Source organism: Cebidichthys violaceus, unplaced genomic scaffold, assembly GCF_023349555.1.
Source record: "Cebidichthys violaceus isolate CVI_PGR_0920_01 unplaced genomic scaffold, fCebVio1.0.p SCAF_57, whole genome shotgun sequence".
NCBI lineage: Eukaryota > Metazoa > Chordata > Actinopteri > Perciformes > Stichaeidae > Cebidichthys > Cebidichthys violaceus.
Window position 1 is genome coordinate 1,179,793 of NW_027176783.1, and position 70,704 is coordinate 1,250,496.

The following is a 70,704-nucleotide window of genomic DNA, read 5'->3' on the forward strand; positions in this document are numbered from 1 at the left end:
TTTACCCGATGGACGATTTTGATCTGCTCTAGCCAAGCTAGCTTTCAGTTATGCTAAGCTAACCGTCTCTTGGGTGGAGCTTCAGATAGACCCCTTTTCTGTTAGTAAACATGATGACGTGTTTTTGATGGCGAAGCGTCGGTGGAGGCAGAATTTTTTTCTACATTTTAGTTAAGGTTGGCTAGCAAGAGAGGACAGCTAGCTAACTTGCTATCTTGTCCTTCTACAAAGCTGGCTAGTTAGCTCACTAGCTAGTCTCCGAAGAAGACAGAAGGACCGTTCGACCCAGCAGTCACCAACCTGCTGTTGGGCTGATTTTCTGTAACCAGTGTAGCATTAATTAAGGCATGGTGGAATTAGCAAGCTAGCTAAGTAGCCAACTGTTTCTTTTATCCCACCATGCTTTCAAGCTACACTGGCTGCACAAAATAAGACCCAACATCGGGCCATCTCTTCATCTCACCAATAGTTTATCCTGGAGGAGGTTAGCAGAAGACTGAGCTAAACTATTATCAACAGTATCTCTCCATCTGTGAAACAGCGCCGCGATATTGTAGCTCGCTAGAGCCTTGAATTATGAGTTTATCGTCTTAAAAGTATATGCAGTATCGATTGTGGCACCCAACAACACATCAAGGTGCCATTTTGGAGGTGTAGCTTTAGCCCACAACCCTGAGGTGATTCCTGTTTGTCACGTAATCATGATGTCAATGTTAATAATGAACTATTTAATGTTCAGATAAATTGAAAATTCTCCAACCATTCCTTTTAAGACTCATGAGAAATGCTAAACAGATGTTTAAATCCTCTTCAGATCGCTATAATCACTAAATATAGCAGAACATTTTGAACCAAATAGAAGTCTTTAGAAATAGAAACCCGGTTGCACACAGTGCCGCATGGAGCCCTCTCTATCACGTCTCATTTATTTACACTACAAGTCTGTGTGAGATTGAAATTGTAAACCACCCAGGAGAAAGCGGTGAGCATGGAGACTAAAAAAAGAACAACGTCGTGGGGAAACGGCGTCTTAGAGGATTTAGAGGCTGTTTGATCAGAAAGGTGCCGGCATAACCAGCTTTAACTTCAGAGAGACCTTGGACATGTCATGGCACGGAGACGGAAACAAAGGCAGCAAAACCAGAAAGATGGAGACACTTTTCCCACAAGGCAACACAAACCCATCGTGTGATATCTGAGACCCGGTCGTTGGCAGTCTGGTGTGTGAAGAGTCGGACAGAAACTCAAGCGTTCAGATCGGAGGTTCTTGTCAGACAGTCTTGGTTTTTAACTCGGTTCAGATTCAATCGGTGTCTCCAGAGTTGATGAGATCGCCGCACATTTCTGCTGATTTCAACCTTTTTTTTTTTGTGCTGAGCTTGTTGGTGATTTTTCCTCCTGAGCCCCAGTTTGTAGTTTTGGCCACGTCGTCCTAATAATTCTGAGATCCAGATTCACTTAGAATGTGATGAGCGTCCAATTTAATCGTATTTTTACGTTCATTTTCCTCATCAGCTTTTGTCTGAGAACATCTATTTATATATTTTACATTTTTAACGTTTCATTTAACATGTTGCAATGCAATGTGAAGCGGGCAATACACATTAGTCTTGTCAAACCCAGTGAAGGTTAACACCATCTCTGCACATCTTTTAGCATCTTCTATCTTTTGTATGGTTGATTCCATCAGGCTCTCACCAAACTGCCCATATTAATGTAAATTGCAGCAGCAGTTTCTAGCAAACAAGCTCTTTTACGGTTTGTTGTTTCTCGGATGCTTTTGGTCGTCTCACTTTTTTGGGGGGTTTTCTGTGCTGCGTTCTAAATCACATTCTGTTTCTTTTTTTACTTTTAGTTCATACTCCAGCTGCTCTCACAAAGTAGATCCTGTTGTATGCAGACATCTTTCGATTGGGAGATACTACTTCCCCTAAAACATTACACCTTGAACTATAACCCTCTGGCTCGTATATCTGATGTGCAAAGGATTGTGGGTCAGAATAGCTAGAAAAGCATGCTGGCTCTGGATGCGGTAGTACATCCTGGTATTTTTGGCATCACGCATTTTACGTACTATGTATAGAGAGGCGAAGTCAAACCCTGTCCGGTGTCTTCCATGGGACCTTATTTCGGACAAAATGTGTACGGTAGTTAGCGGTAGATCCCGTTTGAATTGTGCCATGAATTACACATATGATGTTTGTCAATTTAAAAGATCATTTGTCATCTGCAGTTTGTCTTCGTCTCCGCTCAGTGAACTACGTCTCCGGTCTCACACAGTATACGTCACCAACACGGCCGTTACCTTTCTAGCTATAGCCATGCAAAAATGCAAGTTTCTCGCCATTGATTTCTGTACACATTCCTTTCCGAAATGAGGACCCATAGGGGACGCTGGAAGGGGAGGGACTTCGCCTCTCTATTGAGACATACTACATCTTTTTCTGGAATTCTAAATAACATGTTAGTATGGCACGCACAGCTGGTCTCTCTTGAAAAAGAGATCTAGATCTTAATGAGTCTGCCTCACTACATTAAGTAATTACAGCCAGCTAGCAAGCAAGTTTGCTAGCGAACACCTAAACTTTTGAGCAACTAAACCTTGTTTTCGGAGACTCTTTGTTGAAGGATTGAAAGTAAACACGATGTCTTTATCAATATCTGACATTAACTCCTGTGGCAAGAGAAAAACCGCCAAGACTGTGAAGGTTCACAACCGTCTCTTTGTGCAAACGCTTCCTGTGACAAGACCCTAGATTCATTACCATAGTTATTGAGTTGTGTTGTTAAGTGGGCTTTTTGACTGAGTGTATCCTTGACACACTAAACACAAACTCGTCCTCCTCATTTGGTCGCGTACGTTTACATTTTTCACTACGCAGACCTTTTCATGAACCTGGGCCTGAAGTGTTGGATCAATCAGCAGTAACCAACAGTTGGGACTGTGTGTGTCAGAGCCCCCCCCCCCCCCCACACACACTCTCAGACAGTAGTAACCGATAGCAGAGGGCTGGGACATAGCTGACTGTCGCTCTCCACTCGTGTCCCATGAGTCAGCAGCTCCTCCACAGTCGTCCAATCATCAAGCAGCTTGCTGTTCCTCAGTCGGTTCTGCTTCATGTGGCTCAGCTCCAGCACCGTCTGAGACGACATCGACCCCTGAAGTCCTCCGACCTGCTCCTCCCCTCCTCCTCCTCCTCTCCTCTCCCTGTGTTGCCGCGACAACGCCAGGTGGCGCCTTCTTTCGGTCCGGTTCCAGTATCGCCCCGCCCATCGGCCGTCCTCCCCTTGCTCCTCGCCGTCTCTCTCCCCGCCTCCTCGCACCTCCTCGTCCGTCGTGACCTCGCTGCGTTCCCTGGCCAACCGGTAGGCTCGTGCTCTGAGCAGCTGGTTCCTGACTGACTTCTGATTGGACAGTCTGGAGCGGGGAGACGGAGGAGAGTGGGGGTTGTGTTGCGGGGCCCCCAGCGTGCCGTAACAAGGAACCGGGGAACCTTTAGGGATGCGGGGGCGGTTCCCGAGAGTCTGAAAGCCACGCCAGTCCGACGCTCCGCTGGAGCCAGATCCAGGACTCTTAGAAAGGGCGTCCTCCTCTCGGCTCCGGCTAACGCCCTGGCTGTTTCTCAGTGCGTTCTGGTGATTGGTCAGACCGGTTCTGTCTATGCCGAGGTGACCGGTGGGTTGACAGTTACTGGGATAACTGGCCCTGCTCCTCGGCCCCAGAGTGTTGCTGGGTGTTCCTGGTTGGCTGTCTTGGAGGCTGTTTGGGTCGCCCATGTTGGGGTGACTGGCCCGGCGGGGGCGCTGCCCTTCGCTCAAATCTGTTAATGTCCGACTCCGGCCCGGAGCCTCGATCATGCCGCCTCCACTCTGCTGCTGCTGCTGCTGCTGCTCCAACCACAGCGCCCTCCGCTGGCAGGGCTCAGTATGACAACCTGCAGAACAGAAAGAAGTCATCAGGTGTTTCATGACATCTCGATACATAAACCTCCATTTAGTTAAACAAGACCACAACGACTTTGATGCTTCACACAACTGCCCAAAGGGTTAATGGGATTTATTGTTATGTTGTCACTTTCGGTGAATTTCACCAGCTGTATTCACTGTATCTATCTAGCAAGGACAATTTTGCTACTTTTTTGGTGTAACACATCATTATAGTGACCAAAGTGTCCTAATCCCCTTGACGTCACATACTCACCACGAGTGCATCAGCCTGGTTTCGTAAGATGCTAAACTTGTAATGTACCTAAACACCTCACGTTTTTTGAGGAGCACTCCCACTTCACTACTTCACACTACCTCTCCTTGGCTTTTTCTGTCCTGTCATGTCAGATAATGGGCAGGGACAAGCCTGCATAACTGAAACATCAGCAAGAAAAGAGTAAAGTGAAGTTGCTCTTGTTGCTGACCAGACAGAATGCAGAAAAAAAATATTCACATTTTTTGCTCAAAGATCCCTGGAATTCCAGATCCATTTTCAGGAGCGTTTTGGATAACTAACCACATCTCTCTGATTTTCTTGTCTTCAGAATCAGTAGGATATGTCATCAGATTAATAGCTAAAGAGAATGATTTGAAGAGCTTTGCTCACCAATGGAAGGGGAAGGGGGCGAGCGGTGACGAGGTAACGTGGGACTCCTCTCAGCTCTGTGGAAGTGAACCGTTGTGGTCGTGCTGTTACCCACAGTGCAGCGGGACGCCTGTGGCACCCCGGAGTGAGTCATCGGCGTCGTCTCAGGGATGGACTCCAGATCCCAGCGTCCTCGCTGCTCTCGAGGGGAGTGGCCTGAGCGGAGATGGTGAGTCTGACGGTGGGCGTGGCTCCCATGAATCTTGTGTAGTCGCCGGTGCTCCCCGGTGCTGACGCTGTGGAACCCGGAGTCGCTGGGTTCAGAGGAGATCAGGGACTCGGAGGAAGAGGAGGAGCCTTGGGAGGAAGGGGTGTGGCCCGGCAGCGACGACATGGCGTCCGTCTCGGCCTCGGAGAGCGCCATCCGGTGGTGGGGGCTGTCGGGGCCACATCCCAACCCGCTGTCGAGCTCACTGAGGGGAAGGTATCCAAGAAAACGATCAGACCGCCAAGGAGGCCGATAGTCGGACTAAAGAGAAAGTAAGAAAACATTTTAATTGAATTTATTCAAAGTACAAAAGTTGCACCAAATCAGCTTTCATGCTTTCAAAAACTATGCAAATAACAAAATAGTTATATGCTGCGTAAGAGAGAAAGAAGTACAAAAAGGGAATAACTGAAGGCAGACGAAGGCAGTAAAACAGTAGTGATGCAAATCAATGTAAATGATCTACCTCTCTGGGGAAATGCTTTGGCTCCATCTCTTCAGTGTTGTAGCAGCCAATCAGGCAGCTCTCTGAGTTTGGCTGGTAGGGCAACATTTCTTGGCCCTGGAATAGAAAACCTTTATCAGAATGGATGTAAGTCACCCGCAAACATAAATTCAGAATAGAATAGAATAAATCACCTGGTAGTCCAGTCTGTCCAGGTGATCTAAGCTGTAAGAGACGCTGGGCAGGTAGCTGTTACCCGGGTGCTGGTCGTTGGATGATCTGGGCAGGTAGCCATTGGGTGGATAGACATCGGGCGACATCATCATGTGACTATTGGTGGAGTACAGGTCAGGTGACACGGTCATGTGACCATAGTAAGGCCTGTGAAGAGGAAGCGATCAGGTCATGTTTGTATGTAGGTCTATTCACTGTTCACATGTGCATGAATGGAAATGGCAGGTTCCTTGGTACGTAAATTCACCTATGAATATTCATGAGTCTTCATCCACATGTATAATAATAGCATGCGTTGCACTGACAGCTGTCTCAGCAGAACAACCTTCCACTCGTGAATATTTATGAGAGCGCAGAGCGACTCAGTCATGCTGACCTGAACCGTCAAGTACAAAATTTGTTGTCCCTCCATTTGAATCATCGATAGACAGAAGTAGAAGTCTTCTCTTCATACCTTTCACTTCAGTCCGTACACTTTGGACCATTCACAAACTTTTACGGCAGTCTTAGCCTTTTTTCGCCCATTCCAAAATTCTTACCCAAACTTCTTCTCTGTTTTTACACTTCACACACTGGTCCTAAATTCTTTAACCAAATCCAGAACTTTGACTCGAGTTCCAAAGGTTCCTTCCATTTCCAAAATAATTCACTTTTCCAACTTTTTACCCAACTGTTAACCATTTACCCCAACTACAATCCTTTACCCTAAACACCTTTAAACACAGTCCCAAAGTTTTACATAATTTCCAATTTTGTACTCTACTCCAAACTATTTACCAGAGAAAGAAGCTTGTTCCCGGTCCAAACCTTGACTGTTCCATCTGTTCATCCAATTACCAATTATTTACCTAATTTCTGGGAATATACCCAGGTAGGAGGGATTAATCTGTTCCCCAAATTTGACCTAATTACCAAATGTCTACTGGTACCACATATTCAGATTAATTCCTTGATACCAATATTTTCCCTTTTTCCCAAACTTTACCCTGATTAGAACCCACCCATGATTTTTACTCTGTTCTCAGTCTGTTTGTTTACATCTTCCTAACTTCTTACCCACAGTCATAACTCTTTATCCCATTTCCCAAAGTTTCACTATGTCCAAACTTCTACCCATTTCCAACTTTTTTAATACCTACTCCTTCCATTTTCCACCAGTTACAGACCTTTACACAGTTCACCATTATAACGCGGTCCCAACTGTTGTCTCTAATTTTGATCATATAACTACTTTCAAAAGAAATATGGCACAGTCCTACAATTCAACCCTATTCCCAAACTTTTACTCTCATCAGATCTTTCAGCCCAAATGATCGGTCTACCTCGTACCCTCCATCCCAAGTCTTTATCCCATTCACAAAATGTTCTACTCTGTTGTACCTCTACCAAATGTTAACCCATTTAAAGCCTTACCAAGTGCACAACTCTTACTCAAACTGTCACCCCAGTTACCCAAAACCCGCTACCACCGTCCCAACCCCGGTCCTAAATCCTGTTCTTTGGTCTCCAACCTGTTTCAAAGCTTCATCTAAGTCTTAGTGCTAATTATTTTCAGTAGTGGCATTATTATTGCTTTCACTTCACATAAAGATACTGAAATTCGTAAAATACCATCACAAATAAGAAAAAGCATTCTTTGAAACCCCAACCACATCTTTCAGTTCTTGTCCCAAACTAATCCCAAACTCTTAACCTCACCATCGTGGAGAATTTCCAGCACAGTTTACCCACCCGGCACTGTAGCCGTCTCCCTGGCCTCCCTCTCCCTCCATCAGTCCCATGGCTCTCAGGGCCTCCCAGTGTCTTTCCGTCGGGACGTTGCAGTCAACCGCGCAATGAGACCGCCGCCTCCTGTGACCACGCCCTCTTCTCGCCTCCACCTGCATAGCGATTGGCTGGCCATACTCGTCCACGTAGTGCACCTCCTCCCGGTGTCGGTGATGAGAAGGTTCATGAGTCTTGGCCTGATGAGGGAACACTTCATATCATACATTGTGCACATATTATAGATACACATGCAGCACAGTAGTAGTTTATTGTTTTAAATACTGCTGCAATTTGGCTCCATTTGTAGAAGAGGAATTGATTTTTTTATATCTTCTCAAAGATTTAGCTTTTAAGAAAAGGTCGGTAGGTTAGCTTAAAGATCTGTGATACTGTTAGATGCATATATCATCCTGCTTCTTCTGTGGATTGTGTGTTGATGATGGATAAAGGTGGCAGAAATGCACAGTGGAAAAGTGGGTGTTTAGCCTCCAATGCAAGGTCAGTCAGCGCTTTGGTTTCTAACTTTTTTGGGATGCCTGACTACAATTGTGTTACGTAACGTGGCATATGATTCACACTCTTCTTTATATAAAGAGATAAAAGATGGAGCCTTTTAGTATAAGTTGCAGTTCAGGAACGAAACGGCTAAACAGAAGCTGAAATGAGGGATTACTTCCTCTCATTCTGGCTGAAGGTGTTAATTAGTGGAAACAGCTGCTGTAGCGCTAAATGCTGTAGACCTTCGACCCTCCGTGACTCGTGTGGGACGACTCGTGTGCAGTTTTTTATTTATTTATAAAATTATTTATTTATTTACTTTGGTTACTCACTAACTTACTGTAGATTGCTCAGTCGAATAGGTCCAACCAACTTTACAGTGTGAAGCTTTACATTGTAAATATGATGTTTCAATCAAGACACATTGAAGAGAATAAAAAAGTACATTTACAGAAGTATTGACGTGTTTATACTTTATACTTCTTCGCTATATTGTACTTCTTGTTACTGGAAGAAAATTTGTAATAGAATAAGATAAAATAATTGGTTATCAAAGTCAGGGGGTTATAAGCAATTTAAATTCGATTTTTGGCTGAAAAACTGAATTCATTTAGCAATAATAGATGTGAAAGGAGGCAGAATCTGTTATTTTATAACATTAATTTAAGGTCAACCACTAACAGGTAAAAACATAGTTCTGATTTTGATCTATTTATCTTCCATAACTCGTCTTCTTTTCAGACTAGAGGAAAGGAAAGGAAAACATTTATTTTATTCTTTGTTTGTTTACGTCTGTAGATTTATCTTAAATTCACCAGAAGTCACCTTTACATAAAGCCTCATTTGCATATTTAAACATAACATTTCATAGAACTTGTAACAGAATAGCTGCTGGTGTTGCTGTGAGTGATGAAGTGGTGAAGTTTGATGGTGATATCTACTAGTTCATGTTGTGACCCTCTTCACCTGGAGACTCTTCTAAATGTCTGGACTTTAACTAAACGTCTCTTTAAAGGAGCTTTTCTATCAATGGAGTTTTTCTCACACTCTGATCCAGAAATCTCCACTTCAGTAGTTCTGACATCCACCAAACTTCACACCTTCATTCCTCTCTGTGTGCTGAAGCTTTCTACTGAGGGCTTTGTCCACACACCACTCACACACTCACTTATACTACATTATATTAATAAAGACATGGAGAACATGGATGTTTTTATGGTTGTATTTTCCGATTTATTGGGTGATATTAAAAAGCCTTCTTACTCTAATATGTCAACAAAATGAAACAATCATTTTGAACCTGGCTTTATCCAGATACGAAACGTATCCAAATTGTCACATAATTAATATGATAATGCCTCATTTGCATATTTAAAGTTACATTTTCACGACATAAATAATTGTCTCATTGTCAGCAATCAAACTGGTGAAGTTTCTCCCCGATAATCAATTGTGATAAAAATGTCTCTTTGTGTGGCTCATCTCTAATATACACTGAGGTGCATTTATGTTGGAGAGGCTCTGAAGTGTAAAGTGTGTCACCGTTCTGTCAGCTCGGGACATAGAAGGACAGCTGACGGCCCGAAGGACGTCATGAGGACGGTAGTGGAGCTTTGTGTCGGAACGTCACATGTGAAAGTCAAGACACTCAGCAGGATGTAGGTCAGGACTCAGTGTAACCCGGGACCACGACTAGAGTCTTTACACTCTCAGTGCACGGCCCGGGGCCACACACACACACACACACACACACACACACACACACACACACACACACACACACACACACACACACACACACACACACACACACACAGCCGAGACCGAAACATAGAAACACAAGCACACACAGATACAGATGTACACGTGCATAAACACACCAGTACATACATGTGGAAACCTGCTAAGTCATACGTGCACTAACATGTACACACACACACACACACACACACACACACACACACACACACACACACACACACACGTGCACAGAAATCAGAGAGTGAGAGTGATGAACCCTGGAGATGAGTGTTGCGCTCCACTGCACTTTGACAGTAACACAGACTGATCTCTCTCTCTCTCTCTCTCTCTGTCTCTGTCTCTCTCTGTCTCTCTCTCTCTCTCTGTCTCTGTCTCTCTCTCTGTCTCTGTCTCTCTCTCTCTCTCCCTCTTTCTCTCTCTCTCTCTCTCTCTCTGTCTCTGTCTCTCTCTCTCTCTCTCCTCTCTCTCTCTCTTTCTCTCAGTTTTTTTTCTCACAAAGCTTCTGACTCAATTTTCACTCAAAGTGCAAAACTCTGCAAAATGAGACACTTGTCGTTCTCAGCACAAAATCATCAGTCAGCGTGTTACATTAAATAAAAGTGTTGCGAAACTCTCAGAATGTTTCATCTGATCCTGTGAGCTTCAGTCACTGCAATTTAGATAATACAAACATTACATTACTGTTATTCCTAAATCAACTGAATTAATGTGCCGTAAATATTAAAACTCACACCTACAAGAAAGGAGGAGTTTGTCTCAACATAAATAAATGGAATCAAACTCATCCAGTGATGAACCACTTCAGTCAGCTGACTGATGACACATTGGACGTCATGTTACAGACCAACGTGTTCTTAGAAATACACGACATGACCACGGAAACAATTTAACTATCGAGGAAATAATCACGGTTTAAACTTGTTTAGGCAACAAAACCACTTGGTTAGGTCAAACGTAACTTCACAACACTGTGGGACATGAACGCCGGTCGCCTGGTTGAAAGTCCAAAGCCGCGCTGTTGACCCCGACCTGCGCTGTTACCAGGTCGGGGTCAAGTTGTACGGACAGAGACGGGGTTAGTGGGACATTAGGGTTATTGGTAATTAAACTGTGGTTGAGGTTTGGTGATGGTCTAGGTTAGACAACAAATACACTAGGTTAAGTTTAGGGAAACATTGTAGTTGCAGTGTTACACTACAGGGACAAACTCGTTTGGAAACTTTCTCTTGTGTTACAAAAGTAGTTCATGGAAAACGTGTTTCTGAAAACATTTGAGTCAAGAGGAAAACCATGCAATTGTTGAATCTGTCTTCATTTTAGATCGACAATGGTCACTTTTTCTGGAGACGACTCTCGCCGTACGCTTCCTGATTTGCATAAAGTAGCCTAGACCTCAACTTTAAGCCAACGAGGAGTGAAGAGTGAAGGATGTGGTGGCATCTAGTGGTGAGGTTGTAGATTACAGCCAGGCGGCAACCTGCAGTTCTGCAGAGTGAAGTCAGTTCTTCATGTGTTAAAGCTGCATTCTCTCTAGTGTCCATCAGGGGGCGACTCCTCTGGTTGTATAGAAGTCTAGTCTAAAATGACTCTACTTCTCTCTTGATTTATTCCCTCAGTAAACATTGTAAACATGAGTTTATGGTCTCAATCTCTAGTTTACAGTCTTCTTCAATACAGCATGATGTTCATTTAGTACATTATGCTCCATTTAGAGTCAAACAGACCATAAAGCAGGGGACGCTTTAGGGGGCGGGGCTACACGCTGATTGACAGGTCTCTACCAGAGACATATACGGCGTCTCTAGTCACTCCTCCTCAGTCCAGATATGATCACTTCCTGTTCACTGGTTGATAAAAAACATGGCGACGACCAAAACGCCGAACTTTAAAGCATCGGTCCACAGACGAATGGGTGACGTCACGATGTCTTCGTCATGAAATCGACTGAACATCACACATGTACCCGAGTTTGAAGAAAACCTGTTTGGACATATTTGCTTATTAAGCAAACAGCTGATCCCGAGGGCGACGTTACATTGTCCAGAAGCCAAAGATCTCGTATGGATCCTGTGACTATTGAGGCTGGCTCGCTCAGAAGCATTCAGTATTCAGGAGGAAATGGATTGTGTGAGCTGAGTGATTTGAGTGAAGTGGAGAATGAGTCACATTTTCTTTTGTACGTACTGAGAGCATCAGTCTTTCACCCTGAAATGTTCCGGCGCACAGCTGATTAAAAATGTGAACGGTTGCTTTATTTTGATGCTTCTAAATTTGCCGTCATTGTCTCAGAAGGATAATTTGACTATTTAATTAGCCTTATTATTTAAGTTATCATTGTTGCAGACTGTGATTCATGCATTTTTGGGCATGAAGGTCTAAAGATTTGAGTGTGAAAATTGGTTTTCTTTACGTGTTTGGGGTATTGTTTAAACAAGTACATGCTGCATTCTCGTCTTTACGTCTCACGCAGGCCACAATGATCCATTCATTCACGGAAAAACCAAAATAACCTAAAAATGTGTTGCCGCTATTTTAGTCAATCCACGTTTTTCTGCAGCTGCATGAGGACGTAAAGTTTTAAGGTACATCCACAGGGCGACAAGCAGCCGCTAGTCCTGCACCACCAGCCATTCATGTCAAACTGTCTCTTTGTAACCAACATGAACCAGCATCCCGCTCGACTGCCTCACATCACAGATCCTGCAGCTCCACACATTTACATTCAGCTTCAGCAGCATCCCTGAGACAAAAACGCTTCAGCTCAACGCGGAATTATGAAACTTTATTTTTGAGATTTATGTCTCCAGAAGGAGCCAATGGGCTTTGAGCTGAGAGCCACAGACAGGAAGTCAGAAAGTAGTGACGGACTAAAGGTCAAGTCATACCTTCAGCGTCTACAAGGGTTTTCTGCCTAGCCCCGCCCCCTTACTGTGCTGTGATTGGCTAGTACTCGTTGCCTCAACTGCTCAGCTAATTTTTTCCTTCTGGGCTTTCTGCCAATGTCGGAATGTTGTGCACATCGAATGAGTTGTAAAGGAGTGTTCTTCTGTTTGTCTTCCTCTCTCATCTCTATATGAAGGGATGTGTTGTATATGTGGACTGATATGTACAGTGACTGTGTTTCCTGTCTTGCATGGCGTCACCTCAGCAGCCATCAGATCCAGTTATGATCTCCCTGTCCCGCGTTGGTCCGTCACAAGTCCTGGACTCTCTGTGTGTGTGTGTGTGTGTGTGTGTGTGTGTGTGTGTGTGTGTGTGTGTGTGTGTGTGTGACACAGGAAGTCATCTGATAAGGTGTCAGCATCAACGCATGCGGGATAAAAACCTCCTCTGACACGCGTAGCCGGATAATCGTGTGTCAGAAAACATCCGTCGTCGTTGCACAGATTCGCTCCGCGTGTCTAATAGAGTGCGTCGGACCGCAGCCAGTCCAAAAAGGAAAACGGTGGCGCTGAAGGAAAAACATGGCTGAGATAGGAGCTCTCGCCGCCGATCACGGCGAGGAGGGGAATTAAAAGCCGACATTGAGTTACTGAGATGTGGCTCCGCTGTGTGACGAGCAGAGAGGAGCGAACGCTGAGCGACGCAGACAAACAAACACTTTCCAAGAAAGAGCGGCAGCGACGGACTCGCTTGTGGAAGCGAGGCCGGAGCGCTCTACATAATGTGTTTGAATAGAACAACAATAACTCTGCTTGCTTTGCTGCAGATTAGTCACCGCTGGAAGTCATGCTCTGCTTGTTGTTGCTCGAAATAATTAAAAAAATATGTTCTCTGTAAAATCAAATGAGTAGATCAATATCAGCGTTGGCTCTGCCTTCAACACAAAGACGGGTCCAAGATGTTTATTGGAACCATATTGATACGTGAGAGCTTTAAAAAGGAACAATGTGTGTTGTGATATTCATATTTTAACTAAACATAAATTTGTTAAAATTACTTAGAGCATTTCATGTTGTGTTGACTCTGTCGCCCCCTGTGGACTACAGTGGTAATGTCTCTGAGCACCAGACTCCCTTTAGAAAACCTCTCATTCTACTGCAGCAGGGTCTGACAGGATCTGGGTCTGTCCTCGGTGGACCGGCCTCTGCTGGAGGATCCGGGTCTGTCCACGGTGGACCGGTCTCTGCTGGAGGATCCGGGTCTGTCCACGGTGGACCGGTCTCTGCTGGAGGATCTGGGTCTGTCCACGGTGGACCGGTCTCTGCTGGAGGATCTGGGTCTGTCCACGGTGGACCAGGTCTCTGCTGGAGTCTGAGCTGAAGGAGGTTCTGGTGAACTTGCATGAGTTCATCTGGTTTCACCAGAATCCGACCCGGTGGCTCCGATGACATCATTAAGAATAACTCTGTAGAAACAGAGCATCTTCTCTCTGAAGGTCTCTGTACTGATGGAGGTCTGATAGAGGATCAGGACTACACTGAGACCAGGTAAAAGGTAAAACTTTAAGGGTGTATTCACAACGAGCTGGTGTGGAAACCTGGTTCGGTTCTTTGTTCATACGTGAACGCTCTCTCCTCCACTTGAACTCTGCGGTTCGTCTGCAGTCAGTCAGTAATCCACTCTTCATCTGAAGCAGCTGATCCTCGAGTGTTTGCCGGTATCCAACCATCAGAGCGGATCTCTGACGGTGAACTCTTCGTCTTCTGATCAGATGCTTAGGGAAGTCGACCAATGAGAGAGCAGCTTGCTCTCTCATTGGTCGATATTGGTAATATTTTGTGCAAAATTCGGACGGACAAATGGGAGTTCAATATTATCGTAATTATTTAGATGATTTTGATGTATAATCGACCGTAGAAAAACTTCATACTGCTTCCTTCGGTGGTGGAAAAGGTATTCAAATCCTTAAATTCAATAAAAGTAGAAATACCACATACAAATACTCCTGTGCAAGTAAAAGTACCAAAAGTAAAACTACTTCCATCAGTGTTGTACTATCATAATATTGGATCATCGTTCGCTGGGTCAAGTGTTTAGTATCTGGAGCCATCTGGTGGTGAAGTTGCAAATTGCAACCAACTGAAACTTCTACCGTACTACAGCAGTGAGAAGAGTGTTCTTCTCCAGAGCCGGAGTTAGGTTTGTCCGCTCTGGGCTCCTGTAGAAACATGGCGGTACAAGAGGACGGCCTCCGTATGTAGATATGAACGTTTTTAGGTGATTTTTAGGTTATTATAAACTAAAGAAATCTTTTTTTTATCTTCAAATGTGCTGCCAGTAGATTTCTGAATGTTACACTCTGTTCCTTTAAAATACCAAAAGTACTCAAGTGGCTGCTTACTTTTATATACTGGATTATTATTGTTGATGTATTAGTATATAAGTTCAGTACTAACGACTGATTTAAAGTACTTCATAAGACTTTTGGTACTTTAGTCCGTCACAATGGATAATACATGTACGTAAAGTACAAGTACTTGTATACAGTACTTCAGTAAATGTACTTTTCTTTCTGTCTCCTCATCCTCTACACACACACACACACACACACACACACACACACACACACACACACACAGATAATAGCTTTCAGTCATCACAGCGTTTCCCTCAGCCTGTGTGTGTGTGTGTGTGTGTGTGTGTGTGTGTGTGTGTGTGTGTGTGAGATGCATGTCTACAGTGATCTAACAGAGAGCAGGTCATCTCAGCAACCATCACATCTCGTTATCTGTCCTCTCTTCTCCCCCTTTATCTCTCTCTCTCTCCCTCTCTCTCACCCTGTATCTCTCTCTCTCTCCCTCACCCTCTCTCTCACCCTGTATCTCTCTCTCTCTCTCTCTCCCTCTCTCTCACCCTGTATCTCTCTCTCTCTCCCTCACCCTCTCTCTCACCCTGTATCTCTCTCTCTCACCCTAAAACACACCTGCAGAAGGTCACTCACCTTGGTCCGAGTGAGGCGACAACCCATCCTGACTTCTCCTTTTAGACCGGCACAAGTTAGGAGGAGAGAGAGAGAGAGAGAGAGAGAGAGAGAGAGAGAGAGAGAGAGGATGAAAAGATGAAGGGATGAAGGGTGAAAAGAGAGGAAGATGAGGAGGGTGGATGAGAGAAGCTGCAGAGGAGAGGAAGGCTAAAAACAAAAAGAGAGAGCGAGTAGAGGAGAGCAGAGAGTGTGATGATCCTCGTTCGTCCGCCAGCTCACATCCTCCAAACTCTGGTAACCCACAATCCCCCTCCGGTGAATCAGCTGTGCTCCTGCGCCGCCCAGTGAACTACAGCTCCCATGATGCCGCGGTGTAAACAGCAGCGGTAATAGCAGTCGGTGGGCAGCAGCAGGTCCATCGCATTAAACCTCTCTCACTCTCTCTCACTCTCTCTCTCTCTCTCCTCAGGAATCAGAAAGCAACACAAGCGAGCGGATGGCAGCAGAGAGAGAGAGAGAGAGAGAGAGAGAGAGATGAACTGAAAGAGAGAGAGAGACGGAGGTGAGAACAACAGAGACATCCTCTTCTGACAGTTTCTTCTTCTTCTTCTTCTTCTTCTTTCTTACCCTCCTGTCACTCTCTCTCTCTCTCTCTCTCTCTCGCTGTATCTCTGTGGCTCTGCTCCCGCCGGCCAATCACAGAGCCCGGATGCGAGGAGGAGGGGAGCCGGATGCTCTGATTGGCCGAGAGCAGGAGTCAGTTTCAGCATCCATTCAGGGGTTTTCTCTCTCTCTCTCTCTCTCTCTCTCTCGCTCTCTCTCGCTCTCTCGCTCTCTCCTTCACCTCTCTCTTCTTTGATCCGTCCTTTTTCCTTTTGTCTGATTTTCTTCACACTCGTCACCGTTCGTCCTCCTGCGTTTGAGCCCCAAAACCTACACTGATATTATTCTCTGTGTGTGTGTGTGTGTGTGTGTGTGTGTGTGTGTGTGTGTGTGTGTGTGTGTGTGTGTGTGTGTGTGTGTGTGTGTGTGTGTCTGTTGACATTCATGTGATTCAGTGTAAAACCAGACGTTTAATATTCAGTGTTTGTCAGTGACTGTGTTCTGTGAGCACACATCATGGCTGCTACATGTTGCTGCTCTATGTATTTGAGTGGCAGAAGAAGAAATTAATTTGATTCAATTCAGAAACTTTATTTCGTTGTAAAGAGGGAACTGAACCAGAAAGTACAGCTCTGGATTAACCACTTCAACTACGTTCAGACTCACAGACTGTTTAGAAGAAGTTGAAGTACCTGTCAATCACTGTGTAGCCCCGCCCCTAAATCATCCCCTCTTTATGGTGTGTCTGACTCTAAATGGAGCATAATGTACTAAATGAACATCATGCTGTATTGAAGAAGACTGTAAACTAGAGATTGAGACCATAAACTCATGTTTACAATGTTTACTGAGGGAATAAATCAAGAGAGAAGTAGAGTCATTTTAGACTAGACTTCTATACAACCAGAGGAGTCGCCCCCTGCTGGACACTAGAGAGAATGCAGCTTTAACACATGAAGCTTTGACTTCACTTTAAGAACCGGAGGTTGCCTCCTTGTTCAAACTCTCACCTCTGGTCATGAGCTTTGGGTAGCGACCGAAAGAATGAGATCAAATTAGATCAACTTTGTAAATGCAGATGTTTTGCAGGATTTAATTGTCCTTACAGTTAAATAACTGAACTGAAATGAAGAGGAAAAGATGATGAGTTCTATCTCTTAATACTTCTTCTTCATCTGAACTTTATCTTCACATAGTCTTTATTTGAACTTGCACTGTGTCTGATTGATACTCAGAGTGGCTGATTGTCTATTATGTGCAGCATACAGGACCCTGATTATTAATCAGTGCTTCTATTTAGTGGGCACTTCACCCACTAAATGATCGCCTGTTACTCACCCTGTGGTACGTAGAAGTCATGAAGAAAACTCACGTCTACGAGTTGAACGAAGAATCAACATAACAGACAAAAGTCACAATGTTTTAAATATGCAAATGAGGCATTATCTAATGGTAGCGTTAGGATAAATCTACAGATGTAAATAAACAAAGTAGTGAAATACATGTTTTCTTTCTACTAGTCTGAAAGAAGACGAGTTAGAGAATCAAAGCTCTTATCTTCACCAAGAATAATACATCGTAATTTATTTGTTGATTAGTAAAAATACTATATTTGGAAATGCTCAAGTATAAGTACCTCAAAATTGTACTTCAGTACAGTACTTAGTTATTTTCCAGCACAAACAAAAACTGGTCTTTCCTTCAGGAGACCGCTGATCAAGAAGTCAACGTTGATTTATTTCTTCCATACTTTCCGTACTTCAGAAAAGTCACTGAGGTAGTTATTTTAACCCAAACCAACATCTTTTCTGAAACCTAAGTAGTCTAGTTGTCTCAACCTAACTAAGTAGTTTAGTTGTCTCAACCTAACTAAGTAGTTTAGTTGTCTCAACCTAACTGAGTAGTTTAGTTGTCTCAACCTAAGTAGTTTAGTTGTCTCAACCTAACTGAGTAGTTTAGTTGTCTCAACCTAACTAAGTAGTTTAGTTGTCTAAATATGATATTATAATAACTGTTGCATGAGGATACCTCCTGGTGAGATGTTGAAAATAGAATAAAGGACATTCAAACTTGGTCTGCGGTTAACAATAGTTGAACATTTTTATTCATCTGCCGACTATTTTCTGAATTACCAATCAAAGGGTTTGCTCTATAAAACATCAGGAGATGAAAACACATTTTAAATAGCTTGGTTTGTTTGAGATAAATAATAAAAAAGACAAATTCAATCTCCATACAGAACAAAAGCAAGAAGCTCCAGGAGGAGAAGAGGAGGAGGCCACGTCACCATTCATCGTCTCTGTTTCTCCTTCACTTACTCAACTTTCTCTAAACCCAAATCTCTCTCTTCCTCCATCTCTCTTCATTTCTCTCTCTCTCTCTGTTTCTCCTCTAACACTTTCAGTACAAACACTCTCTGCCTGGAGGAAGGTGGTTGTTGTTGAGGTCATCAGAGTGTCCACTGCAGTGGGAGTCTCACTCTGTGGCTGGAGGACCCAGACAGGGTCGCTACAGGATGCTACAGCTCTGCACTCTGTTGGGAGCTTCTTCCCTCACAATCTTTAGAAGACATGGACTCTTTATGACGAGCTCTTGTGAACACAAAGAGAACTGGATACGGTTCTCTACACCGCAGTTTTGAAGCCTTGAGTTCGGCATTTTGTCCGTCGCCATCTTGTTTTTATCAACTAGTGAACAGGAAGTGACCATATGTGGACTGAGGAGGAGTGACGTAGTAGAGACACCGTATACGTCTCTGATAGAGACCTGTCAATCAGCGTGTAGCCCCGCCCCTAAAGCATCCCCTGCTTTATGGTCTGTCTGACTCTAAATGGAGCATAATGTACTAAATGAACATCATGCTGTATTGAAGAAGACTGTAAACTAGAGATTGAGACCATAAACTCATGTTTACAATGTTTACTGAGGGAATAAATCAAGAGAGAAGTAGAGTCATTTTAGACTAGACTTCTATACAACCAGAGGAGTCGCCCCCTGGTGGACAGTATTAGAGGTTGACGAGTACAGAGAACACTTTCACCATCAAGTCACCGACAGAATCAACGTTAATTAGTGACGGCTGTGAAAGCGGCGGATTGAGGGAGAGTTAGCAGCATTATTTGGTCGATCCGGATGTCACAGCTCACAGAGTCACTTGCACCACTAAACATTCACATTCACACACACTCACATTTCTACTGACATAGAAGGGAAACGCTGCACTGAGGAGAGCAGTGCTGTAAGTAGACGCACACAGTAGAGTTCAGTCCTCAAAGAATCAGAGTGCATTTAAACAATCCATTAAAATACGCTGTAATCCACCCTGACAGGATCATTAGGATCCTCTGAAGACCACCGCACAGAAGATAAACAATCCAGACTGCCTCCTTCCATCAGAAACACACACGTGTACTAATTAGCAAGAATCCAAACACACACACACACACACACACACACACACACACACACACACACACACACACACACACTGGGTTGTATGCAGTAATGTAGCACCAGAAATAGCCTGAGAGCAGTTAGCAATGAATATTTCAAGCGCTCTCTTCCTCCTCCACGTTTGTATTTCCGCGTCTCTTTAAACTTCTGACTTCAGTCACTCTCCTCCCTCTTCGTCCTGTCGTCGGTCCGTTTCCACCATCATCATCCTCACTGTGTTCACAGTAAACGAGGATCCGCCGTATGAACACGCTGGGTTGTGAGATACTTTCTCTTATCTCGTTCATAATTATCTTGTTATTTATCTTGTTTATTTATATTTTACACTTTACAGTATTTCCACGTTATCCTACTTTATACTTCAATACATTTGTCTGACAGCTTTAGTTACTTTACACATTCAGATCATTAAAACTAAATATAATGAAGAGATAAGTGATGATGTGTTCTTACAGAAACCAGCAGAATATCAAGTTGTTCAAATGAGCTCCACCTTTCATTTTAATAATGCATCAATATTATAATATTATTGAGACATTCTGCATAATACTCGTGGTACTTTCAATCATTTTCATTCTAATACTTTTGCACTATTACTTAAGTAACAATTTGAACGCATGACTTTTACTTGTAACTGAGTATTTATACACTGTGGTATTAGTACTTCCTGCACTGCTGGACATCAGTTCAGCGAATCAAAACGTGAACAAAGATTCAAATGATGCACAAAATAAAGAAACCGTCAAACTGTGAAAAAGAAGAAATCGTGTTTATTTCTTTATTAATCTTATATACAAACATTTACAGCAGTCTTTGCTAAAGTTATTGAGGACGGTTACTTCCTGTTGTCTCAGACGGTGTAACAGAGATCATGTACATTATTAGAGACTCTGTCCAGTAGCAGTTCCAGTCTGAGACAGTAAATGATGCACAGTGGATATATATGATGAAGAAGAAGAAGGAGAAGAAGAAGAAGCAGCAGCAGGGTCGTCAGTAACAACAAAGACTTTTCAGCACTCATTTCTCCTGCATTCACTAAACACTAGAACACGTGAGATGAAACTGTACGTTGGTATCTGCTGAGCATGAGGAGGCCGTCTGAGAGGCTCTGCTGGTCCTCCTGCTGTGTGAGCGACCTCTCTTTACAGCTCTTCAACCCGTTCTGTGTCAAAGCTCTGACAGCAAACTCACACATCTCAATGTCAAACATGTTTCATTATCCGGCAGCTGAAATTAAACACGTTAGGGGTTGAAAAGCTTCGTCTGTTTTCGGACGTTTCAGTGTTTTTAATTCGTCGTTTTATGAGCTCAACAAAACAGCATCATGATGAACTTCAAAACCCACCTCGGCAAAACAAAAGAAACGTGGAATGAGGACTTTAAAGTCGCCAACAAACAACGTTTTGGAGGAAAATCACTAATCTGATGTTTTTGTAGATGAGGAAACCAATACAATTAGCTTAGCTTAGCACAAAGACTGGAAGCAAAGGGAAACAGCTAGCCTGCTTTCAGAGCTCTGAATCAGGTCTGGCGTTGTGCTCAGGGACGGCTGTCGACCAATCAACAGCTTTGTAGGCAGGATCAAGAACGAGCTGGAGGGATGTCAACGTTAACGGTGAAGGCTAGTGTCGGTAATCTCTAGAGTATGCTAGAACACAACATGTTTAGTCCTGGTCAGTGATATCTTTTGTATTTCCAAGCAGGTCGAAGCAGGTTATGCACCACATCATTCGACCCGGATCTCAGCCCAGACTACATGCAGATATTTTCTGATGAGTGTGAATTATTAATTGACCCACATTACTTCTGAGGAGATGGGGAATGTGTTGGTTACCATGGAGGGCGGGTTAACACGGTAATGTGCAGTCAACGAGGAGTCTCCTCCTCCTCCTCCTCCTCCTCCTCCTCACAGCCTCAGAGTCAGGATCCCAGTCAGACAGACTAACAGAAGGAGAGAAGGTGAGGATGCTGAATCAGCACCGGCGACGCTAACTTTGGTGTTCTGGTATATGTTTTGTTTAACGTCTTTCTCCTTTTTTCCCTCCATCTTATCTAAAGTTTCCTCCATCTTCTCTTCGGTCTTCTCCTCCTTTCCCTGTGGAGTTGAGGGGACTTCTGGAGGGTGGGTGCCCGGAGCAGGTGTATCTGGTGGTTGGGGGTCCTCAGAGTCGCCTTCTGCTGTGGTGGTGGTGGTACTGGGAGTAGCAGTGGTGGTGGCAGGCTGGACATCAGGGTCAGTTGTTGTAGGGAGAGGAACAACTGCCTCCTCCTCTTCCTCCTCTTTAGGCTGGAAGGAGGGGCCAGATGTTCCTGGAGGAGGAACAACTGCCTCCTCCTCTTTCTCCTCCTCAGGCTGGAAGGAGGGGCCAGATGTTACTGGAGGAGGAACAACTGCCTCCTCCTCTTTCTCCTCCTCGGGCTGGAGGGAGGGGCCAGATGTTCCTGGAGGAGGAGCAGTTGCCTCCTCCTCTTCAGGCTGGAGGGTGGGGCCAGATGTTCCTGGAGGAGGCACAACTGTCTCCTCCTCTAAATCCATCTCCTCGTCATCATCTTCATCATCGTCGTCCTCCTCCGCCGTGTCAGCAACTAGACAACAAACAACAGAAGGAAATACGTTTCAAAACTTTCACAGATCTTCTCGTGACAATGAACAGACTTTAAAAGTTACTATTAGGAAGCATTAAGAATAACTCTCTTTACTGATGGAGGTCTGATAGAGGATCAGGACTAAACTGAGACTGGTTCAGGACCAGATAAAGGCCAAGAAGCAGCTGTCTGGACGTGAAACCTGCAGAACCAGAACTGAACCTCTTGGACTCTAACCTTATTTTTAGGCCCTCAGCTTGAAAATAGCAAACTCATACGATAATGAGGCTATTTTCATACTTTAATACTTTTGGTATTAAAATAACCCTAACACTTGTGAGATGTGTTGATATGTGTAAATATCAGTATATATGTTACTGGTTAAGAGTAAATTAAGATGGCACACAGCACAAATTGAAGCAAAAAAGTAATTTCAGGATATTTCTTTATTAGAAATCATGTAGATATGAGCTTTCCAGCTCTCCCAGATCATAGAACTATATGTTGAGGGTCTCTAAACACATGTTTACTTTGATAAAGTGAAGCTTTATCTAGTACATCTTGATCTAGTACGGAGAGGTCAAACGAGGTCAACCAAAATGTAATTTTGTTCCAGCTGTTCCATTGTAATTTTATATACTATATAATTATATATTTCACTTCTTTTATCACTAATAGTGTTTAATCTATCCATATGCAGCAGTTTGGCATCATGTTGAGAGCCTGGATCCTCTCTGAGACTGTTCATGTTTGTCATCCATGGGATTTTATCGTCTGAATTCCAGTTTTTTTTATCCTCCAAAGCCTTTCAGCCTGTGTGAAGGGCCGATTTGACCCAATGAACATTCCATAGACGCGTCACAGCCTGCTCTGTTGAGACAACCTAACGTGACTTTGACTAACGGATTCTGTCATTCAATCAGAAAATAAAAACTACCCGAGTGTCAAATTTCTCAAATCTGATTTGCTGATACGTATAACCCCGCCCCTTCTGCTAGCAGCGCACGAGACACACGACGGCAGCGCCGGCTTTGAATCCACACAGAGGGGCGTCCGATGAACAGATAGACAGTAAACATGAACGGATTAATTTTTGTTTTGCTGCAGAACATCTCAAAGTAAGAAGCTGGTTTATGATTATGAGGCTTTGTTTTGTAAGTAAAACTGCGAGGCTGTGTCGTAGCGGAATATGAACAACATGGCTGTGACGTCTGGTCGCTAGCGATCTCCGGAGCTAACGGCTGTTAGCATTGAATGAATTTTTCAAAACGTTATTGTCATAAATGTGTCGAGTGGGTCTGCCTAGGGGGCGCTGTGTGGATCGTGGTTCTTGGTTTTAGACGTAGCTTTGTCACATGTTGTGTTTGGAGTTCGTACAAACAGCTGAGATGACTTTGTAGCGCAGGAGCTGCAGTTTGAGCAGCTATGACGTCATTCTACTCCTTACTGATGAGTGCACGTTATGAGTGAATGAATGTTTGGATGAATGCTCCGCCCCCACCGGGGGGTCGCTCGAGTCCAAGAGGTTTAAAGTCTGTCACACGTGAGAGAGAGAGAGACTATAGAACGGAGGTGAATGTAGAGAGACGGAGGAGTGAGGAGAGTCGTACCACAGAGGTTGTTTTCACACTTCTGGAGGTTTTCCGGACATCTGGAGCACCATTCACCTTCAACAAACGGCCTCTCGTCCTCGTAGTTCCCTCTGAAGACATTTAAAGAGACACTACAGGTGAATGAGGTTAAAACAAACAAAACGATAACACTGTAGAAAGCTTCAGCACACAGAGAGGAATGAAGGTGTGAAGTTTGGTGGATGTCAGAACTACTGAAGTGGAGATTTCTGGATCAGAGTGTGAGAAAAACTCCATTGATAGAAAAGCTCCTTTAAAGAGACGTTTAGTTAAAGTCCAGACATTTAGAAGAGTCTCCAGGTGAAGAGGGTCACAACATGAACTAGTAGATATCACCATCAAACTTCACCACTTCATCACTCACAGCAACACCAGCAGCTATTCTGTTACAAGTTCTATGAAATGTTGTGTTTAAATATGCAAATGAGGCGTTATGTAAAGGTAACGTTTGGTGAATTTAGTAGAAATCTACATACGTAAACAAACAAAGAAGTGAAATAAATGTTTTCTTTCCTCGAGGAAGATAAATAGACCAAAGTCTCTAAATGGACCACTCTATGAAAAACAATGTCTTCACCTTTAGTGTCTCATATTAAAAGACACAAAGACGTCTCATAAACCAAAATATAAATAATTACATTATAGCTAGATATATTAAATTAAACATGAACACAAACACTGTGAAGAAAGGTTTTTAGTCCACAAGGTGGAGCTCTTCTACCAGAAGTGAAACAGCAGGAGTACTATCACTGGTACTATGTGGAGTCATTAACAGTAGAGGAGACGCTGGGTAGCATCAGTAGTATCAGTAGTAGTAGTAGTAGTACTGACGCTGGGTAGTAGTTGTAGTATCAGTATCAGTAGTAGTAGTGCTAGTTTTAGTAGTAGTAGTATAGTACTGTTGTTGTGGTAGTAGTACTGACGCTGGGTAGTAGTAGTAGTAGTAGTACTGACGCTGGGTAGTAGTGGTAGTAGTAGTAGTAGTAGTACTGATGCTGGGTAGTAGTAGTAGTAGTAGTAGTAGTAGTAGTAGTAGTACTGACGCTGGGTAGTAGTTGTAGTATCAGTAGTAGTAATGCTAGTTTTAGTGGTAGTACTGTTGTGGTGGTAGTAGTAGTGATAGTAGTAGTAGTAGTGATAGTAGTAGTAGTAGTGATGGTAGTAGTAGTAGCAGTAGTAGTAGTAGTGATAGTAGTAGTATCAGTAGTAGTAGTAGTAGTGATAGTAGTAGTAGTAGTAGTAGTATCAGTCGTAGTAGTAGTAGTAGTAGTATCAGTAGTAGTAGTATCAGTAGTAGTAGTAGTAGTAGTATCAGTAGTAGTAGTAGTGATAGTAGTAGTAGTAGTAGTAGTATCAGTAGTAGTAGTAGTAGTAGTAGTAGTAGTAGTAGTAGTACTGACGCTGGGTAGTAGTGGTAGTAGTAGTAGTAGTAGTACTAACGCTGGGTAGTAGTGGTAGTAGTAGTAGTAGTGCTAGTTTTAGTAGTAGTACTGTTGTGGTAGTAGTAGTAGTAGTAGTAGTACTGATGCTGGGTAGTAGTAGTAGTAGTAGTAGTAGTAGTAGTAGTAGTGCTAGTTTTAGTAGTAGTAGTAGTAGTACTGACGCTGGGTAGTAGTGGTAGTAGTAGTAGTAGTAGTAGTGCTAATTTTAGTAGTAGTAGTAGTAGTACTGACGCTGGGTAGTAGTGGTAGTAGTAGTAGTAGTAGTAGTGCTAATTTTAGTAGTAGTAGTAGTAGTACTGACGCTGGGTAGTAGTGGTGGTAGTAGTAGTAGTAGTAGTACTGACGCTGGGTAGTAGTGGTAGTAGTAGTAGTAGTAGTAGTACTGACGCTGGGTAGTAGTAGTAGTAGTAGTACTGACGCTGGGTAGTAGTAGTAGTGGTAGTAGTAGTATTAGTACTGACGCTGGGTAGTAGTAGTAGTAGTACTAGTAGTAGTAGTACTGACGCTGGGTAGTAGTTGTAGTATCAGTAGTAGTAGTAGTAGTAGTACTGACGCTGGGTAGTAGCTGTAGTATCAGTAGTAGTAGTAGTACTGACGCTGGGTAGTAGTGGTAGTAGTAGTAGTAGTAGTAGTAGTACTGACGCTGGGTAGTAGTAGTAGTAGTAGTAGTAGTAGTAGTACTGACGCTGGGTAGTAGTAATAGTAGTAGTAGTAGTAGTAGTAGTAGTAGTAGTAGTAGTACTGATGCTGGGTAGTAGTAGTAGTAGTACTAGTAGTAGTAGTAGTAGTACTGACGCTGGGTAGTAGTTGTAGTATCAGTAGTAGTAGTAGTAGTAGTACTGACGCTGGGTAGTAGTTGTAGTATCAGTAGTAGTAGTAGTAGTAGTAGTACTGACGCTGGGTAGTAGCTGTAGTATCAGTAGTAGTAGTAGTAGTAGTAGTAGTACTGACGCTGGGTAGTAGCTGTAGTATCAGTAGTAGTAGTAGTACTAGTAGTAGTAGTAGTAGTACTGACGCTGGGTAGTAGTAGTAGTAGTACTAGTAGTAGTAGTAGTAGTACTGACGCTGGGTAGTAGTGGTAGTAGTAGTAGTAGTAGTACTGACGCTGGGTAGTAGTGGTAGTAGTAGTAGTAGTACTGACGCTGGGTAGTAGTGGTAGTAGTAGTAGTAGTAGTAGTACTGACGCTGGGTAGTAGTAGTAGTAGTAGTACTGACGCTGGGTAGTAGTAGTAGTGGTAGTAGTAGTAGTAGTACTGACGCTGGGTAGTAGTAGTAGTAGTACTAGTAGTAGTAGTACTGACGCTGGGTAGTAGTTGTAGTATCAGTAGTAGTAGTAGTAGTAGTACTGACGCTGGGTAGTAGCTGTAGTATCAGTAGTAGTAGTAGTACTGACGCTGGGTAGTAGTGGTAGTAGTAGTAGTAGTACTAGTAGTACTGACGCTGGGTAGTAGTAGTAGTAGTAGTAATAGTAGTACTGACGCTGGGTAGTAGTAATAGTAGTAGTAGTAGTAGTAGTAGTAGTAGTAGTAGTAGTAGTAGTAGTAGTAGTACTGATGCTGGGTAGTAGTAGTAGTAGTACTAGTAGTAGTAGTAGTAGTACTGACGCTGGGTAGTAGTTGTAGTATCAGTAGTAGTAGTAGTAGTAGTACTGACGCTGGGTAGTAGTTGTAGTATCAGTAGTAGTAGTAGTAGTAGTAGTACTGACGCTGGGTAGTAGCTGTAGTATCAGTAGTAGTAGTAGTAGTAGTAGTAGTAGTAGTACTGACGCTGGGTAGTAGCTGTAGTATCAGTAGTAGTAGTAGTACTAGTAGTAGTAGTAGTAGTACTGATGCTGGGTAGTAGTAGTAGTAGTACTAGTAGTAGTAGTAGTAGTACTGATGCTGGGTAGTAGTTGTAGTATCAGTAGTAGTAGTAGTAGTAGTAGTAGTAGTACTGACGCTGGGTAGTAGCTGTAGTATCAGTAGTAGTAGTAGTAGTAGTAGTAGTAGTAGTAGTAGTAGTAGTACTGACGCTGGGTAGTAGCTGTAGTATCAGTAGTAGTAGTAGTAGTAGTAGTAGTACTGACGCTGGGTAGTAGCTGTAGTATCCGTAGTAGTAGTAGTAGTAGTAGTAGTACTGACGCTGGGTAGTAGCTGTAGTAGTAGTAGTAGTAGTAGTAGTAGTACTGACACTGGGTAGTAGCTGTAGTATCAGTAGTAGTAGTAGTAGTAGTAGTACTGACGCTGGGTAGTAGCTGTAGTATCAGTAGTAGTAGTAGTAGTAGTAGTAGTACTGACGCTGGGTAGTAGTTGCAGACGAGGTAGGAGACTCTCTCCCAGTCCAAACCCTCCATGTTGTTACAGAGATGGAACGCACAGCCGACTCTGTGTGTGTCTGCCCACACCATCTGTAACACACACACACACACACACACAATTCAGACCCTGTCCAGGTATACAAATGTGTGTATAAATATATACGTCTATGTATTTGTATCTGACCTGTGTATAGTGTCCACACATCTGGTCTTCATCACAGCTGTTGTTTTGGAAGTCATAGTCCAGATGTTCTATATGAGTCAATTACATTACAATATATTATATATATATATATATATATATATATATATATATATATATATATATTTAATTATCTTTCAAATGAAGTACTAATACCACACTAAAATACTACATTACAAGTAAAAGTCCTGCATTAATAACTTTACTGAAGTAACAGTAGAAGGTACTTAAAGTATTCAAAGTGTCCGCTGAACAGAATGTTATTTCCTCACATAGTTCTTCTATGGTTGGATTGTTCTTACTTTGCATTAACTTAAAGTGGAGACGGTCACACAGCAGGTGTGTCTTCATCCATCATGTCCTGTTCTACAGCTGTTAGCTAGTTTGAGTCCAATGCTCGCTCTCTTCTAGCTCTAGTTTTGGTCTCCACCAAACACGGAGTGAAATACCTGAATGCTAGATGCTGACTGAAAGAAGATATTTCTTTGAGATGGAGGACCAGCTACTGCAGAGTTTGGTTCTACAAACAGCCCCGAACTCACCCAGAAACCACTTCTCCAGAGCCTCTCGGAGGTCCAGAGGCCCGGTACCGACGTACAGGTTCTCTCCGGTGTCCTCCAGTTCTGGGTTGTGGTTCCAGATGCACTTAGCAGCGTAGCCCTCTGCGATCACCTTCAGGCTCGGGTCCCATCTCTGCAGAGAGCCACCAGAAGTTTAGGAGAACAGAATTCAGCAAAAATTATGCTGCTGAGGACTAAACAACCAGACAAAAGATTCTCTCCTTTAGAAAATATTGTGAAGCAGACGTTTAAAATGTGCCGAAACCCCGACTGAAAATACATAACGGCAAGTTCAAACCGATAGTTGAATGCAGCATTGTCAGTCCCGCCCTACTGTGCTGCGATTGGCAGATTATCTGGGGACAAGAGTCTTTGGTATGAAGTTGATTAATTTCACTCACTTAGTGGCTAGTTAGCTAGCTAGCTTGCTAATTCCACGTTCATGCTACTCTGGTTACAGGATGCAAAATGTACTGAAAAAAGATCAATGTTTGGTAGAAAGCCCTGAAGGAAGTCTTGCAAAATGAGCCGAACATTCGAGCCAATGAGGTCTAAGCCAATCACAGCACAGCAGGGCGGGACTAGGTGGACCACTGAGAGAGAGAGAGAGAGAGAGAGAGAGAGAGAGAGAGAGAGAGAGAGAGAGAGAGAGAGAGAGAGAGAGAGAGAGAGAGAGAGAGAGTTCATATCCCATCTGTGTTTTATGTTTCCCTCTTAAACCTGCTTTTAATTAGCATGATGATTTTATTGTGTCGCTGTTTGTGATTTATTACGTTTTATTAAATCGTGTGGCATTGTTTCATTATATGACACGCTTTATCACTTATATAATGTTATAAAATCAACCACAGATCGTTGGTGCTGATTCAGTGAACCGCTTAAGTTTGATGATTTGTGAGACGTTCAGTGAATTTAACAGCCGGAACAGCTGGAAGAAAATATTGTGGGAAATATGATGTATTTAATTTCATATCGAGGAAATGTGTAAAAGATGTGCAGGAAGAAGGAAAGTCAAGAAACATTTAAAGTCAGCTGCAGGGATTATCAGAAGGAATCACTGAATTTATAGATATGCATTTCCTGTGAATAATAATCATTTACAGACTGAATCAGGACGATAATCAGAGTTTACATTGAGGCAAGAACTGGGAGGACCGGCTGGTATCTGTGATCTCTCCATCTCTAGAGAGGTAGAATCCCTGTTTCTGTGAATGGAGTCTGGTGTGTTTGTAGAGATCACAGATACCAGCTTCAGGTCTGTCTGACAGCAACGTAAACAGCTGGAAACATTCTAAATATAGCGTTCATTTAAACGGATACCGATTGTTTTAAACTGTCTAAAATATGTCTTGTAAATATTCAACAACAGAAAAGTCCCTGATGAAACTATAGGTCTGTGTTTCTAAAGATCGACGTCTTCAGCAGGAACCAATGGGCCACAGACAGGAAGTCAGACCGTATTTAAAGACGGACCAACGTGTTGCTTTTGTTGACAGTAACAATAGAAAAGTCACCAGCATCATGATTCAAGTTATTTCCTTTATTCTCTGATGAGACGGAACAGATTGACATATTTAACTCAGGCAGTTATGTCCATCATGTGGTTTGAGTCACTGTTGCTAAGATACCGAAAGAATGGACAGTGTGTGTGTGTGTGTGCGTGCGTGTGCGTGCGTGCGTGCGTGCGTGTGTGTGTGTGTGTGTGTGTGTGTGTGTGTGTGTGTGTGTGTGTGTGTGTGTGTGTGTGTGTGTGTGTGTGTGTGTGTGTTTATTTGTCCAGTGATGACACACAACACAAACAATAGTCAGGGGTCTCCTCCACATTCCTGTCTCTCTCCAGGCTCTCTCAACATCTGGTGCCTGTTATGACTCTCGGGTCATGCACACTTACACATACACACACACACACACTTACACACACTTACACACACTCTGTCGGCCATACTGGAGGTCATTCGGTCTGTGAACAGCTGATTTTTGTTTCTCTATGTCTCAACAGAAAAGTCATTGATGAGTTAACTAACCACAGTATCTGTTCAGCTGCCATCACTACACTTGTGATTGATGCTAATGCTAACGTGTACCTCAGAGGCTACGTAGAAATAGAATGACAGGAGTAAAATGGTCGGAGCGGCGGCCATTTTTTATGTGTACTGTTGTCACAGCGACCGCTGTAGCGAGCTGACCAGGTATCAACCTCCAGTTCTTTAAAGTGAAGTCAGAGCTTCATGTGTTAAAGCTGCATTCTCTCTAGTGTCCACCAGGGGGCGACTCCTCTGGTTGTATAGAAGTCTAGTCTAAAATGACTCTACTTCTCTCTTGATTTATTCCCTCAGTAAACATTGTAAACATGAGTTTATGGTCTCAATCTCTAGTTTACAGTCTTCTTCAATACAGCATGATGTTCATTTAGTACATTATGCTCCATTTAGAGTCAAACAGACCATAAAGCAGGGGATGCTTTAGGGGCGGGGCTACACAGTGATTGACAGGTCTCTACCAGAGACGTATACGGCGTCTCTACGTCACTCCTCCTCAGTCCAGATATGGTCACTTCCTGTTCACTGGTTGATAAAAAACAAGATGGCGACGACCAAATCGCTGAACTTGAGTCTTCAAAACGTCCACAAACCAGTTTTAACTGGATAGACTTGTCTGCTGGTCCCGGTCCACCTTTCTGAACCCCTTCTGACAGGAGTTACGTTCTACAGACTGCAACAGAAACAGAAGTCTGTCCTCCCAGTTCAACACGCTGACCTTCATCCTCTCCCAGTTCTCTCCATCTTCTCTCATCTTTTTTTTTAATCCTTGTCTCTTTACATCTTTTCTCTCTCATCCGCCTCTTCTCTTTCCTTCCTGCCTTTTCTTTTTTCCTTCCCTCCTTCCTCGCTCCTCTTCCTCTCTTTGCTCCTCACTCTCTACTTCCTTCACTCCTTCTTTCCTTCCCTTCACTCGTTCTTTCCCTCTTATTTTTTTCTCCAGCTGAAAAGCAGAAAGAAAAAACATGAATGTGGAAATGTCCCAGTGGGGCTTCCATACCGGCGGAGACGGGCTGAGACCTCTCCTGGTCCACACACACGCACGCACGCACACACACACACACACACACACACACACACACACACACACACACATTCCTCTGGGTGCTCACTCATTCACTACCTAATTTTCATTTTTTTCTCTCTCTGTAAACATTGTGTTCCAGCTCTTCGTCTCTTTCCCAACAGTCTTCCTCCTCTGTTGCTCAGCCCCGAGTCGACTCCCTGTCTGTCTGTCATCCAGGATGATTCCTCCTCTAAAGTTCACTTTTCAGCTGGAGGGAAACACCCATGGCTGCAATTTACTCAGCATTTCTGCTGAGCTTTTAGTGGTTCTCCTGTTAAAAAGAGACGATCCTGATGGAGAACGAGGACACCTTTACTGACCGAACAGGGTTCATGACAAGGATCTAAGACTGGAGGAGATCAATGAAACGTCTCAATCAGGAGTCAACCTCCGAAGTCAGAGCTTCACGTGTTAAAGCTGCATTCTCTCTAGTGGCCATCAGGGGGCAGCTTCAACACATGAAGCTCTGACTTCACTCTTTAGAACTGGAGGTTGCTGTCTGGTCACGATTGTAGTTGTTTATTGTCACTTAAATAAATCAGAGATGTTCAGCTATCAAACAAATAAGAAGGTACTTAGGATCCCGTTAGCTTGTTAGCAGACAGCTGAGCCAAGTCCAGCTTTAACCAAAACAACCAAGTCAAGATGGACAAAACTTTGACAGCAATATTCAAAAAGAACAGTCTGCCATTCTCTACGTAGAAGTTACAGCTCTCACATATATTTTTGTATTATCTGTGCGCTGTGAAACCGAACCAGACTAAATAGAAAACTAATCAAAAGTATCGGACTAAAAGGACTGTGGCTCCTGAACGCACCCTTAATGTGAGACGTGTCCTAAAAGGGCCACCGTACAAAGTTTAATCTGTTTTTCTCTCTACGTTTTTCTTGTTGCCAATATTTGATCTGTAATCAGTATTAAAGCCTCACAGAGCCACTAGTGTGTCTACAAACAGAGCTTTAGTCTTCTTTCGTTTTTCACTGGAGCGTTAGAATAAACATTAAATTAACATATATATAAAAAAAGGTTTTCTTTGTATTCAGGACACAAGTGTCCGAGAAAGAAAGGCAGCTGAACAGAAATAGAAAATCAAAGTGTGTTTCATCAGCAAAGGACACGAACACCAGGTCCAAACAAAGATAATTAGAAGAAGACGGAGAGGATTACATGCTGTGTGTTTGTGTTCTGGAGAAACGGAAACAGAAGAAGACGAGCGGATGAATATACAGAGAATTATTAGACTATCAGTTTTATTTCTTTCCTTGTCTCCTTCCTTCTCCTCCTTGTCTTTTTTATCTACCTCCTCCTTCCTCTTCTTTTTTTTTCACCACAATATCTGATCCAGACGTCGTCTCTCAGACACACGCACAATCTTTTTCGACTTTACATATCCGCTGTAGGCTACGCTCAGACATCGCTCTGCAGCTCACACATGGAGACAGTTAGAAGACAGTCGGGACAGTAGAGACGTCTCCAAAGACATTAACAGAAACACAACGTCGATTACATGTTCATTACATGTTTGTAGAAACATCTTAATTTCTCTTTGTTGAGTTTTCATATTCAGGATTGAAACTCCTTAATACATTGGAGTGGTTATTATATTATGAATATTAGTACATGGTATATTCTGTGTATTATGGAAGGTGGGCGACATCAGAAGCTAGAGTCAGCAAAACCAATTAACATTAACACATTAACATCTTTCCTAAACCAGATGAAGTAAAAAACACTGAGTGTTTCTTTAACTGTCCTCCATCGGCTACTAAATTAAATGTACAGTAACTATGATCAAGCCGTTGTGCTAACGTTACTTAGCTTTTAATCCACTGAATTAGCCGTTGTGCTAATGTTACTTAGTTTTTGTACCACTGGGTTAGCTGTTGTGCTAACGTTACTTAGATTTTGTACCACTGAATTAGCCGTTGTGCTAACGTTACTTAGATTTTGTACCACTGAATTAGCCGTTGTGCTAACGTTACTTAGTTTTTGTACCACTGGGTTAGCTGTTGTGCTAACGTTACTTAGATTTTGTACCACTGAATTAGCCGTTGTGCTAACATTACTTAGCTTTTGTACTACTGGGTTAGCCGTTGTGCTCCTGGGTTAACTGGTTCTCTCTGGTTATTTGGCTCAGTGGTTGTGTGCTCGTAAACAGCTTAACTTCACTCGGTGTTTTCTTAAGTTGTTTGCTGTTTGTGTTGTTTGTTGTCTGTTGTTTACACAGCTAACAGGTCTTTTTAATTTGCAGTGATCGACCAATCACCTTACACTTGCATCACTCGTGGTCCCTCTTGTGTAGAGAACCTGCTCTGAAACAGGAGCTACAAACGTCCCTTAATGTCTTTAAAGGTTAATGTTATTTATTGTTTGTCTTCATGTCACATTTATGTTCATACTCAGGATGATTTGCTTTACAAAGCTGTTGTAATGTTAAACTTTTATAAATACATCTGCTTCTTTTAAAGCGGCTGGTCGCTCAAAAAACATATTTTTGTTTCATTCCCCACAGATAGATTCAGAATGACCTGCTGAGGTTTGGACATTCCAGATCATCTCCACTCAATAAAGCTCAGTGACTGAGTCGTGGTGCTGCAAAAATCTGATTAGCGATACTCGAGTGCAGAATAAAGACCAGTCTGTGACGTCTGAGCTCTCACTGAAAACTTCTACTATTCAATTAAAAGCTGCAAAAACCTGCTGTCTCTTCTGGCTGCAGATGTTTTTGACTCATTTATTTATTGTTTGTTAGTTTTAAAATAGTTTGTGCTACTGGGTTACTCTTTTTGCTTCTGGGTTAGCTTTTATGCTAATGCTACTGGATTAACCGTTGTGCTACTGGGTTAGCCTTTATGCTAACGTTACTGGTTTAGCCTTTGTGCTAACGTTACTGGTTTAGCCTTTGTGCTAACGTTACTGGTTTAGCCTTTGTGCTAACGTTACTGGGTTAGCCTTTGTGCTAACGTTACTGGTTTAGCCTTTGTGCTAACGTTACTGGTTTAGCCTTTGTGCTAACGTTACTGGTTTAGCCTTTGTGCTAACGTTACTGGGTTAGCCTTTGTGCTTCAATCTGGGTTCAGGTTGTGATCTTTATTATGATTCTTATTAACAACTTTATGATTTTAGTTTTGTATTTTTTGTTTAATTCTGATCTTCTGAGGTTTTAATACGTTTTATGTTTTTTTAAGTCGTTGTCATCGCTTCCTGTCTTTAATGTCAAGAGTATGTTTTTCTTCTTGTTTGTTGCTTATAAGCCTCTGAAACATTTGAATTATTCGTAAATTAGACTAAAACCACAGACTGTATATAAGAAGTGGACGTAGTTTTTCTCACAACCAGTGAACAGGAAGTGACCACATCTGGACTGAGGAGGAGTGACGTAGAAACCTGTCAATCAGCGTGTAGCCCCGCCCCTAAATCATCCCCTGCTTTATGGTCTGTCTGACTCTAAATGGAGCATAATGTACTAAATGAACATCATGCTGTATTGAAGAAGACTGTAAACTAGAGATTGAGACCATAAACTCATGTTTACAATGTTTACTGAGGGAATAAATCAAGAGAGAAGTAGAGTCATTTTAGACTAGACTTCTATACAACCAGAGGAGTCGCCCCCTGGTGGACACTAGAGAGAATGCAGCTTTAACACGTGAAGCTCTGACTTCACTGTTCAGAACCGGAGGTTGTTGTCTAACTAAAACCAGATTAAGATTAAGAACAAGATTAACCAGCCGATTAATTGCAGGGAAATTCTTGGAAACATTCTTGTGAGGAATTAGTTCACAAAAGATTAAAGATTAAATATTTTGCAGAGTAAACCAAATGCCTTTAGAGTTTCTCCTGTCTGTACTTGTGCATCTGTATTCAGAGAGGAAGACTTCCCCTGACATTTAAAGGACAACATTAACATATTTTTCATCAGTTTCTCATCTGCTGGTTGATTTCGGGGTGATGTTCATGAATAAAATGATACTAAATAAAACATTGTGAGATGAAGGCCGGTGCCGGGTGTCTTACCAGAGGCAGCATGGCAGAGGCGCTGGGAGAAACCTGTCCTCTGTAGTGGTTATGAAGCTCCACCAGCAGCTCCTCCTGCTCCTCGCTCAGAAAGCTCCAGGCTCCAGGAACCACCAGGGCCCCCAGCAGGAGCCATGCCCAGAGAGGGGCTCCCCTCGGCGGGCACCGGTGCCCGGAGGACCCCCTCCTCGGCCGGGGGCCCCGCGAGGCTCCGTCCTGGGTAGTCCTCCGGGCGGAGACCCCCTGGAGCTCCGAGAGGCTCCGCTGGCGCATGATGGGCAATGCAGTCCTTAAGGGGTTGTATCCTGAGGTGGTCAGTCCAGAGTGCAGCTTCAGTGTGTGTGTGTGTGTGTGTGTGTGTGTGTGTGTGTACAATAGACCACTTTAAGAGTACCAGAGTGTGTGTTCCCTTCTCAGTGCCTCTCACTCTCTGCTGATCGCTCTGTTTCTGAGGCGGCTTTTAGAGAGAGGATCCTCCCCTACACACACACACACACACACACACACACACACACACACACACACACACACACACACACACACACACATACACAGTTCACGTTTCACACACTGCACCGACTGGTACGCACCCCCCCCCCGATCTTCTTACTCCATACTGTCCATGTCTATCACTCCTCCTCCTCTATTTCTTTCATTTCCCTTCTTCTTCTTCTTCAACATCAATTCATTTTATTGGCTCAACATTTAAAGAATTCTGTTTCTGTCTCACAGATTCATCTGAAACAACAACACACAGATGTTCATAAGCTCATTGAAAATGAAGACGCTACATCTTTTAATGTTAAAGCTAAAAGGTTCATCTTTTTCAAGTAAAAGTATATAAACTGTGACTGTTCCACTATGATATATTATATATTACATTATTATGACTCATGCTTTCATGTAAAAGCCGGATTTTACTGTTCAGCTGGAGCTCACTTTGAAATATTAACTGTTATTAACGATTATTATGTCCACCAGTCGTAAGCCTGTGGGGAGATCATGCGTACGGTTGTGTGTGTGTGTGTGTGTGTGTGTGTGTGTGTGTGTGTGTGTGTGTCCCTCTGTCTGTCCATGGTTAACCTCTCACACTATACTAGAATCAATATTTTCTGTGCTTATTTATGACTGTTTACCCAAAGACCTCTTGTGTTTTTTTTAATTATATATATATATATATATATATATATATATATATATATACACTCCCCCTCTCTCTCCCCTTTGTGTGTCTCTCTCTTCCTCCCTGTCTCTCGCCCTCTTTGTCTCTCGCCCTCTTTGTCTCTCGCCCTCTTTGTCTCTCGCCCTCTTTGACTCTCTCCCTCTTTGACTCTCTCCCTCTTTGTCTCTCTCTCCCTCTTTGTCTCTCTCTCCCCCTTTGTCTCTCTCTCCCCCTTTGTCCCTCCCTCCCTCTGATTCTGATCCAGTTTGTGACTCACCTACATTTGCGTCTTCTCTGTTGTGTGAAGAGTTTCTCTCTAAATGTTTTTCTGTGTTTACTCAAAGACCTTCTGATTATTTCTTCATTCCAGCTGCACGACGTCACACTGGGCACAACTAGCCAATGGGGAAGCAGGATTTTAGCCAGGTGTCCATCCAATCAGAGCCTCATATGATCTCTACTCACACTCCCAAAGCCGTTTTAAATCAACAGACCCACTTTGTTGTGTCTGTTTATTTAAAATAATCAAATCAAATGAAGAAGAGAGTTTTCTGTTCTCACTGAACCAGAGAACCGAATGTTTTACTGCTTGTTGACTTGTGGTGAAACCACCATGTCCGTCATAAAAGTGAAGTGACATGTAGAAAGATGTTCTTCTTTTGTTTTATAGCTCTCTGAAGAAATAAAGAAGAAACGCTGACGTGTGAAATCTGTGATCAATGAAGAGAAAGAACCACATCTCGGAGAACAGGGAGGAGCCACATCTGTCACATCTGGAGGCCCAGTTACACTGGGACACATCTGATCTGACTCAAAGGTAAACCGCTGACTAAGACCGGACCTCTTGACCCGTCTTTATTGATGCAGTGTTACACCACAACAGCTGAGACAACTCCAGTGTTCCCATTGGCTGGTTCTGTGTGATGTCAGAGTGTGTGGGAGCAATTAAACTCACTTAATTACATCCACATTTCTCTCACATCTTTATTTCGCTCTCTCTTTAACAAGTTTAACCAAAAATTAACCAAAAAATGTCACCACATTTAGTGAAAAACAAGATGGCGTGAGTAAAAGAGCGACAGTCGAACCTCAAAAACAACTGGGTGTAAATGTGAGATTTATTGTGGTATTTTTATGTGTTAAGCGGACGTTAAAGTGTCATGTTTCATGATTTTTTCAGTAAATCTGTCCAACTTTTACACCTCGGCAAAGCTTGAAAACGTTTTTTTCTGATATTTTTAAGATTTTTTTTTTAACGTTTCCACTCAGTTATTTTCTTCTTTTACGCAAAGCTTTCATGAGAACAGGTGGATGGAAACACACCTGCTGACGACACGAGGTGGAAGGAAAAGATACAAGTAAAGAGGAATCAAGGAAACGTGTTTTTCGTAAAGTCAATTTTAGTTGTCAAATTCTGATGGCGGCTGCAGAACCTGATCACAGCCGGATCAACATTGAATCACACCTGACTCACACCTTAATCTCACACCTTAATCTCACACCTGAATCTCACACCTTAATCTCACACCTTAATCTCACACCTGAATCTCACACCTTAATCTCACACCTTAATCTCACACCTGAATCTCACACCTTAATCTCACACCTGAATCTCAACTTAATCTCACACCTGTATCACGGCCTGATCACACTGTCAGACTGTGAAACCTGCTTCTCTCACGTCTCTCAGACGTTGCAGTTGGTGGAAATGTTGCTGTAACGTTGATAATAACTCACACAACAATCTAACCTGGTGAAATGTGTTCGTTTCTTTGGAATCATCACGTTCAGTTGAGTCGCTCACAGCGAGGAAGTAAATCTTTGTGCGTTGGGTGAATTTGCGCCGCTGTCCGTTATCGAAGGCTATGGAAGCGTGTTAGCTGTGAGTCAACTTGACCGAGTATCATCTAGAGATGTATGGATCGCTGCTGCTCCAGTACAGACGGATCCACGAGGGTGAAGCGGGGCCACCTCCCCGTCACATGAAGCGGTCTGTCGAGTCTCCTACATCGGTGCTTCAGTGTCACAGTAGACGAGTTCTATATGTAGACGTTGGTGTGACTGTAAATGAACTCAAATATAAAACTCTGTGTGTGTGTGTGTGTGTGTGTGTGTGTGTGTGTGTGTGTGTGTGTGTGTGGCACAGATGCAATTAGAGACCCTCAGTGTGAGCGCTCTCTTAAAGCTGTGTTTTCATTGTTTTCAGCCAAGTACATCACATCATAACACACCCAGCTGTACCCACAGGCTCACATTTCACTGTACAACACATTCCTCACTGTGTGTGTGTGTGTGTGTGTGTGTGTGTGTGTGTGTGTGTGTGTGTGTGTGTGTGTGTGTGTGTGTGTGTGTGTGTGTTGGAGGAAGCAGAGGTGGTGAACACATGAAACTGAATCCTGTGGGTCACCATTTGCTTCGTAACACCGACCTCATGTCGGTCTGCAGGGAGACACACACACATGTGTGTCCTGACCTCACTGTGACACACACACACACACACACACACACACACACACACACACACACCATTAAATGTGTTGTTAATTGATAAAAGGCAGCGAGGCGTCCATGTTTGTTTCAGTGTTTTTATCAGAGCTAAACTAATCACCGCTTTAATATTTATGATTTAAACTCTCAGAAATGTTTGGAAGATATAAAAATAAGCGACACGATGAAAGATTAGAAATATCTCAAAGTCAGAACCAGACCTTCCTCACATGAAAACATCAAAGTAACACAAATGTCATGTTTCCATCATGTCCTCATTGTTCCTCTTCTTCTTCTTCTTCTTCTTCTTCTTCATCTCCTTCTTTTTCTTCTTCTTCGTCTCCTTCTTCTTCATCTCCTCCTCCTCTTCCTCCTTTGTAAGGTAAATCAGCTCCACCAGAAGGGTTCATTTTCGAAAACAAATATTGGAATTTTCCAAAATACAACTGAATCAAACTCATGTTGTTTTATTTGTTTTATGAATATTAATTCTTCTCGTATCTCAATCAACCAATGAACTAATATTCAAAAACAGTAATTTTCTTTACCTTTTTTTTTCTGGAAATGTGGTTCGTGGCTCTTCACATTTTAAATTCCTTAAAACAATATTTACTTTGTGTCACCTTTCAGACCCGAGCTGAAGCTATCAGGAAGCTTTGAATCATCTTCTCATTGTCCACTGTTGTCCGTTATCGTCCAGTAACACCGAGAGCAGCAGAAGATAAGAATCAGAGAACAAATGACAACACAGACTCGGTGAGTCACGTCCTGTCAGATCTCTGGTTTTTGAAGGTGGAGTCACAGCCTCCAGTTTGGTGGAGACGAGCCAAGAACAAGAACACGAGTGTTCGCTCTGATGCTTCGGTCCGGTCGGTGAGACGGGACGAGGTCTGGAGACAGACGAGACCAGATGTCAACTGAACCAGCGGGAAAGAGTTCCTCACAGCTCTGCAGGTGAGAGCAGAACCGACAGAACTGAAAATACAAAATGTCTTTCATTCACGTGAAGTGTTTATGCAAACGCTCATTTTTACGGAAGCCCTAAACCGACATGATTCAATCGTTTTACTTCATGTCGTTGTCTTGAGATCACCAGCTTTAGTATCTCGAGAAAACAGGAAGGTTGTTTTCCTGTTTGCGTCAAACTTGCATTCAATTTGAAAAGAAACTTGTGAAAACCAGACGACAACCTCCGGTTCTTTAAAGTGAAGTCTGTGCTTCACGTGTTAAAGCTGCATTCTCTCTAATGACCAGCAGGGGGCGACTCCTCTGGTTGTATAGAAGTCTAGTCTAAAATGACTCTACTTCTCTCTTGATTTATTCCCTCAGTAAACATTGTAAACATGAGTTTATGGTCTCAATCTCTAGTTTACAGTCTTCTTCAATACAGCATGATGTTCATTTAGTACATTATGGAGAAAGGAGACCAGAATGGAGGGATTGTAATGGATACGGGGTCTGCTGGATAACGTTTGATCAAAGTCAGTGATCCTCTGAGAAATTGAATTTAAGGATTGATCAGATTCAATCTGAACTAAACAGAGTCAATCATTACTGTGCAGAACAAAAAGACACAAATACAGAAGTACAAGAAGGAGATCTTGGCTGGAATTCCCCTCCAGTCACTTACTGGGACTGATGTTGAACTGGGCCGAGATGTAAATGCTTCATACCTCACAGCTGCACACACACACACACACACACACACACACACACACACACACACACACACACACAGAGGACATGCTACACTTATGCTGGTCTACTCACATGTTGCATAAAGTTAGCATATTTGGCTCGAGGTCTCTGAACTAATCATACTGTGAAGAAGGTCCACACCCTACACACACACACACACACACACACACACACACACACACACACACACACACACACACACGCAGACTCATCTGTTAGCCATCAGCAGCCAGTCAATGACAACAGACTCACATGGGCTGGGCTCAGTGCACTCACACACGATCACATACTATTCTTATGATGTATGGATCTGTGTGTGTGTGTGTGTGTGTGTGTGTGTGTGTGTGTGTGTGTGTGTGTGTGTGTGTGTGTGTGTGTCCCATTATCACCGTCATCATCATCATCTGTTCCTGGACCCGTCTGCACTGCTGCACATGCTCGGTGATGATGTCATGAGTACAGGAAGTTGACCACTCCTTAGAGACGATGTCAAAACCTTCACAACCGACTCTGAACGTTTACCAGTCTGAAGAACCTCGCCCAGCGTTCAGAGACCTGAGTCCTCGTCCCGACTCCTCGTCCCGACTCCTCGTCCCGACTCCTCGTCCCGACTCCTCGTGAACAGTGAACAGGAAGTGACCATATGTGGACTGAGGAGGAGTGACGTAGAGACGCCGTATACGTCTCTGGTAGAGACCTGTCAATCAGCGTGTAGCCCCGCCCCTAAATCATCCCCTGCTTTCTGGTCTGTTTGACTCTAAATGGAGCATAATGTACTAAATGAACATATTGAAGAAGACTGTAAACTAGAGATTGAGACCATAAACTCATGTTTACAATGTTTACTGAGGGAATAAATCAAGAGAGAAGTAGAGTCATTTTAGACTAGACTTCTATACAACCAGAGGAGTCGCCCCCTGGTGGACACTAGAGAGAATGCAGCTTTAACACGTGAAGAACTGAAGAACTTTAAAGAACTAACAGCTCCTCAGATACTTTCTGGACTTTTGTGGAAATAAATATCTGTGGAGTGACATTATTTAAAGGAGCAGCTGAGAGGAGAAACAGACAAATCCCACTGGGACTCTGGACCGAACGTCCAACACCACAGTTAGTTAAAAGAGACACAGACGGAGACAACGGGAGCTCCTCCTGTCTGGGGAAAGTGGAAATAAATGATCTAACTGTGAAGGATTCTTAAATTAGTTTGATGAACTGCAGAAGTGAAATAAGTGAGCTCTAACGTCACTAAATATGTTTTTCCTTGTTTCTTCTTTCTAAATTAAATTCTTTATTGTAAAGGAACAGTTCAACGTTTTGAGAAATACGTTTATTGAGATGTTCAGGTGGATATCGGACGTCGTTAGCCTAGCTTAGCGTGCAAGAAGAAGAAGAAGAAGAAGAAGAAGAAGAAGAAGAAGAAGAAGAAGGCGGATGCATGTTTCAGTTTGACCTTTGAACTCGTCTGACGGACACTAAAGGTGTTTCTTGCAGCAGATACAGAAGAGAGAGAGCAGCATGTTGCTGCAGTGAATCCCCTCTGACTTCAGCACATGTTGCTCATGTTGCTCATGTTGCTCATGTTGTTGTTGTTGTCAGAGTGGAGGAACCCTAACAGTCAGGACCGAACGCTGAACGATGGACAGAATCAAACGGTAGAACTACCAGTGAGTGTTCATGATGAAAAGTGCACGTGTAATAGTGCACTCACTACAAGATGTAATGCTGAGGTGAGGAGCCAAGGAAGGAAAGGAGGGGGGGAAACACCTGGAGGAGCCAAGGAAGGAAGAAAGGAAGGAAAGGACGGGAAATTTACCTGGAGGAGCAAAGGAAGGAAGGAATGTAGGAAGGAAGTCAAGGAGATACTGGTTCCTAACAAACAGCAGTAGTGAGAAAAGTAGTAGTAGTAGTACTACCGATACAAGTATCAGTAGTACTTTTATCGTCTGTCTTTAAGTGTAAGAGATGAAGGAGGACGTTTAAATAAGGAGAGAATCTAAAGAGGGATGAATAGAGACGCAGTAGAATCGAGTAGAGACAGAAGAATGAGGAGTCAAAGCTGTTTTAAAGATTTGGACTGAACTCAAGGAAACACTCATGATGGAGTCATCGATACAGAGACACACCCTGAGAGGAGGGGGGGGGGAATAGACCAGGAGGAGGAAAGGAAGGAAAGGAGGAAGGAAGCAAAGGAGGACAAATAGACTAGGAGGAGCAAAGGAAGGAACGAAGGAAAGGAGGGGAAAAAGACCTGGAGGGGAAAAGGAACCAAGGAAGGAAGGAAGGAAGGATGGAAGGAAAGGAAATAGACCCGGAGGTGCAACGGAAAGAAAGGAGACCTGCATGAGTGAAGGAAGGAAGGAAAAGAGAAAAAAGGAGATTCTTGTGTTTAGTGAAGGAGAGAAGGAGAAAGAGGACTAAAGGAAGTAAGAAGGAAAGGTGTGGAAGTAAAGACGGGCCAAAGACAGAAAGGAAAGGAAAGGTTTTCTAGAGTTTGGATTGAGGGAGAATAACAAGGGAGGAAGGAGAGGAAAGAAAGGGAAGAAGGGAAAAGGGAGGAGAAGGAGGAACAAGATATCTGAGGGTTAGGAGTAAAAAAGAAAAAAGAGCAAGAATGAGGAAGGGAGGAAAAAAGGAGACACAGATGGAGAAAAAGACAATAAACATTTTAAAAGACAGAAGAGAATTGAGGGAAGGAGACAGAGGGAGGAGGAGGGATGGAGGAGCAAAGGTCAAATAAAAGAGGAGAACCACACCCATAGAGAGGAGGAGAGATGAGGTAGATGAGGAGGGAGGAAAGGACAGGAGGAGACAGGAGAGGAGGGAGTCCCACCCTGAAAGATGGAGGAGGGGATTTCTGCTGAAGCTAAATGACGAACAGATTAAAGAACGTGTGATGTGACGTAGTTCCTCGTCTCCTTTGACCTCAAGGTCACTTCTTCAGTTTGAACACAAACGACAATCTTTAACTAAACCTGACCAGGAGTTGTGTTGCCTCAACTTAACTACGCTGTTTCCTGTGAAGACGGAAGTTTATTTTGAAAAGACATGATATGAACTATGAGGAGACGTTGCTGTCCTCCTCGTCCTCCACCTCCTCCAACAACTCCACACCTCAATTTATATAAAACTAGAGAACAGAGCTTCACCTTCAGATTCATTGAGACATGATGATTAAAAACAAAAACAAAAAAACTCTTGAGACACAAGAGGACACATGAGGATACAAGGAGGACACGTGAAGACACATATGGACACAAGGACACGTGAGGACATGTATGGACACATGAGGAAAAAAGGAGGACACATAAGGACACAAGGACAGATGAGCACACATAGACATGTGAGGACACGTGAGGACAGATGGACACGTGAGGACGCTTCATCTCTCTGATGACTCTCTGGACTCTGGAGCTGTGTGGTTATAAGTGAGCCTGAGATGGAAACCAAACATGATCCTAACTTCTCGTATGACTGATCGCTGACTGTGTGAAACATGGAGAGCGTCTGTTTCCTGTCTGCCACTGATGAAACTGATTTATATTTACTGCTAATAGTTCATTTATTCACCATTCAGGCAGAAACATGAATGAATATAAAGTGATATCCTACATATATACTATATAATAAAGTCTCTCAGTCCCTCTAAAACCATGAGGAGGTCTCTGCAGGAGTGAGTTTAGCGCCTCCTGCTGGCAGCTTTGAACAACTACAGACGTGTTGAGGACCTGCTTTCAACTGAACCTCGTGATCTTCATCAGTGTCATCATACTTTTATTATTATTTACTGTATTTATTTCCTCTTAATAATTATGACTCTATAATAAAACTGTGACACATGAATGAATAGTTATATCTTATATCTGACAATATGACAAATCACAAAACAAGATTTGTAATAAATAAAAATATATATTTCAACCTTCGGTTTAAATTAGAGCAACAAGAGCCGGCGCAGCGACTTTGACTTCGTCACAGAAACAAACAAAAGAAATCTGCTTGATGGAAGCTGCTGAATGTGTTTATGAGTTATTGATTCATAAACATCCGAGTCTCTCTTTGTCTTCCAGAGTCACGATGAGTTCAGGTGTCGTCGGTGAAAACCTGTCCCAGGACGGACAGCCGGGCGCTGAACGGCTGAACGGGACAGGACAGCGAGGGGTTCGTCTTCCTCTCGCCCGGCTTCAGAGCGATGCTCTCCGATTGGCCGGGAGGCGGGTCTTCCGTCCGTCCGGGCTTCGATTGGCCGCCGGGCTCCGACAGGCCGAGCAGGACGTCCCGGAGCTCCTGGCGGTCCTGAGCGTGGCGTCCGCAGCAGTAGAGCGCCGCCGGGTCCAGAGGGTGAGCCTCCGTGTTAAAGATGAACCCCCCCGCCCCCAAAACGCACCGCCCGCCATCGCCGCCTTCCTCCCACGACCCGGCCCCCTCCGCCCCCCCGCCGTGCAGGAAGTGGGCGGGGTCAAAGAGCAGGTAGAGGTACTTGATGGTCTCAGCCAGGAAGAAGGACTCCATCCGGTTGTCCAGCTGGTGATCTCGCAGGTCTTTCACCTGCAACCACAACAGAACATGTGTTAATATTTGGTTTGTTTTGTCGTGAGTGGATGTATATTAACAACAGGACATGTGAGGACACGAGGAGGACACGCAAGGTCACGAGGACATGTGAGGACACAAGGAAGACAAGTGAGGACACAAGGAGGACAAGTGAGGACACAAGTAGGACACGTGAGGACACAAGGAAGACAAGTGAGGACACAAGGAAGACAAGTGAGGACACAAGGAGGACAAGTGAGGACACAAGGAGGACATGTGAGGACACAAGGAAGACATGTGAGGACACGCAAGGCCACGAGGACATGTGAGGACACAAGGAAGACAAGTGAGGACACAAGGAGGACATGTGAGGACACAAGGAGGACAAGTGAGGACACAAGGAAGACAAGTGAGGACACGCAAGGTCACGAGGACATGTGAGGACACAAGGAAGACAAGTGAGGACACAAGGAGGACACGTGAGGACACAAGGAGGACAAGTGAGGACACAAGGAGGACAAGTGAGGTCACAAGGAAGACAAGTGAGGACACAAGGAGGACACGCAAGGTCACGAGGACATGTGAGGACACAAGGAGGACACACGAGGACACGTGAGGACACGTGGTTGGTTAGAGGTAGGTTCATGTATTCATGGCTAACGTCAGACTAATGTCTCTCTGGTCTCACGCTGGCGTATCCGCAGGGCGTCTTGGTGATCTTCTCGATGGACTCCAGAGCGTCGAGGCCCAGCTGGAGGTAGGTGTGGTCACCTGTCGCTCTGAACAGGTACATGGCGCTCTCGATCAACTCTGGAACAAACGCACACACAGGAACACTCACCGAAGGCTTAAAGGCTTCCTGACTTTCAAAATAAAAGCCTGCAGGTTTTTAAATCCTTTACGTGAAGCTTTTGAACCAACTTTATTTAACTTGTGACATTACGTCTATGTGTGCGTATATTTGGTTGTCGGACTGACCCGGTCTCAGCGGGTACCCCTCTCTCTTGTCCACAGTGTAACCCTGAGGGATGCTGTAAAACTCCGGCAGACCTCCAAACTGTCTCCATACCGAGTAATAGTTCTGGAAAGTTCTCACGGCGCTGTCCAGGTTCCCCAGCAGAGACTGAGACACACAGCGAAGGAAACATGGATATTCATACCTCGAGTCAGGACTCTGTGTGTTTGTGTGTTCGGTGTTCTGGTCTGTTACCTGCAGGCCGGGCCAGAAGGCCTCCAGAGACTGGAAGACGGGCATGGAGACGGTTCCTTTGTGCATCTGGACCCACAGGTACCAGTCGTCGAACCGGGTGTAGTTCTGAATGGCTCGGTCGTACTCTGAGAACAACAAACTGGTGTCAATGTAGGTCGCGTGGTGCGTCGCTCTTGTTGTGGTTGTTGTTGTGGTTGTTGTGGTGGTTGTTGCAGTGGTTGTGGTTGTGATTGTTGTGGTTGTGGTTGTGATTGTTGTGGTTGTTGTTGTTGTGGTTGTTGTGGTTGTTGTCATTGTTGTGGTGGTGGTTGTTGTTGTGGTTGTTGTCATTGTTGTGGTGGTTGTTGTAGTTGTTGTGGTGGTGGTTGCGGTGGTTGTAATGGTTGTTGTTGTTGTTGTGGTTGTTGTCATTGTTGTGGTGGTTGTGGTTGTTGCAGTGGTTGTTGTAGTTGTTGTGGTGGTTGTTGTTGTGGTGGTGGTGGTTGCGGTGGTTGTAATGGTTGTTGTTGTTGTTGTCGTTGTCGTCGTCGTTACCTGTGAACATGTCGAGCAGCTCCTCGTCCTGCAGCAGGATGGCTCCCTTCACCAGATACTCAAAGTAGGAGTCGACTCCGGCTCCGATGCCGGCGTCCTGAGCCACCCACTTCTGAGACAGGATGTCGATGTGGTTCCCCACCTGGACAGACAGACAGGTAGACAGAGAGACAGACAGGTGTCCAAACAGTCCTCTTGTCCTTTACCTTTCTCCACTAGAGAGAAGTGTAAATCATCAGTTTTGTATTGTATTGGTATATGTAATTGTAACCTTTACATGTTTCTTGGCACCGTTATAATGTGTAGAGTTTAAACTAAAAAGCGTTATTTACACGTAAGATGTAGCTACTGTGCTTATCTTAGGATGTTTCCATGGTTACTGAACCCAAAGCAGACGGACAGGTGGACTAGTTACCAGCCCGATGTCAGATCTGGTCCTCCACAGGGCTCTCAGGGCTTGGCGGGCCACGTTCTCGAAGGTCTCGTCTCCCGTCAGCCGGCTCAGCGTGGCGAACTCCAGGATGAAGGTCCCCACGCCGGCGGTGCAGGTGACGGAGGTCTCTGTGGGGCTGACTCCCTTCAGCAGGTTCACGGTGCCGTACGGCATCCCAGTGGGGGTCTGGAACGCTGGAACCATTTTAACGTTACAGCACAGGGTCCGTTATTCTGACTTGGTTCTTCATAGTGCTGCAACAAACAGTTACTTCCATGATTTATTTTGTTTCGTTTAATTTAATTGTATTTAATTGTATAAACATAAAAATGTGGAAAGATAACCGTTTATATTTACTTCTGTCTGAGTCCAAAACCCAAAGATATTGTATTTATGAATTTCCTTGATCAGTAACTTTAATGATTCTATTATCTGTGTGTTAATCCTAGTCGCTGTCCGTGGTGCTGAAGCATGTCTGTCTGTCTGTCTGTCTGTCTGTCTGTCTGTGTGTTTTATTACCAGGCAACAGTTTCCTGGCTGCGTCCTCGGCCATCCTCAGCAGAGGTCCTGAACACGGCCAACCGGGCTCCAGATCCATCTTAGCTCTACCTGACAACAGGTGAGCAGACAGCAGACCACCCACCACTACAGACACACACACACACACACACACACACACACACACACACACACACACACACACACACACACACACACACACACACACACACACACACACAGTTAGACTCCTGCACATAAAGACTGCAGTACCTTCCGGTGCGTTCGTCGTCTTTACCTCTGATGTTGGTTTCGAACACCGAGGCGTTGACGTCGATGTCGAAGTCCACGGTGTCCTGGAGGAGAGACGCCACGCGATGGAACTCTGTGTGGTTCCCCAAAACCTTCAGAGGAACATTTATGAAAGGACACCTGAACGCAGCGCTGCTCTTGAACATACTTTAACTCCAGCGTTAATAATCAGACGTGATTTAAAGACGTTTACGATCAAATAATTCATAAGTCTGTGTCAGACCTCACCAGCAGAGTGTCGAGAGCATCAATCAGAGTGAGCGAGAAACTGTTGAGCAAAGATGGAAAAAATACAACTTCATGAGTTAATTCTGTGTATTAAAACACTAATAAAGAAATATTTGTGATTATTCATTCGGCTGTAAGTGTTTGGATTTCTGAGAGAAAAGGCGGCAAACTTTTCAAATTATAAAAACTCTAAATAAGTTTTCTTGTCACACAAGAATCTAATAAAAGTCAAAGATTCATAATAATAATAATAAACGTTATTCATAGAGTGCGTCTCCCTCCAGAGATGTCTCTTATATTGAAGCACTAACATTAACTACAAGTTAAATTAAATAAATAGACCTGTGACGTTCTTACATCAACACACTGCAGTGTTTTTTAAATGTACTTCTTCAGCTTTATCAGGTTTTTGGGTATTGTCGTACAAAAACCCGATGATGTCGCCTCACCTGCCCCAGGTGTCCTGTCCGTCACAGGTGAGTGGGCGGAGCTCGTCGTAGGGGAAAGCGTTGTCAAGGTAGCTGTTGTAGGCGTGGTAGAACATGGATTTGATGCGCTGTCTGAAGAATGAAGCAGGTTAACGTCTCAGAGAGAGTTCAAGTTACAACAGAGCAAACCTGCAGTCGGGTTTAATCAACCTCAATTCAGACTTATTCAGATTTATTCAGACTTATTTAGATTTATTCAGATTTATTTAGACTTATTTAGATTTATTCCGATTTATTTAGACTTATTTAGATTTATTTAGACTTATTCCGATTTATTTAGATTCATCTGGATTTATTTAGATTTATTTAGACTTATTTAGATTTATTTAGATTCATCTAGATTTATTTAGACTTATCTAGATTTATTTAGACTTATCTAGATTTATTTAGACTTATCTAGATTTATTTAGACTTATCTAGATTTATTGAGACTTATTCAGATTTATTTAGACTTATTTAGATTTATTTAGACTTATTCGGATTTATTTTGACTTATCTAGATTTATTCAGATTTATTCAGATTTATCTAGATTTATTCAGATTTATTTAGATTCATCTGGATTTGTTTTTCATGTTTCCTTTGTGTTCTGGGGTCACTTGCATTAACTTAGATGAAGACTAACTGGTCTTGGCCTTAGACAGGGGTTTGACTGTCAGGTTAGACTAGTATCAGGACTAGACTAACATTAAGACTGAGTTATTTCAACTGTTCACTTATAATTTAGCTAATTCTTCTGTTTATCCATTTATTTTAGCTAATTGATAGCTAACAGATTTTAACAGTTTACCTTTTTACGTTTAGCTAAAATTGTTAAAATGCAACAAAAACATTAATGCAGCAGTAATATTAATCCAGAATCACCAGATATAATAGTAACACTCTGACAGGAATAATGTGCACAGTCAATACTAAATACTTAAAGACAGGTTTTAGTGGATTCTACTTGTATACTTTTACTTAAAGACAGGTTTTAGAGGATTCTACTTGTATACTTTTACTTAAAGACAGGTTTTAGAGGATTCTACTTGTATACTTTTACTTAAAGACAGGTTTTAGAGGATTCTACTTGTATACTTTTACTTAAAGACAGGTTTTAGTGGATTCTACTTGTATACTTTTACTTAAAGACAGGTTTTAGTGGATTCTACTTGTATACTTTTACTTAAAGACAGGTTTTAGAGGATTCTACTTGTATACTTTTACTTAAAGACAGGTTTTAGAGGATTCTACTTGTATACTTTTACTTAAAGACAGGTTTTAGTGGATTCTACTTGTATACTTTTACTTAAAGACAGGTTTTAGAGGATTCTACTTGTATACTTTTACTTAAAGACAGGTTTTAGAGGATTCTACTTGTATACTTTTACTTAAAGACAGGTTTTAGTGGATTCTACTTGTATACTTTTACTTAAAGACAGGTTTTAGAGGATTCTACTTGTATACTTTTACTTAAAGACAGGTTTTAGTGGATTCTACTTGTATACTTTTACTTAAAGACAGGTTTTAGAGGATTCTACTTGTATACTTTTACTTAAAGACAGGTTTTAGAGGATTCTACTTGTATACTTTTACTTAAAGACAGGTTTTAGTGGATTCTACTTGTATACTTTTACTTAAAGACAGGTTTTAGAGGATTCTACTTGTATACTTTTACTTAAAGACAGGTTTTAGTGGATTCTACTTGTATACTTTTACTTAAAGACAGGTTTTAGAGGATTCTACTTGTATACTTTTACTTAAAGACAGGTTTTAGTGGATTCTACTTGTATACTTTTACTTAAAGACAGGTTTTAGTGGATTCTACTTGTATACTTTTACTTAAAGACAGGTTTTAGTGGATTCTACTTGTATACTTGTACTTAAAGACAGGTTTTAGTGGATTCTACTTGTATACTTGTACTTAAAGACAGGTTTTAGAGGATTCTACTTGTATACTTTTACTTAAAGACAGGTTTTAGTGGATTCTACTTGTATACTTGTACTTAAAGACAGGTTTTAGAGGATTCTACTTGTATACTTTTACTTAAAGACAGGTTTTAGAGGATTCTACTTGTATACTTTTACTTAAAGACAGGTTTTAGAGGATTCTACTTGTATACTTTTACTTAAAGACAGGTTTTAGAGGATTCTACTTGTATACTTTTACTTAAAGACAGGTTTTAGTGGATTCTACTTGTATACTTTTACTTAAAGACAGGTTTTAGTGGATTCTACTTGTATACTTTTACTTAAAGACAGGTTTTAGTGGATTCTACTTGTATACTTGTACTTAAAGACAGGTTTTAGTGGATTCTACTTGTATACTTGTACTTAAAGACAGGTTTTAGAGGATTCTACTTGTATACTTTTACTTAAAGACAGGTTTTAGTGGATTCTACTTGTATACTTGTACTTAAAGACAGGTTTTAGAGGATTCTACTTGTATACTTTTACTTAAAGACAGGTTTTAGAGGATTCTACTTGTATACTTTTACTTAAAGACAGGTTTTAGAGGATTCTACTTGTATACTTGTACTTAAAGACAGGTTTTAGAGGATTCTACTTGTATACTTGTACTTAAAGACAGGTTTTAGAGGATTCTACTTGTATACTTGTACTTAAAGACAGGTTTTAGAGGATTCTACTTGTATACTTGTACTTAAAGACAGGTTTTAGAGGATTCTACTTGCATACTTGAGGTTTGTAATGCAGTATTTGCACAGTGTGGTATTAGTACCTGTACTGCAGTAAAGGATCTGAGTACAGTACCTGACAGCAGACATCTCCTCCTCACTGAACTGACGAGCCGTCGCATCGCTCAGCACCCAAACACACAGCGTCACAAACACGGGAGCGCGCATGGAGAGACACGAGGACACCCGGGAGCGAGCCGCGCGTGAACGCAGATCCAGAAAATGAAATAAAACCTAAAAAGAAGTGAATGAAACAGCAGCAGCACAGGTGGGTTTTCTTCTGCTGTTGTGTTGCGCTAGCTGCCCGGAAGTGAACAATGTGCGCATGCGTCGTCCGGTGAGCTGACGAGTAACGTAAACTGAGCAGCGTTCAAGAACACAGCGGGGTATTTTGTTGTTGTTGTTGCAAAGTTAACGAATGTAAACATAATCTTAAAAATCAACCGAACAAACGCAAATAACCGTGAGAGGATATTATATAACCGACAACAGAAGAGAAACATTATCTATAAACTATTTGTAAATATCGACACGCTTTTTTTCCCGCTTGTTTGACACTTTGTTTAGTAGTTTGTGCTGCGTTCAACAACAAACCGTTAAGAAACGTTCAACAACAAACCGTTAAGAAGCGTTCAACAACAAACCGTTAAGAAACGTTCAACAACAAACCGTTAAGAAACGTTCAACAACAAACCGGAAACGTTCATCAAGTTCCAAGTTATTTGATTAATATCCAACAAAGTAATGTTATTATTAAAGCTAATAACGAAATCACGTAACGTTAGTAATGAGTTTTAATAATTTCTTCAATCATTTCACAAATTGTTGCTTAATTTATACATATATTTTACAAAATGTATTCTTGTGATTATTTAATTCATACTTTTTATTTATTTTTTGTAATTAATGACCATATTGGTCTTTTCCGTCTTTAAATAAATAATAAAAAAAGGCTCTGGATGCACGTGAAGGCTGCGTACGTCATCACGTCTGCTTGTTACCGTGGCGACGGAGTAGTACACAACGCTCCTGACGTTAAACACAAAAGATCCTCCTGATAAAACTAATACAAGTACTTTCTGAAGGACCCGGTGAGTACAGCTTCGAGTAGTATATTTTAATATACATTTTAATATATATTTTAATATACATTTGATTTTTAATGGTGGATGAAGTCTAAAAAATAAAAGTCTATAATTCAATATGTTTACGTACTAAAGTTAAGAAGTATAATCACCTAAACATGTACTAAAAGTATCCAAAGTAAAGTACTCACCATGCAGAATGTCTCCATTCACAGTTTACATGATCATAATATTAATATGAATGTGTTTTATATATGTAAGAGCTTTGTAATGTTTGTCAACGCGGAACCAGTTGGAGATACTTTGTATACACATTGGTCCTAGTATTAAATACCCAGTGAGTACTTTATTTATACCCCATATGTAGTAAAGTATTACACTGCAGTACTATGTAGGATCAAATATAAAGTGTTACTGATAAAACCACTTCACCTGCTCTCTGGACCAGAGATATCTACTCCAAATATAAATGCTTTGTGCTCTGAATTATTCACATATTTATACTTACTATATATATATATATATATATATATATATATATATATATATACATATATACTATATTGTGGCTTCTCTTGAGTTCTACAGGACAGATGTGATTCATTATGAGCTGTATATCTATATATATCTATGTCTATAGATATATATAGATATAGATATGTTATGTTATGTTGTTATATATAACAGCTAGTCGGGTTCATTGTTCCGTGTGTTTGTATGAACTTCACATTTCTTCTTTATAAACTTCTATCAAAGATGGAGTCTGTACCGGAGTCAGACGGCGAGGAGCAGGAAGTCAGACGTGGAGAGACTTTGCAGGAGGAAGAGGAGGAGGACGAAGAGGAACCTCAACATGTTTCAGCTCCTGAAGAGCTTCTGTGAGTCTTCTTATAAATGAACACACTGAAGGAGGCCAGCAGGCTCAAACTATGCTGATAATAAAGTGGCAGGCCAGCTTCTATCCACCTACCTACCTACCTATATCCATCCATCCCTCCATCCTTCCATCCATCCATCCATCCTTCCATCCATCCATCCATCCTTCCATCCATCCATCCATCCATCCTTCCATCCATCCATCCTTCCATCCATCCATCCTTCCATCCCTCCATCCTTCCATCCTTCCATCCTTCCATCCATCCCTCCATCCCTCCATCCATCCATCCATCCTTCCATCCATCCCTCCATCCTTCCATCCATCCATCCATCCATCCTTCCATCCTCTGTCTTTACCTGTCGTCCTTCCTACAGCCTGAAGCTGAACACTACAGACCAGTTGTGTCCTGAGTCCTACAGGATGAACTCCCCCGATGAGAGGCGACTGTTGGACATCGCCGACAACTTCCATCGTCAGTATTCACTTTTGTATCCCGACCGCAAACCTCTGCTGCTCTGCCCGACCAACGAATGTGGCGTCAAGGTAATGCCAACGGTGCAACTCTACCGCTCGTGTTTCTGAATCGTCTTCCTTTGTCTTTTCTTCTGATCTCTTTGCAGAAGAGAAACGTACAGAAGCTCTGAGAAACAAGTTAGAAAAACTGTTCTTTTGATCCATTTTTCTAAGTCTGATCTTAAGGCTTCCATCTTTAAGACAGTCCTTATGTACCGCATCTAATTTACCGTGTGTGTGTGTGTGTGTGTGTGTGTGTGTGTGTGTTTCTAATATTCAGAAGTTTGTGTCCACGACTCTTCGGCCCACGGCGACAGAACACCCTGAACTCTTCACCTGGCCGGGCTGTGCCTCCTTTGTGGCTGACTTCCTGTCTCTGGAGCCGTTGGAGCCGCCGGTGAACCTGGTGAGAAACATTAAACACTAATACAGACGTAAAGAAACCACTCAGTTCATCAACGTCCTCCTTAGTTTGTTTGGACAAACAAGACTTGTGTGTGTGTGTGTGTGTGTGTGTGTGTGTGTGTGTGTGTGTGTGTGTGTGTGTGTGTGTGTGTGTGTGTGTGTTGCTGTCCCAGCCCAGCTTCCTGTTGTCCTCCAGCTTGGTGCTGCAGAGTCGGAGAGCCACGTGTCTCGACTTCGCCTCTCTGCTCTGCAGCCTGCTGCTCGGCGTCAACTACGACGCCTACTGCGTCAGCGGCTACGCCGTCAGAGAGATGTGTCTGCTGGACCGCAGCCGGCTGCGCTGCCCCCTGCTGGACACCCAGGCCAAGGTAGGCGCCTGCATTACGCCGTGGCTGCCGTACACGCAGTGCATGTGTACAATGTGTTCGCTTTGGGTTTGTGCTTGGTGTGTTTGTACGTGCAGAGTGAGATCCACGAGCAGGAGCCTCAGGAGAATAAATACTCAGTGAAACCTCCGAAGGAGCCGAAGAGTCAATTTTTGATTCATCAAGAGGAGAAGAAGAAGAAGCAGCAGCAGGAGGAGGAGGAGGCCACGTTGCTTCAGAAGCAAAAACTACAGGAGGTAACATGATCTATATACCCTAATATAATATAATATATATATATATATTATTATTATTATTATATCATCAATATAAGTGTATATATAGCTGAGGGTCGGAACGTAGACCCACCGGGAACTTGTCTGACTTATTGCTGAGAATGTGGACACAGCTCCTACTGCAGTCGTACAGAGACCGGATGGCCCGTTGTAACGGGTCCGGCACCCCATACTCCCACAGCACCCCCCACAAGAACCCCCGAGGGACCCGGTCGAAAGCCTTCTCCAAGTCCACAAAGCTCATGTAGACTGGTTGGGCAAACTCCCAGGACCCCTTCAGTAGTCTTGTGAGGGTAAAGAGCTGGTCTCCTCTTGAATCCGAGGTAGGCGTTCCCCGGGAGGCTGAGTAGTGTGATACCCCGATAGTTGGAGCACATTCTCCGGTCCCCCTTTTTGAAAATGTGAACCACAACTGTAGAAATGGAACAATCAAGAACTGCAATATGTAGAAACCAAAGATACAAGTATGAACCTGAAAGTAAGGGTGATATTTGAAGTTTAAAAGAGCAAGAACCGCAGCGAGAACAGCTGTGAGGTGGTTCACAGATGGGGAAGGTCTAATGAGTTGAATGAGTTGCTTCAGTGCTGCTGTCCCTCTGTTCCCATCCAGAGCCTCAGAGATGACGTGGACCCTCCCCATTAATCATCACAACACAGCTGAAGGTTTGTAATGAAACTCGTCTTTCCTTCTCCAACAGGAGAGCGAGCAGCGACCCGCCGACCCCCTGCGTGGTCTGCGGGTGCACTGTTGGGTCCTGGTGCTGTCGGGGAGCCGGAGCGTCCCGGAGAACTTCTTCATCGACCCGCTGACCGGGAACCGCTACGCCACCGACGACGAGCGCTTCCTGGGAGTGGAGAGCGCCTGGAACAACTTCAACTACTATGTCAACATGCAGGACTGCAGGAACGGCTGCGCTGTGAGTCCACGACCACAGAGTACATGTCTACACACACTGTATATGTGTATACATGTACTCTGTACGTGTGTGTGTAGGACATGGTCTACGACCTGGAGGATCTGAAGACGTGGGAGCCGGTCCTGTACGGAGGAACCAGCAAAAAACAGCTGATGCTTGATGTCTTGAAGAAAAAAAAGACAATGAGCAAAGTCATCAACGCTCAGGAGGAGGTGTGTGTGTGTGTGTGTGTGTGTGTGTGTGTGTGTGTGTGTGTGTGTGTGTGTGTGTGTGTGTGTGTGTGTGTGTGTTAGATAACGCCTCATTTGCATATTTACACATAACATTTGAGAAAAGTGAATCATCTTAATGTCAGTAATGAACTGGTGACGTTTCATGTTGATATCTGTGAGTTCATTTTTAGTGAAAACATGATTTCATTTGTTGGGAGGAGGAGGAGGAGGAGGAGAAGCCCCGTGTTTTTGAGATGCCACGATCCTGGGTCAGTTACATCAACATCTCAAGAGAAGGTACAGAACCTCTGCCTGATCATCTACAGCTGGTGTTTACATGTGGTTACGTCTGTAAAGACGGAGAACAGAACACCTCAACACCTGAATGAGTATTAGTCACATAGAAAGACACTAATGCCTTCTTTGAAACCCAAACACACGTCCTCTCTTTCCCTTCTTCAGACCTGGAGAGCCGCTGGCCGGGCCGACAGAAGGTGACCCACTACAGGAGAGCAAAGCTGGAGCAGTTTGCTCCGTACCTGAAGTCAGACGGCCTGGTTCAGAGACTGACCGCATACCAAGACCTGGACTGTGAGTGTGTAGCCAAGAAGCAGACACTAAAGGACAAAATGTCCTGTTGAAACCAGGAGACAAACTCCGGTTCTTTAAAGAGAAGTCAGAGCTTCATGTGTTAAAGCTGCATTCTCTCTAGTGTCCACCAGGGGGCGACTCCTCTGGTTGTATAGAAGTCTAGTCTAAAATGACTCTACTTCTCTCTTGATTTATTCCCTCAGTAAACATTGTAAACATGAGTTTACAACAACATCAATGTTGTTGATCATTGACATATCCAAAAAAAACAATAACAAAGAAATCCTTCTAGCAGTTAGTCTACAGAGAATGTAAACAAACTGTCATTGACATGAAAATGTAGTAGCTATGATCAAGAACTTAGTGAAAGTGTAAAATAATATTAATATATAGTATCTCTATGGGGACATTTTTGTCCTCCAAGGTAACAAGTGGGAGGTAAAAAAGAAAGAAAAAAAAGATAATCTAGAAATACATACTTTGTTTTAAAACTTAAAGTGTGTGTGTGTGTGTGTGTGTGTGTGTGTGTGTGTGTGTGTGTGTGTGTGCGTTGAAGGCACTGACGAGGTCTCGGTGAAGGAGTGGTATCAACACAGAGACGACAACCTGGAGGAGACGGAGGTCAACAAGCTGGACAGCGTGACCACAGAGCGCTTCACACGTGGACGACCTTTTCACCTTTTATGTAAGAAATAACCATAACCTAATATGTTCTAAATCTGTTCAACTGATTCAGAAACAGAAAGGACAGAGGTCGTTTGTCTTCGGTCCTCATTCAGCGTTCATTCGTCTTTATGCTCCTCATGTCAGCTACTTCCACACGAGATGAAGAAACATCTGCTGTTTCTCTTTTTTAATCCTCTTCCTCAGTCCACAGGTTCTGGTCCCGGGGCGATGATGAGCGTGAGATGCTCTTCAGCAGCGGTCACCGTGACGATCTGGTGCGGAGGCTGGTGTCACCGGGAGAAATGACGGAGACCTTCGAGGGCCGGAGCGACTTCCTCTTCTACCGGCACGTCGTCGCCCAACGGACGGTCCGGTTCTCAGGACCGTACCCGGTCGAACAGCTGAATGTCCGACAGCTGGAGGTAAAAGATATATATAGATATATATAGATCTATATCTATAGATCTAGATCTAGATCTATAGATCTAGATCTAGATCTAGATCTATATAGAAACACAGTGATTCACTGTCGTTTTTTATCAAACAAACAGGAGGAAATGTTCATTTGCTGGGGACTATTTTCAGTGGCGGATGAACTTTTGGGGATTTGTTAAATAGAAGAGACAGATCAGTGAGAGGAGGTTTTGTTGCCCCACCAGCATGCGGGATGAGATCTAAAGTGGACTACCAGGCTCACAAGGATTCCTCTGTAGTCCAACTCAAGGTCCTCCTCCATTTTGGATTCAAGTGTTAAACTGTCGCATCGCAATTGTGTGTGTGTGTGTGTGTGTGTGTGTGTGTGTGTGTGTGTGTGTGTGTGTGTGTGCTAACAGAAAGTGGTGGAGCGTTTCCACAGGAACAGATCCAAACCGGCCAACGCAGACGTGGCCGAGCGAGTGTTCCTATTGGCTGAAAGACGAATCGAGGTGACCTATCATCTGGACGATCACAGAACCATCGGCTCAAAGAGGAGCTTCATCAAACCGGAGGAGGCAACAGAAACAAAGAAGGCCGAGGACTTCAGAGCTCAACTGGTGTCCGGCTACCAGGTACAGACGACAAAACACACGATACACACTAGGTTTCACTGCCTTTTCAAAGTAAAAGTTGCTGAGGTGTGTGTGTGTGTGTTCAGGTGGATCCATCTGAGGAGCCTCTTCACACCCTGACCCTGAATAAGATGCTGGTGGACCTGATGAAGGATGAGGAGGAGGTGATTCTCCAAATCAAAACATCTTGGATTGAGGTAAGCGGAGGAACACATCCCATAATATTCATAGATTCCGGATGGATTCAGCCACCCTTTAAAGCATTTCCCCCGGTCATCACCTACCAGTACACTACTGTCACGTTGAGGACCTCTCATGTGTGAGCAGGTGAGCGACTTCCTGGCCTCCAGAGCGGAGGAGAAACGAGACGTCCGGCTTCCCTTCTCACCGTGGACGACCACCGGAGCTGCTAAGGCCCGCAGCCACAGACAGGAAATGGTGAGACACACACACACACACACACACACACACACACACACACACACACCGGATTCCTAATTTGGTTTTGTGAAGAGGTGTTTCCCTACCTACCTCTTTACCCGACCTTACTTCACTTTACTCCAAGGAGTCAAGGATCATTTATCGTCATTATCCTGTAGTGCATTTCTTGAATTTGCAGCACAAGGAATGTAAACAGCAGCAACAAAAACAGTTCTCTGGTCAGATAAAATGGCCGACATCTTCACGATAATAATACAACATGAGCAAAAAAACATTGTCCATCAACTTTGACTGTGTTTGAGCACCGAGCATCGTGATGTGAACACAGAGTCCGCCTCCTCTGGTCCCCAAGCTCCCTTTTCAGATGCTGATCAATGTATTCCGTCATATTAGTGATAAAGAAATAAAGACAAAAATGTAGCGAAATTCATGGGAGATTCACATGCACCGCCTTCTCTTTTTTTTAGTTTAGTTTATTTATTTTGCACAATTTAAACAATAAAATAACAATAAACAAACACAACAGAGATAAATAATATCAGCCAACTGGGCTTATTTGAAGCCTCCACCTATAAAATATTAAATCTTTTACAACATTACAGAGAACATAACATGAATATGCATAAGATATGACTGTAAAATATTATTGTTGTTGTTGTGGCTTATCATCTATCCTACCTACCAACCTACTTCATCCTACTTCTTTCCTTCCTCTGCCGCTGTAGGAGCGCCAGGCGGAGGAGGACCAGAGCTGGCTGCAGGAGAGGAAGAAGGACATCCTGGCTCCGCTCCTCATCCGGCTGGACAACGCAGAGACTCTGAGCGCCAAAGACGCCAAACAGCTTTACCACGACTGTTTGGCAGAGTGCAAACAGAGGCTGGTGGAGAAGGCCAACCTCATTCAGAAACACTATGACAAGGTACAGCACCAGTTTACTCATGATACAACATGACCACAAAGAGACACAAGATGACCGCAAAGAGACACAAGATGACCGCAAAGAGACACAAGATGACCTCAAAGAGACACAAGATGACCGCAAAGAGACACAAGATGACTGCAAAGAGACACAAGATGACCGCAAAGAGATACAACATGACCTCAAAGAGACACAAGATGACCGCAAAGAGACACAAGATGACCACAAAGAGATACAACATGACCACAAAGAGACACAAGATGACCACAAAGAGATACAACATGACCACAAAGAGACACAAGATGACCACAAAGAGATACAACATGACCTCAAAGAGATACAAGATGAACGCAAAGAGACACAAGATGACCGCAAAGAGACACAAGATGACCGCAAAGAGACACAAGATGACCGCAAAGAGACACAAGATGACCGCAAAGAGACACAAGATGACCGCAAAGAGACACAAGATGACCACAAAGAGACACAAGATGACCACAAAGAGATACAAGATGAACGCAAAGAGACACAAGATGACCGCAAAGAGACACAAGATGACCGCAAAGAGACACAAGATGACCACAAAGAGATACAACATGACCACAAAGAGACACAAGATGACCACAAAGAGATACAACATGACCTCAAAGAGACACAAGATGACCGCAAAGAGACACAAGATGACCGCAAAGAGACACAAGATGACCACAAAGAGACACAAGATGACCACAAAGAGATACAAGATGACCGCAAAAAGACACTAAATAACCACAAAGAGACACAAGATGACCACAAAGAGACACAAGATGACCGCAAAAAGACACTAAATAACCACAAAGAGACACAAGATGACCACAAAGAGACACTAAATAACCACAAAGAGACACAAGATGACCACAAAGAGACACAAGATGACCACAAAGAGATACAACATGACCTCAAAGAGACACAAGATGACCGCAAAGAGACACAAGATGACCGCAAAGAGACACTAAATAACCACAAAGAGACACTAAATAACCACAAAGAGACACAAGATGACCACAAAGAGACACTAAATAACCACAAAGAGACACAAGATGACCACAAAGAGACACTAAATAACCGCAAAGAGACACTAAATAACCACAAAGAGACACAAGATGACCACAAAGAGACACAAGATGACCACAAAGAGATACAACATGACCTCAAAGAGACACAAGATGACCGCAAAGAGACACAAGATGACCGCAAAGAGACACTAAATAACCACAAAGAGACACTAAATAACCACAAAGAGACACAAAATAACCACAAAGAGACACAAGATGACCACAAAGAGACACAAGATGACCACAAAGAGACACAAGATGACCACAAAGAGACACTAAATAACCACAAAGAGACACAAGATGACCACAAAGAGACACTAAATAACCACAAAGAGACACTAAATAACCACAAAGAGACACAAGATGACCGCAAAGAGACACAAGATGACCGCAAAGAGACACAAGATGACCGCAAAGAGACACAAGATGACCACAAAGAGACACTAAATAACCACAAAGAGACACAAGATGACCACAAAGAGACACAAGATGACCACAAAGAGACACTAAATAACCACAAAGAGACACAAGATGACCACAAAGAGACACAAGATGACCGCAAAGAGACACAAGATGACCACAAAGAGACACTAAATAACCACAAAGAGACACAAGATGACCACAAAGAGACACAAGATGACCGCAAAGAGACACTAAATAACTACAAAGACACACTAAATAACTAGAAAAAGAGACACATAATGACCACAAAGACACACAAATGGAAATTCTGTTAATGGACATTTCTCTAAGGAGCTATGCTATGTATAGTGTAGTAAATCATGCATTCATAGGGACAAATCCAATGCAGGACATTGGCACCTTTAAAGATGTACTTTTGTTTTATTTCATGTTCACGTAACATCTGTGTTTAGGAGACACAAGAGCTGCAGAGGAAACAGCAGTGGTACCAGGAGAAGCAGCTAACCATCGCGCCGCAGGACAAGGACGAGTACCAGAACTACTGCTCTGAGAAAACACTACGAATACGTGTCGCCAAGAAACGCCTCAGCATGTACTTGCACACACACACACACACACACACACACACACACACACATGAACTGACAGCGTTCAGGCCCAACAGCTAACGGTGTGTGTGTGTGTGTTTGTGTGTGTTGATTACTTATGTGTGTTTGTTTCAGGCACATGGAAGCAGCTCCTCTGGAGTACCAGAATCTGGACCTGAAGCTGAAAAACGACCCTCGACTGGCTCCTCACCTGCTCAAATGAGCCACACACCTGCCTTCTTTTTAAATACTATATGGATTGTGTATGAACTCTATACATGTACATACTTTGCTAAAGAGCAGGATTTATAAATCCTTCTTAGCACATGAGCGTTTTGTTTTTCTGTTTCTGCCTCTTTATTATACAGTCTGTGTGAGATGATTGTTGAAACAAAAATGACTCATCTCAAGCTGCACAGTGCTCCTAATACATGTTGACAAATCACCTTCACCGAAAAGAGACTCTAAATGAACACAAAGAGACACAAAAAGACAAAAGAGACACAAACCAAGTGTAAAGAGATGCAATGAAACTGCAAAGATGCACAATATTACAACATTAAGTTAAACAGCCAGGTATGTGAACCAGTTTAGTTGCCTAAACCTAACTAAGTAGATTAGTTGTCTCAACCTAAGTAGTTTAGTTGCCTAAACCTAGCTAACTAGTTTAGTTGTCTAAACCTAACTAAGTAGTTGTGTTGTCTAAACCTAACTAAGTAGTTTAGTTGTCTAAACCTAAGTAGTTTAGTGGCCTAAACCTAACTAAGTAGTTTTGTTGTCTAAACCTAACTGAGTAGTGTTGTTGTCTCAACCCAACTGAGTAATTTAGTTGTCTCAACCTAACTAAGTAGTTTTGTTGTCTCAACCTAACTAAGTAGTTTAGTTGTCTAAACCTAACTAAGTATTTTTGTTGTCTCAACCTAACTAAGTAGTTTAGTTGTCTAAACCTAACTAAGTATTTTTGTTGTCTCAACCTAACTAAGTAGTTTAGTTGTCTAAACCTAACTAAATAGTTTAGTTGTCTCAACCCAACTAAGTAGTTTTGTTGCCTCAACCTAACTAAGTAGTTTAGTTGTCTCAACCTAACTAAGTGGTTTAGTTGTCTCAACCTAACTAAGTAGTTTTGTTGTCTCAACCTAACTAAGCAGTTTAGTTGTCTCAACCCAACTAAGTAGTTTTGTTGCCTCAACCTAACTAAGCAGTTTAGTTGTCTCAACCTAACTAAGTAGTTTAGTTGTCTCAACCCAACTAAGTAGTTTTGTTGCCTCAACCTAACTAAGCAGTTTAGTTGTCTCAACCTAACTAAGTAGTTTTGTTGTCTCAACCTAACTAAGCAGTTTAGTTGTCTCAACCTAACTAAGTAGTTTTGTTGCCTCAACCGAACTAAGTGGTTTTGGGGGTCAAACTAAATCTCTGTGAAAACCACAACGTTGTAGTTCTTAGTGTCACATTGAGAAGTCCTCTTCTTGAGTTCATCCAGTTCATTATCTATCAGAACCAGCTGCACTGGTACAAATAGAAAGGGTACTTTAGCTCTGTACCCAGACATATCTGGATGTTATCAACATAAAATCTAACTTGTATTCAGTTTGCATTAGTTATAACATAACTGAAGATCATCTTCATCGTGTTCTGATAAGAGTTTTGTAGCTACGAGGAAATATCAATGTACTAAAGAAAACCTGTGTGCAGCAGAAGTGTGTTTGTCTTTGTTTGCTCTCAGTTTATTTCAATGTGTGTTGTTGAAATGGCTCATTGAACATACAGTAAGTCATTTGACTTTATGCAAATTGGTCAGAGGAAAATTCAAAGACACAGGAGTGAAACTAGTAAAATACAGAAATCTAAATATTTATTTGAATATGTTTCTGTATTTATAGTTGCCCCATCACTCACTCACACACACAAACACACACACACACCAAACCAAGATACAAGTACAAGTACACGTGAACCCTGATCTCTGCTCTACGTAGACCTGCTTTTACTCTAGAAATGAACTTGTGCGTTCTTGTTGCCGATGAACAAAACAATGACGAGCAGAGACCAGAGAAATGTTGCTCAGTTCATTTTAGTTAAGGTGGAAAGTCAGTTCAGTAGTAAAGACTTCACTCAGTGTGCTGCTTGAACATAGAATCATGTTTTCAGTGGAATCAAAACAGGAAGCAGCATTGAAGCTGTTCTTGAGGCTTGTTTTTGACCCGACACTTTATGTCTGTTACAGTCATCGGACTCTATTTTGACCTGAAGTACATGAAGAACTGTGGTGGAACAGTAAGCTGATTCTAATGTTTTATTGAAGCAAGAGAAGCATGATCACAATGAAAACACACAACATTACAAACAAAAAGTCCTACATTTTAGAACTACAGAAAGAAGTTCTTCATTCTCAAGAGAAGCACTGGTCATGATGCAGAATGAACTCTGATAGAGAGCTATAAGCTCATAAACACAATGTTATTGGATCATTATTACTGACTAACATGTAAGTAGCATTTTAACGCTGTAGCAGGTTGAGGTTTAACAAAACAATGCCTCATATTTAATAAGCTCATCACACATTTTATATGACTTATCTTAATGTGCAAAGAAACTACACTCTTAGAAATAAACGTGATGACTAGAACCCTGTTGGGTTCTTGGGCTCCTCCCCATAGGAGAACCTTTCCTAAGAGATCCAGGTTGAACCCGTAGGAACCCTGTAGGGTTCTTGGGCTCGTTTCCAGGTGGAACCTTTCCTAAGGGTTCCACCTGGAACCCTTTCAGAGGGTTCTAGCTAGAACGAAGCATAAAGAGTTTTACCCAGAACCATATGTGAAAGTTTCAACCCAAAGGTTCCACAGAGAACCCTCATATGGTGTAACGGTTTTAGTCAAAATCTTCTCTGGAGGTTCTATGCAGAACATTTCCACCTTCTAAGGGTGCTAACAAGATCCCACCTACGTATTTCTACCAGGAACCCTTTCGTATCCCAAGGGTTCCATCTAGAACTCACTACGGGTTCCTCAAGAGGTTTATAAAGAACCGGGGCTGACGTGGTGCAGCACAACCCACATTTCTGGCTTCTTTTAACACCTGTACTTTCAAAGATCCTTGAAGAAGGAAAAGGTTCTTCAGAAGCAAATGGTTCTGGGTAGAACCTCAGCCCTTCAGGAAGAACCTGTTTGGAACCTTTATTTCTAAGAGTGTAGAAACTATAGCTGACAGATCAATGTAGAGGAGAAAAAGTCTAAAGTAGCATGAAATGTGAATACGTTACTTCACAGCAAAGCGTCAGTACTTAGGTACTTTGGTACTTTCTACCATTGATTGAGAGGAGGAAGAGGAGGAGGAGGAGGAGAAGGAGGAGGATGAGGAGGAGGAGGAGGAGGAGGATAAAGGAAGCCTCTGACCAGAGTGGATTCAAACAACATTAAAGCTCATCTTTTTTTGCACACGTCTCCTTCTTCTTTGTCTTCTTCTCTTCCTTGTGGAAGACTTTTCCATCCGACTGCTTCTTCCAGCTCAGTTTGATGTCGTCATTCAGCCCCTGGTCCTTCAGCCTCTGTTTGAGCTGAGATACAAACACATTGACTTCCCTGAATGTCGCTGACAGAGAAGTCTTCACTAAACGCTGTTGTTCATTTACATCCTGCATCCTTTCTCACACTGTCCTCATGTGGAAGCTCTGGTTCAGAGGAACTCTGGTTCCCAAAGAACAGCTTTGTTGTCTGCATGTCTTTTGGACACAAGTCTACCTTCAATAGTGACGTCTACACGTTTGCGCTGCACAGAGCACATTCACATTGTTCTTAGTAGTCCACTAAATCACACGTATCACCTGGTTGTTCTGTTAATGTTAGAAAGATGTACCTTCTTCAAGAGGTCCTCCATCACCACAGGGTCATTCAGATCCAGAGACGAGCTGCTTTTCTGCAACCTCACTTTCATCACTTGCTTTGAAACAGGCACAACATCTAAAACACCAACAAACTTCATCAGTCACAACATCTAAAACACCAACAAACTTCATCAGTCACAACATCTAAAACACCAACAAACTTCATCAGTCACAACATCTAAAACACCAACAAAAGTCATCAGTCACAACATCTAAAACACCAACAAACGTCATCAGTCACAACATCTAAAACACCAACAAACTTCATCAGTCACAACATCTAAAACACCAACAAACTTCATCAGTCACAACATCTAAAACACCAACAAAAGTCATCAGTCACAACATCTAAAACACCAACAAACTTCATCAGTCACAACATCTAAAACACCAACAAACGTCATCAGTCACAACATCTAAAACACCAACAAACTTCATCAGTCACAACATCTAAAACACCAACAAAAGTCATCAGTCACAACATCTAAAACACCAACAAACTTCATCAGTCACAACATCTAAAACACCAACAAACGTCATCAGTCACAACATCTAAAACACCAACAAACTTCATCAGTCACAACATCTAAAACACCAACAAACTTCATCAGTCACAACATCTAAAACACCAACAAACATCATCAGGCACAACATTTCTGGTTGATAATAATCTGCATCCTTGAATTTGTAACACTTTGAATGATAAAAGAGAAAGTCTGGTCATTTTCCATCAGAATATGGCTGGTGCAAGAAAACCTTAGCTTAGCTTAGCATGGTCTTAGCATTAGCATTCCTTCATCAATGAAGCGATCACTCTCCATCATCTGCAGTTGATCTGCATATTCAATGTGTTTGTTATCTAGAACTTGATATTTATGGATTTTATTTTGCTCTACTTTTGATGTTTTTCTGTATTTTTTGCAAATTTAGTAAACCTAAATCCACGTTTAAAGACTGAGTGAATGATAGCTTACCAATGTAGCAAATGAACGCCTTCGTGACGTTACAGTTCAGGTTCTCCCATTGTCCATTGGCACTAAAATCTGCTGCCGCACAAGCCTCAGAGAGACCGTTAGGATTAGTTTTCCAGTTTCTAAATGAGGAGTCACTTCCGTCAGACCACTTCCATCCATCTCTGAAAAGGCCGATCCAGACAAAAAGTCTTGAGTTCATCAGATTCCGGACCTTCTGGTTCTCTTCCATGTTTCTCACTCTGGCCAGGTCTGTGTGGTGTTCTCTGCAGTAGTTCTGGGCCTCAGTCCACGTCATCAAGTTGTTAATGAAGACAAATGTCTCATTCGGTCCTGAAAATAGACCAGAGTGAAGTGCTGTGAAGAGACACCATAACAGACAACATGGATGCATACCAGTTTTATTGTTGCTTTGTGAATCTCAGCATGAAGGTGAAGTCAACACAGAGCTGTGTGAACATGAACATTCAGGTGTCCATTGAGTCCCACATTCATGAAGACACATCAGAGCTATTTTCCCTCCAACAGACATTTTACAAACCGGCTTAATGAGCTGCTCCCTCAGTGACATGAAGGCAGGACTCACATGAATCTGCTTTAAATGACATTCATGAAGCCCAAGACTAGTTCAAGTTACCATGAGCAGCTTTTAACTATGAAACAGTGTAGTCCTGGTCCTCTATCAGACCTCCATCAGTACAGAGACCTTCAGAGAGAAGATGCTCTGTTTCTACAGAGTTATTCTTAATGATGTCATCGGGGCCACCAGCAGAGACCAGTCCACCGTGGACAGACCCAGATCTTCTAGCAGAGACCGGTCCACCGTGGACAGACCCAGATCCTCTAGCAGAGACCGGTCCACTGTCGACAGACCCAGATCCTCTAGCAGAGACCGGTCCACCGTGGACAGACCCAGATCCTCTAGCAGAGACCGGTCCACTGTGGACAGACCCAGGCCGTATTGCTGGGAGGTAAGGGAGGCACGGGGGAACCAGAACCAGGACTGAGTGGGACCGACTGTCAGACTCTGCTTCAGTACATTAAGAGGTTTTCTAAAGGGAGTCTGGTGCTCTGAAACACCACCACTTATGTCCACAGGGACCAACAAAATCAACACAAAATGAAAGTTCTTCGTAGGAGCTTTAATATTCTCACCTCTGACATTGATGCAGACTGGATTGTAGGTAGTCTCACAAGGGTAGTCGTACCATTCCCCATATGTATTCATACCTATACAGGTGTCGTCACCGAATCTGTTGTTCGGTTCTCCAGACTCCCATCGTCTGAACTCCATCTCTCCGGATTTGTAGAGACTTGTGTTTGACAGTGACCACCTCCAGCTGTCCACGTCACTCTTCAGTCCTATCCAGGCTCGCTGAAAGCAATATTTCATTGTGATATAAAGAAATAGACTTTTAGATATTTTTACTGAACAATTACAGTCTTGATACTGTCGATCAGTCAGAAACGTTTCAAGAACAGGTTCACAATCTTTTCAAGTCCGTCTTAAAACGATATTCAGGAGCTAATATGAACATTGAAACAGGTTTTACTTTCTGTAATCACTCCAGCTAACGATGCTAACAGCTAACGGTTCTAACAGCTAACGGTGCTAGAAGCTAACGGTGCTAGAAGCTAACGGTGCTAGAAGCTAACAGTGCTAACATTTCAAACAGTGACAACATTACTGCTCTACATTTTTACATGGATGATATTTGTTTGATGAGATATTAATGCTGTAAATATGAAGTAGAGGTTATCAGTATGTTGCATTAAATCATGTTTTGTTTGTAAAATCTTAATCTGTAAATCTGTCACATAAATGTCCCTCTGAAATGTATTAATAAATAGCATTGGATTTAAATACTCAAGTAAAGTACAAGTACATGCTTCAGTACAGCTCATCTGCATACTTGTCACCACTGTGTGAATGTAGAACTGTCAGACCTCCTGTCACTGATATCATATTACTCACAGAGTCGACCATTAGGCTTAAATCCACCGCTGTGTTCAGGGTGTTCACGTCCTCCATGTCCCGCATGGAGGCCAGGTCTCTGTATTTGTCTCTGCAGTGACGCTGTGCTTCAGTCATGGTCTTCAGGTCATAAACAACATGGTAGAGACGTTCAGCAGGTGATGAGACGGCACACAGCCCTGGATTGACAAGCAGCATATTGATATCATTTAATATTAATAGCTTAACTTATTATATAATATATATGTTTATTTGGTTATGACAGTAAACAACTTACATAACACACTAATAAATAAATAACTCTCTCCTCTCCTATAACTTAATAACTTTACTCACTAATGCAAATTATCATTTTACATTACAGTAAAAACAGATGAAGGAAGAAGAATGTCACAGGGACAAATTATTAAACAATATTATAATATTAAAGATGGAAATAATAACAACATATGAAAGTCTTGCCTGACACAACGACGATGCTCAGAAGAAGTTTGTCCATCCTCGTCTCTTCTCTGGTCCTCTCTGTCAGTCGGTGGCTGTAGATGTGCAGCTCATGCAAACTTATTGAACGATTATTTGCCTATCAAGTAGGGTTAACATCCCAGAAGAGCTGCCCCAAAGTTAAGGAATAAAGAACAGACTAAGAAGATCAGGCCAAAGAACACAGAGCATATATGACACAAATAAAATGTCTAATCTAATAGTCGATATATGCAATTAAGTATTGTGTATCGATATGAATTCAATTCAATTCAATTTATTTTGTATAGCCCAAAATCTCCAATCACAAACTTTGCCTCAGAGGGCTTTACAATCTGTACACAAACGACATCGTCTGTTCCAGGACCCTCACATCAGAACAGGAAGAACTATCCAAAGAAAACCTTCAACGGGGAGAAAACAGGAAGAAACCTGAGGGAGAGCAACAGAGGAGGATCCTCTATCAGGATGGACAGAAGTGTGATAGATGTCATGTGTACAGAATGAACAACATAACAGAGTTACAACACATCCAATACTTCATATAATATGACAGAACCACAGCAGAAGGCAAGACCATGGTCCACGTATAACCACTATCCACAGAACCCTGTGAGGAGAGAAAGAACAAAGACTAGAAGTAAAGTCAGTAATGAGCGCTAATGAGACATGAATTCATACAGAAAGAAAGAGAGAGAATAGAGAGGAGCTCAGTGTATCCTAGGAAGTCACCCGTCAGTCTAGGCCTTTAGCAGCTTATCTAGGGGCTGGTCCAAGGCAAACCTGATCCAGCCCCAACTATAAACCTGAGCCAGCCTTAACTATAAACCTGAGCCAGCATTAACTATAAACCTGAGCCAGCCCCAACAATAAACCTGAGCCAGCCCCAACAATAAACCTGAGCCAGCCCCAACAATAAACCTGAGCCAGCCCCAACAATGAACCTGAGCCAGCCCCAACTATAAACCTGAGCCAGCCCCAACAATAAACCTGAGCCAGCCCCAACTATAAACCTGAGCCAGCCCCAACAATGAACCTGAGCCAGCCCCAACAATAAACCTGAGCCAGCCCCAACAATAAACCTGAGCCAGCCCCAACAATAAACCTGAGCCAGCCCCAACTATAAACCTGAGCCAGCCCCAACTATAAACCTGAGACAGCCCCAACTATAAACCTGAGCCAGCCTTAACTATAAACCTGAGCCAGCCCTAACTATAAACCTGAGCCAGCCCTAACTATAAACCTGAGCCAGCCCTAACTATAAACCTGAGCCAGCCCTAACTATAAACCTGATCCAGCCTTAACTATAAACCTGAGCCAGCCCCAACTATAAACCTGAGCCAGCCCTAACTATAAACCTGAGCCAGCCCTAACTATAAACCTGGGCCAGCCC

The 70,704-nt window shown here is 42.8% G+C and overlaps 4 protein-coding genes and 1 long non-coding RNA gene across 5 annotated transcripts; 1 reads left to right on the forward strand and 4 right to left on the reverse strand.

Moving 5' to 3' along the window:
* Positions 1-2,975: 2,975 nt before the first annotated feature.
* Positions 2,976-16,005, reverse strand: LOC137888695 (uncharacterized). Its single transcript, XM_068732130.1, has 6 exons — positions 15,431-16,005; positions 7,252-7,484; positions 5,481-5,667; positions 5,308-5,403; positions 4,595-5,102; positions 2,976-3,935 (listed from the first exon to the last, which is right to left on the reverse strand). The coding sequence occupies exons 1-6, from the start codon at positions 15,455-15,457 to the stop codon at positions 2,983-2,985; spliced, it is 2,004 nt and encodes a 667-aa protein (XP_068588231.1). The 5' UTR covers positions 15,458-16,005; the 3' UTR covers positions 2,976-2,982.
* Positions 16,006-20,213: 4,208 nt separating this feature from the next.
* On the reverse strand, positions 20,214-35,787 carry LOC137888697 (peptidase inhibitor 16-like). Its single transcript, XM_068732133.1, has 6 exons — positions 35,309-35,787; positions 28,168-28,318; positions 27,608-27,675; positions 27,404-27,513; positions 23,665-23,756; positions 20,214-22,054 (listed from the first exon to the last, which is right to left on the reverse strand). Exons 1-6 carry the CDS (start codon positions 35,579-35,581, stop codon positions 21,375-21,377), a joined length of 1,374 nt encoding a protein of 457 aa, XP_068588234.1. The 5' UTR covers positions 35,582-35,787; the 3' UTR covers positions 20,214-21,374.
* An 8,445-nt stretch (positions 35,788-44,232) lies between these two features.
* On the reverse strand, positions 44,233-51,863 carry edem2 (ER degradation enhancer, mannosidase alpha-like 2). Its single transcript, XM_068732131.1, has 11 exons — positions 51,641-51,863; positions 48,853-48,963; positions 48,404-48,443; positions 48,162-48,267; positions 47,885-48,010; positions 47,348-47,559; positions 46,933-47,074; positions 46,399-46,523; positions 46,167-46,311; positions 45,877-45,998; positions 44,233-45,203 (listed from the first exon to the last, which is right to left on the reverse strand). The coding sequence occupies exons 1-11, from the start codon at positions 51,730-51,732 to the stop codon at positions 44,739-44,741; spliced, it is 1,686 nt and encodes a 561-aa protein (XP_068588232.1). The 5' UTR covers positions 51,733-51,863; the 3' UTR covers positions 44,233-44,738.
* A 707-nt stretch (positions 51,864-52,570) lies between these two features.
* ccdc135 (coiled-coil domain containing 135) lies at positions 52,571-62,909 on the forward strand. The gene is made up of 18 exons (XM_068732129.1): positions 52,571-52,655; positions 53,406-53,527; positions 53,901-54,069; positions 54,320-54,445; positions 54,618-54,812; positions 54,908-55,066; positions 55,804-56,022; positions 56,100-56,234; positions 56,456-56,531; positions 56,697-56,825; positions 57,382-57,510; positions 57,696-57,913; positions 58,325-58,540; positions 58,627-58,737; positions 58,868-58,978; positions 59,707-59,901; positions 61,871-62,010; positions 62,141-62,909. The coding sequence occupies exons 2-18, from the start codon at positions 53,406-53,408 to the stop codon at positions 62,226-62,228; spliced, it is 2,538 nt and encodes an 845-aa protein (XP_068588230.1). The 5' UTR covers positions 52,571-52,655; the 3' UTR covers positions 62,229-62,909.
* A 1,897-nt stretch (positions 62,910-64,806) lies between these two features.
* LOC137888702 (uncharacterized) lies at positions 64,807-66,997 on the reverse strand. The gene is made up of 3 exons (XR_011105179.1): positions 66,860-66,997; positions 65,858-65,961; positions 64,807-65,558 (listed from the first exon to the last, which is right to left on the reverse strand). It is a non-coding gene; the product is annotated as an uncharacterized lncRNA (long non-coding RNA).
* Positions 66,998-70,704: the final 3,707 nt, after the last annotated feature.

Excerpts from the sequence above, each read along its gene's own strand:
- LOC137888695 (XM_068732130.1), bottom strand. The coding sequence starts at position 15,457 with ATGGGTTGTCGCCTCACTCGGACCAAG. Across the intron at positions 5,668-7,251 it reads GGAGACGGCTACAGTGCCGG|GCCTTACTATGGTCACATGA; the intron begins GTGGGTAAACTG and ends TCCTCTTCACAG. Across the intron at positions 3,936-4,594 it reads GCCCCCTTCCCCTTCCATTG|GTTGTCATACTGAGCCCTGC; the intron begins GTGAGCAAAGCT and ends TCTGTTCTGCAG.
- LOC137888697 (XM_068732133.1), bottom strand. The coding sequence starts at position 35,581 with ATGCGCCAGCGGAGCCTCTCGGAGCTCCAGGGGGTCTCCGCCCGGAGG. Across the intron at positions 28,319-35,308 it reads CCTCTGCCATGCTGCCTCTG|AGATGGGACCCGAGCCTGAA; the intron begins GTAAGACACCCG and ends GGCTCTCTGCAG. Across the intron at positions 27,676-28,167 it reads TCTGGAGAAGTGGTTTCTGG|AACATCTGGACTATGACTTC; the intron begins GTGAGTTCGGGG and ends TGACTCATATAG.
- edem2 (XM_068732131.1), bottom strand. The coding sequence starts at position 51,732 with ATGCGCGCTCCCGTGTTTGTGACGCTGTGTGTTTGGGTGCTGAGCGAT. Across the intron at positions 48,011-48,161 it reads GTTCGAAACCAACATCAGAG|TGGTGGGTGGTCTGCTGTCT; the intron begins GTAAAGACGACG and ends GTGTGTCTGTAG. Across the intron at positions 46,524-46,932 it reads GCTGCTCGACATGTTCACAG|AGTACGACCGAGCCATTCAG; the intron begins GTAACGACGACG and ends TGTTGTTCTCAG.
- ccdc135 (XM_068732129.1), top strand. The coding sequence starts at position 53,406 with ATGGAGTCTGTACCGGAGTCAGACGGCGAGGAGCAGGAAGTCAGACGT. Across the intron at positions 57,511-57,695 it reads ACGACCTTTTCACCTTTTAT|TCCACAGGTTCTGGTCCCGG; the intron begins GTAAGAAATAAC and ends CCTCTTCCTCAG. Across the intron at positions 58,979-59,706 it reads GCAGCCACAGACAGGAAATG|GAGCGCCAGGCGGAGGAGGA; the intron begins GTGAGACACACA and ends CTGCCGCTGTAG.